Source organism: Periplaneta americana, chromosome 10, assembly GCF_040183065.1.
Source record: "Periplaneta americana isolate PAMFEO1 chromosome 10, P.americana_PAMFEO1_priV1, whole genome shotgun sequence".
Classification (NCBI taxonomy): Eukaryota; Metazoa; Arthropoda; class Insecta; order Blattodea; family Blattidae; genus Periplaneta; species Periplaneta americana.
Window position 1 is genome coordinate 145,277,747 of NC_091126.1, and position 60,948 is coordinate 145,338,694.

General features: G+C 35.2%; 1 protein-coding gene across 1 annotated transcript; it reads left to right on the plus strand.

Annotated features, from left to right (window-relative positions):
• The first annotated feature begins 7,916 nt into the window (after positions 1 to 7,916).
• ScpX (Sterol carrier protein X-related thiolase) lies at positions 7,917 to 58,208 on the plus strand. The gene is made up of 9 exons (XM_069838213.1): positions 7,917 to 8,395; positions 25,922 to 26,051; positions 32,972 to 33,165; positions 34,253 to 34,443; positions 38,902 to 39,139; positions 42,345 to 42,600; positions 49,911 to 50,067; positions 52,090 to 52,316; positions 57,872 to 58,208. The coding sequence occupies exons 1-9, from the start codon at positions 8,330 to 8,332 to the stop codon at positions 58,060 to 58,062; spliced, it is 1,650 nt and encodes a 549-aa protein (XP_069694314.1). The 5' UTR covers positions 7,917 to 8,329; the 3' UTR covers positions 58,063 to 58,208.
• Positions 58,209 to 60,948: the final 2,740 nt, after the last annotated feature.

Below are 60,948 nucleotides of genomic sequence, written 5' to 3' on the forward strand. Positions count from 1 at the left end.
AGTCATGTTGATGTAGGCCTACAACATTACATTTTTTTGTCACTACTCCTGATCCCATTCTAACAGTTTCAGGTTTTGTAATTTGTAACAATACTAACAATACTGATGGGTCATTCCATAGTGACACACATAACATTTTCGAAGTAACTATGATCTTCACAGGATATTTAATTAAATACTTAAGAGTTTATGAAAGAGACATCACTGTCTTTTAACGTAAGCATTCCAAAATATATACAGAAAATCTTAATGAAAAGGAATAATTAATTATGTAAAAAATATGAAATATTATATGGTGTGACGAACATTTTCTTGCCACTTAATTTATTACCAAAATGGGAAATGTTCATATTATTGTGCCAAATAACATAGGCCTAAATAGATGTTTTCCAAAAAATTAAGACACGTGTAGTACAGGTAACTGCTGACATACTTTAATAAAAATAACAGTGCCATTAACAAATAAAATATTACGAATTATATTGTGACACACGAACATTTCTGCCAAGTTGATTACTATTTTTTTCAGATGCATATCGAGATTTATACACAGTGCCTACAGTTCTTATTATACAAAGCAACACTTGATTACACTAAAATACACATTCAGATTTAAAATGTTCTTGGTTATTTACAACCATATGTGGTGATATCTCCTGTGTAATATCATGTGATGAATACACCAATATAGGCTATCTACTTTGCCTACCATTTGTAGTACTTTCCTTCCTTGAACATCACGGAAACTTTAAATTCGCCACCACAAGCTTTTGTAACTTCCTCTGCTTATCTGACGTCTTTTTTTAAAATTGATTATTTAACGATGTTGTATCAACTACTAGGTTATTTAGCCTCGATGGGATTGGTGATAGTGAAATGATATTTGGCGAGATGAGGTTGAGGATTCGCCATAGATTACATGACATTCGCCTTACAATTGGGGAAAACCTCGGAAAAAACCTCAACCAGGTAACTTGCCCCAATCAGGATTTGAACCCGGGCCCACTCATTTCACGGTCAGATGTGCCTACCATTACTCCACAGCAGTGGACCGAACATGGGTTATGTACATTAACTCTTTTGACTTTCGGTTAGCTTTCTTAAGAATACGCATAAAGAAATGTAGTGTTTTCCAGGCTATCCTTGTAATATTAGTGACTTATTTCAACCAGTTTGTTACTAAAATATATACAGTACCTAAGTGTTTACTTGTGGCACTGGTGATCCATTTAATTGGTATATGAGACGAATTTAATTTTGTGTTTTACAGAAGGATACATATTGATTTACTTTTGCTCACATTGATTTTAATTTTATTTGTTGTAGTCCAGTTTTAAATAACGTCAAGCTAGTTTTGCAAGGCGGTGATATAAGATTTATCACTAATTTTTTCTATATATTATACAGTCATCCACGAATAACCTTGCCTGAGAAGTGGCATTTCTATTCAAATCCTACAATAATTTTCAGTAAATATTTTGCACCGAGAAGCTATTATACATTTAATTTTACTTCTGAGACCAGTGAAATATATGCCAATTTTATTAGAAAGGTGCATGTATAATTATCCAATAGCATGATGTTATCTGCAACAAAAACTAAAGGGCATGAAAGAAAAGAAGAAAACATTAATGCTGTGGTTCTTAGAGTTCCATTAGAGTTACACGTTCATTGTCCACTGAAAGTTGTATTTCTCTATTGAAGTGTAAAAGAGAAACTCTCATAAATTGTGTCAGAAACAAAGAAAGGCACCACCCAAATATGTGGGATAATTAATTTAATAATGTTATTACCGGGACTTGAAAAAAGCAATCATATGTAATGGGTGGGGAAAAAAAATACTTTTTAATCGCGCTTCTATAGTTCGACAATGCTGACTATTCAGAGTTTTGCCTGACAGGTGAGATACCATAAATTCCTTGAAGTCCTAGTTATTATTGAAGCCGAATGTGTGTCTATTGTCAAGAGTCCATTTTATTTATACTTGTTAAGACATCATTCATAGACTAGTTACTGCTTTCAGTTTTGATACTACATACATTGAAATTAATCTATTATTATTCGTCCTATTTATACATTTATATTGAATGATTCCGTCTACCTTCATAACACATCTCATCAACAATAACTTACTCGATAAAGTTGAATTAGCTTCCATGCTGCGTTGTATTTATTTTGTCATGTTCCTATAGCAGGAATATTAAATAGGAATTCCTTAAAACAGATTTATATTCACTCCTTTGCCTTTATATAGAATACCAGTACATATACTGTATTTCTTAAGATTTGGTTACTTTATAAACAGTATGTTAGTGCAAGAACTCTTTTTTTCATATTTAATAATTCTGGCATGTGTCAATAAATATGCTTGAGACCTCTGTCTCTCTGAATTACTCTTTACTAACTGGAAACATATTCCAAATTTATATTTTAAAAAAGTATTAAAATATCCTCACAATTTAGAGCATAACAATTCCCGAAATAATCATCCTACATTAAATTATTAAGATAAAAATGATTCAATCTATCGCTTGTAACAATACCTTTATGGTCCTAATAAATTAAGAAATAATTTACATCCAACAGATTTATTTTAAAATGGCCTGCAGTTATTATTTTGAATTTTATTGTACCTTAATAAATTGAGTTAAGGTACAATAAAATTTCATCAAGTTTCAAACAAAGTAATTCCATTTTTCCAACAGGGGGACAATAAATACTTAAAGTAATGCTAAACTCGAAAAACTTATTGATGCAACTTAATTTCATATTCTATACCACTAGCACCAAAAAAAAGTATCCTATTGTTCATACAAATTCAAGATGAATAGTTTCTTAGTGTTTGTCCATTCCACTTTTTTTATTGTCCTTCCCATTTCTATTTCTCTCATTTTTAGTAGGTACTTCACATGTAGTATATGTTTTATTTTAATACATATAATGACCATGAAGATATTTGGATATGTCTTACAAAATTCTTGCTGAAAACCATTGTGGTAATATTCTGCCGCATCTGTAGTTTGTACATTTCGAAATTGTCGTGCTTCAGCCCAGAATTCAGGCGAGGGGAGGGGAGGTTGATGTGCCAATGTAGTTTTCCAGAATATAATAATATTCAAAACATTCTCTAATATGAGGGGCCTCTGATATTAGCTCTGCAAAAAATCTGATACCGGTACTTCTGTTGCTGGTACATAAGAAAGAACGAAATATAAAAATTTTTAACCACTTTCGAATTTCAGGTGTTTTGTGTCTCAGCTGCTGGTTTGATATACTGTTTGTTTCCTTTAATTTTCCAGAGCAAAAACTGTCCTAAGCGAAATTTACACTCTGTAATTTTAACACTGGGAACATTTATTTTGGCAGCATTGTGTGATGCTATTTCATAATATAACAAGAGCTTTGAAATGATTAACTGCTAACTACTTACCTGCGTGAAGCGGTTCCTGTGATTTCTGAAGTGAAAACCGTTCAATTTATAAGGAAATTTTTTGTGGAGATGCTGATTGTATATGCAAGGTGTAAAAGTGCCTAAACTAACTGACCGCAGTGCTGTCATGGAGGCCACACGAGGCCATATATCGTATGGAACCTACAATTTTTTTTAATTAATCGTATGGGGAAATGAAAATTTTGTCTGTAAGGAGCCGTACGGCATATGGTGCCTAAGTTTTGTACGTGGATATCTATACAGATCTTAGATCATCTCTTCCTGTTCCTACTGCACCTATTTTGTTTGATGTTCATAAACAAAAATTATCCACCTCTTCAGCACTGGAATCCAGAATTATATAAAATAATGGTTGAAAAACAAGAAATGCTGCAAATATACACTCCAAGATTCATCGAGACAAGTGTGCATCTATGGTGGTGCTACATGGTGTATTCTTTAAATCAAACTTGTACAATTAAATTGTAAAGCAAAACAATTTATTTACTTCTTCTTTAATATTAAAAAAAATAATTAAATGGCAATTGGAGAGATAGAGAGAGGAGAGTAAAATATATTTCAAGGGAGAAAACAAGGGGTGGGGTGTATGGCCAAGAAAAAAATTACCATGACAGCACTGACCAAACCTAACCTGTCACAGACTCATGTATGCAAGGTGAATAAGCGGAGTATGAAGGAAACTACATCAGCCCTAGTTTAACTCTTATAGATGAACTATATAAAGAATTTCAAGTGTCAATATTGTCTCAAAGGTTTCTGTGTAACAAACTTCATTTAGAAATGTCCATCTCCGATTATGTTAACTGCAGAAGAAGGAAGAAATATTGTCGTCATATGAAGTTACTCAAATTTCCAATTAAGGACAAGGAAAGGCTACAAAAATTATTTTTGATTTCACCCTTATAAATTGAACGATTTTCACTTCAGAAATCACCGTAACTACCTCAGCACTAGTTTAAGTAATTTAAGGACCAGTATAAAGTAAATTTGATTAAAGTGAGAAAGAAATTCGTAAGGGAGGCGGTCAGGAGGGATTGAGGTTGTCTACTAATTCGTTACAAACAACTATTATATGCTATTTTATTTGATTAACGATGATTTGTAGAGAGCAAAATACCTACAGTAGGGTAAAGAATCTAAATCAGTATGTTTATGAGAACGGATATAAAAGTGTCAGGAAAATAACAGAATTACCGTATATTGCAAATAACTCTGCATTGGCAGAGAAACCGCACAGGGTATCGTAAATCTGCTGAAAATTAGAAAATTGTGTAAAAAAATGCATTCAGAGCGAATTTTCCAGCCTGATAATATCTCGCCCACGTTATGGACATAATTCAATACCGTAAGACTGATATGAAACGAATACTAGAACAATTTGTTAACCAAAGACGATGTTCAGTAGTTATTTAACAACATACAGAGCAAATAAAAACACAAACGCATATTCTAGCAATAGTTCAGATGAAAAGAAAATGATTAGTACGACCGCTTATTCGTAAAAAGAACACTGCCAGCTGTGTAGCCTACATGAAGCAATATATCAGGCCTACGTTATGAACACGTTGAATTTAATGTGGACGAGAAACGTACAGTTATTATTTATCTGCTTCCATATCGCAACATATAATACACCTGTAAAATGAAAACATGTAGGCCTAGCAAAGAGGAAACATGTTTGGGGGGAGGGAGTTGTAATTCTTCTCCTTTCGGATAAATTTCAGAACGAGGGATACCTGCTTTTCCTTCATATAAAAAAATTGTAATCTTGTGCACACAAAATAAATTAGTGCCTTTTCGTGAGCATTCAACAAACGCAGACAAATCTGCTCTTTTTAGTATTTTGTGATAATTGTTGCTAGTGAGGTATTGTATACTGAAAATTAAAAACAATTAGATATCGTACATCTAATGATGACAGATTATATATTGAACGCAAACAACATTATATCAGCCATGTACCAAAATGTCATCTATGTGTGTTGATGAATTTGGGTAAAACAAGCTTCTGTATGCTACAATTTAGCGACACATCAAAGTAACATAACCTCACATTACAATGAGAAAGAAATTTGGAGGTGGCATGACTTAAAAAAGTCTTCCCAGGGTCGTATTACTCTATGTACTTTTCAGGTACTCTGCCATCTAGTGTTTGTTATCGCAAGCTCATTTCTCGACACTAGTGACGCATAGCGTCCGTTATTTTCCAGTTGCGTCCAAATTTAACATAAGCTTGGCTGATCTGTTTTATATATGATCTAGGATACAATATAATATAAGTATATGATTTTACTTTTCATAGGAGTTTTATTTTTCCATTTTCAGCGCTATCAAATCATTACATATTTTAATTGGTGTTGGGGTCCACGTCTCAACTCTCATTATAAAGGAACTCTAGAGTCTAGACATTGCGGTTAATGACGGATTTATTATTTCATTGGTCCAATTTATTTTATTTGAGTACCTAATGTACCTAGATATATTAATTGTATGTGTTATATTTCCGCTGTGTCGACTGCTAGCTAGTGTGATGTCAGTGCCAACTCCAGGGAGAAAGCAGAGTCTCACGCTCAAACTGGTTTGAAGAGCATTGAAATCAGTCCTGCTATATCAACGGTACCGACGCAAAGTGTCCATACTGTATATTTATCTATACGCTAGAGAGAGACTTTTAAAAAGTGACTAAAGATGTTAGGGAATGTTACTAATAGTATGTAAATTTGCTGTATTTTGAAGTCTTTGAATTTTTGTATTGTGAAAATGTAAATATTACATTAGCATTTTCTGATGGCATTAGAGAAAATACATATTTTTTTATGATAAAATTGGTGAAATGCTGCGAGTCCTTACCGGAGATTAAATCGAACCTTAATCGAGAGTAAAGCATTGGTGAAACCAGCCCTATGTTCAGTTCCACTCTAATGAGCACTCTCGTAGAATTGGAACGAATAAATATTAGCTAAGGGCTGGGTGTCTTCTTTTGAAGACCATTGTTTTTTTTTTGTTACTGTAGAGCTTAAAATCGTATTTGGCAGTAATTAATTGTAATCATACATATTTTGTCATGTGTCTGCTGAATCTGCTATTGTTCCTTGATGATTGTCCTAAAATATTTTGTCTGGGTATCTTTATTTCTGGAGATTTTGATTGCCTTTGTATGGTTTTGCTTCAATTCTAAGATTAATACATTAATATACACAGTATGCTAAATGCTGTAGGGGATAATGGAGAACCCATTCTAACACCTTTATTAATAGATGAATTTAGTATTTATCTAATATGTTTGTCTATGGTGTTAGTTATGGGTCTATTGAATCTGCTCACACGTTGTACTTTGCATACTGTTACTCTATCCTAACGTATGGTATAATCTTTTGGGTTAATTCACCTAATGCAATCCAAATATTTAAACTACAAAAGAGAGCTATTAGAGCCATAGTTATAGTATGTCAAACTACCAGCTGCAGGCCGTTCTTAAAAAAATTGCGTTTCTTGCCATTACCCTGTACTTATATTTATGAATCTTAAAATTTTATCAAATATAATTCGTATAGCTTTCCTACAAATTCAGACACACACCAGCACAATACAAGAAATAAAGATAATATTTTTATTGAAAGTTTTAACACAACTCTGTACAAAAACAGTTTCATTTATGCTGGTCTTCTTGTCTGTATATAATAGCCTACCAAATTATCTTAAAGAAATATCTGTACATAAAAAATTTAAGAAAGCTCTTTACAAAATTTTAATCGAAAACTGCTTTTACAGTATGGACGAATTTATTGAAAATTGTTATAACTCAATAGAAAAAGAACGCCTTACTTCAAAAAATTTTACTTCCTCTTTTCCAGATCCTGACTCGGATAAAGATGTCTTCTCATGATGGACGCGTTGGTTGAAATTGACTCCAGACTGTTACGTGAACTGTCCTGACTTCAAGACACTGCAAACGGGACTTATAGCCGAAATCGACCGACCTATACTTTTCTACAATTAATTAAGTCTCAAGTTTTGTATATTTGTATTTGTGTTGCTTTTAATTATAGTTATTACTTTTATGTATGTTATGTAATTAATTATTAGTTTGTAAATATGACATGTCCCATATCATATGTATGATCAGTGGATGCAATAAATAATTATGATTATTTTCATATATTTTTATTGATGCTAATAATGAATTGGGTATAATTTTATTTACTCAGGTGACTTCTCTGAATAGTTTTAATTGATTTCTTGGAGGAGAATTTATTCTAAGTAAAATACGAAAATCTACTTTTAAACAACGAAGTAGCGTTTATCTTGTCCGCCAAGTGACGTAACACTATGCTGACCAATGACAGCTCGAGTTGTTGGTACGGGTGTACCTGTAGCCTGTTAGTATCGAGTAATATGACCAAAGTCTGTATATTTCCTATTCAAGGTGAAAATGTGCACAAAAATTGGAAAAAAAAAAAAAAAAAAAGAAAAGAAGAAGAAGAATAACAACATAGTTGAACGCGATATTTATATAAATTAGTACTCTTTCATTTATGTTTTGAATAAATTGAATAGGCCTAAACAAACATAGATTTATTTCGAGCAGTGTAGTAATGAATAAAATTATTGGAAATTTGTAGACTTATGTAGTCATGGCCGTAAAACTGCCACGTATTCTTGATAGTTATCGTTGAGGTTTAAGTACAGAAACCTTGAAACGTGTTTTTTTATATGTTTGTTAAAATAGAAATCAGAGTTGGTCATGTTCGAAGTAGCTGTGTCATGCCAGTTCTGCATAATTGCGTGAGGTCGAAGTAACTGTAATCTGTGACAGAAGTGTGGTTAAATTTCCAGTTCTTGTAGGTAAAAGAAACATAACGTTTTGGTGCGCGCCTGATGAACCATCTCTTCAAAATGTCTCCAAAAGTCAGAGTTTTTGTAGTTGGCGTTGGTATGACAAAGGTAAATAACACGTATCAATTGTTAACATGTAGTATTCGAATTAGTACATGGTCTTATATGAAACTTTCAGGTCAGTTACTTTATGAAATAGCATGTTATTTAATTATTGGTAGTATTACACAATAAGAGAGGTTATTGACAGATTATATTGCTGAATTTTTCATTTGACATTCTAGTATTTTTCTGTTATTCAGATATAATTACTGCATGTATTGACTAGGAGGTAGTTGTTCAGTAGGCCAAAATGTAATTACAATTTTCAATTTATTGTTTGTTTGTAAAAAATCATTCGTGATTAAGAGGGAATTTTGTGGGTGCATTTCTTCGTTGAGAAGTTTTTTTTTATATTAAGAATCCATGTATGGTGGGTCCCTATCACCACGGCATGGCGCGTCCTCAGGTTGCGGATAGAGGAGACGGCCTCCAGATATGGAGGGTAGCTGCGAATATATTGAATAAGCAGTCGTGGACAGCCGATAAGGGGTGGTCCTCCAGCTTGGGGGTTGGGCGAAGGGCTAACAACCCATCACCGTAAAAAACAGCTTGTTACGAATTCCTACAGTAAGCCTCGGAATAGGACTGATTCTCTGGCACGACCACAGCAAAGGAATAAGGTTTTGAGATTTGGCACTTGGAACGTAACTAGTCTTTATAGAACAGGAGGGGTAACATTAGTAGCAAAAGAACTAGCTAGATATAGAATAGACTTCGTAGGAGTACAAGAGGTTAGGTTAGATGGGAATGGCATATCACAAATAGGAGATTACTTGTTGTATTATGGGGAAGGAAACAATAATCACCAATTAGGAACAGGATTCTTTGTACATAAAAGAATAAAATCAGCAGTAAAAAAGGTCGAATTTATCAGTGACAGGTTATCATATTTAGTACTTAAGGGTAGATGGTGCGACATCATAGTTATAAATGCTCACGCCCCTACAGAAGAGAAAGACGACTATGTAAAGGATAGCTTCTATGAGGAATTGGAACATACTTTTGATCAGTTCCCTAGATATCATATGAAAATTTTGTTGGGGGATTTCAACGCTAAAGTAGGACGGGAGGATATTTTTAGACCAACTATTGGAAAAGAGAGCCTACACGCAATTAGTAGTGACAATGGAGTTAGATTAGTCAACTTTGCCACATCGAAAAATTTAATTGTCAAAAGTACAACATTCCCCCATAAGGATATACATAAATATACTTGGACTTCTCCAGATGGATTGACACACAACCAAATAGATCACATCTTGATAGATAAACGGAGACATACTAGTATAGTAGATATTCGAACTTTCAGGGGTGCAGACTGTAATTCTGACCATTATTTGGTGATTGGAGAATTAAGAGAAAGATTATCAGTAGCCAAGCGAGTAGAGCAACAAGTTAATATTACTAAATTCAATATTTTGAAATTAAAGGACGAGGAAGCTAAGCAAAATTATCAGGTCGAAATTTCGAATAGGTTTGCCACTTTAGAAAGTTCCGACGAAGTTGAGAAAGAATTAGATGTTAATAGCGTGTGGGAAAATATCAGAGATAGTATCAAAATTGCAGCTGAGCAGAGCATAGGTTATTATGAAACTAAGAAAAAGAAACCGTGGTTTGATGAAGATTGTTGCATGGTAGTAGAAAGAAGGAAACAGGCAAAATTGAAATTCTTACAGGATCCAGTTGAGGAGAAGAGAGATAATTATTTCAATGAAAGACGGGAAGCAAGTCGTACACTTAGGAATAAAAAGAGAGGTTACTTGAAGGAAAAACTGAATGAGGTAGAAACAAATAGTAAGAATAAAAACATTCGAGATTTATATAAGGGTATAAAGGAATTTAAGAACGGATATCAGCCAAGGGTAAACGTGATCAAGGATGAGAATGGTGACTTGCTTGCAGACTCTCCATCAATCCTAAACAGATGGAAAAACTATTTTGCGCAACTACTAAATGTACATAGGCCAAATAGAAATGATCGGGACGAAATTAAAATACAAACTGCTGAGCCATTTATACCCGAACCCACGCTTTCAGAAGTCGAAATTGCGATAGAAAATCTGAAAAAGTACAAGTCTCCAGGTATCGATCAAATTCCAGCAGAATTAATACAAGAGGGTGGAAGTGCATTATATAGCGAAATTTATAAACTTGTACTTGCTATTTGGGAAAAGGAAATTGTACCAGAACAATGGAAGGAGTCCATAATTGTACCTATTTTTAAAAAGGGGGACAAAACCAACTGTGGTAACTTTCGAGGAATATCACTTTTGTTGACGTCGTACAAAATTTTGTCCAATATTCTTTTGAGGAGATTAACTCCGTACGTAGATGAAATTATTGGGGATCATCAGTGCGGTTTTCGGCGTAATAGATCGACTATTGATCAGATTTTTTGTATTCGGCAGATAATGGAGAAAAAATGGGAGTATAAGGGTACAGTACATCAGTTATTCATAGATTTCAAAAAGGCTTATGACTCGGTTAAGAGGGAAGTATTATATGATATTCTTATTGAATTTGGTATTCCCAAGAAACTAGTTCGATTAATTAAAATGTGTCTCAGTGAAACATACAGCAGAGTCCGTATAGGTCAGTTTCTATCTGATGCTTTTCCAATTCACTGCGGGCTAAAGCAGGGAGATGCACTATCACCTTTACTTTTTAACTTCGCTTTAGAATATGCCATTAGGAAAGTTCAGGATAACAGGCAGGGTTTGGAATTGAACGGGCTACATCAGCTTCTTGTCTATGCAGATGACGTGAATATGTTAGGAGAAAATACACAAACGGTTAGGGAAAACACGGAAATTTTACTTGAAGCAAGTAAAGCGATCGGTTTGGAAGTAAATCCCGAAAAGACAAAGTATATGATTATGTCTCGTGACGGGAATATTGTACGAAATGGAAATATAAATATTGGAGATTTATCCTTCGAAGAGGTGGAAAAATTCAAATATCTTGGAGCAACAGTAACAAATATAAATGACACTCGGGAGGAAATTAAACGCAGAATAAATATGGGAAATGCGTGTTATTATTCGGTTGAGAAGCTCTTATCATCCAGTCTGCTGTCCAAAAATCTGAAAGTTAGAATTTATAAAACAGTTATATTACCGGTTCTTCTATATGGCTGTGAAACTTGGACTCTCACTCTGAGAGAGGAACATAGGTTAAGGGTGTTTGAGAATAAGGTGCTTAGGAAAATATTTGGGGCTAAGCGGGATGAAGTTACAGGAGAATGGAGAAAGTTACACAACACAGAACTGCACGCATTGTATTCTTCACCTGACATAATTAGGAACTTGAAATCCAGACGTTTGAGATGGGCAGGGCATGTAGCACGTATGGGCGAATCCAGAAATGCATATAGAGTGTTAGTTGGGAGACCGGAGGGAAAAAGACCTTTAGGGAGGCCGAGACGTAGATGGGAGGATAATATTAAAATGGATTTGAGGGAGGTGGGGTATGATGATAGAGACTGGCTTAATCTTGCACAGGATAGGGACCGATGGCGGGCTTATGTGAGGGCGGCAATGAACCTTCGGGTTCCTTAAAAGCCATTTGTAAGTAAGTAAGTAAGTAAGTATTAAGAATCCTACCTTGCCTATTCGTCTTTATGTAGCCTACCTCTGCGTTAATTTTAAATGTCAAACTTTGCACGTTGTAGGATTAAAAATTTGCCAGTGCAGTAGTCGTAGAAATTAATTTATGAGGCCTAAAAACCGAAACAGAATATTACTTTGTGCTGTAATCTTTGAATTGGTATTTTTTTTATTACCGATAGGCCTATCGTCATTTTTGCGTTTTATATAGCCTACTTATATGAGGAAAATATAAAATTAACTACTACTACTAATACTACTACTACTACTACTACTACTACTACTACTACTACCGATGGAAGTATTCGTTACTAGGCTATCCTAGATTATAGCCTAGGGGCCGCAAAAACGTGATAGCCGCACAACAGTGTGTCGTTAAAGGGGTGGGACAAGGTAGAGTATCCACCGGCCACTGAGCGAATATTTCACACTTTTATCACTGGTAATGTGGCGCGAACAGCCCATGAAGGGCCAGTGGAGAGAGATGCGGGCAGGCAAGATCGCTCAATCCAGGTGAAGGAGGTATGCAACAAGGAGTGGGCAGCACATGTCACATCATTTCCATGCTTTTCCTTACTGATCACAGAGAAAAGCCAGTTTTAGTAAGGTCGAAAATCAGTGACAGGTTAGGTTAGATTATGTTAGTTTAGGCATTTGGTATGCCTTTGAAGAAAGGGCACATTCTTAGAAAATTGAGAATATCTACATGACATACCAAAAGTCTAAACTAAACTAATCTAACCTAGCCTGTCACTGATCCGACCTTATGAATACAAGTTTTTTTCTCTGTGATCAGTAAAACACGCGGAAATGAAATGTATGTGCCATCTACTCTTCTACCTCAATGGAGCGATCCTGTCTGCCCCTACTTTCACAGCAACTTTCAATCCTTATTTTGGTGCTAAATTGGTGTTGGCACTCAATTTTTCTTTTCTTTACGGTACATATGATTTCACTAGAAGCCAAGTACATTTATACAGTTGTACTCTAACGTGGTAACGCAATTGTAAAGAAATAGATATCTATCCGGTTTTCTAAACTGGGTTTAGCTACTTAATGCAGCTTCCCAAATTCATCGCAATTCGTTCCCATTGAGGACTAGATTCCCACGAAATAATGTTGTCGTTGGTTTACAAAGGAAAAATATATAAGGGGATGGAAAGTGAGTCTCTTACCTCTTCATGAAGAAATTATTTGTCAGTGTTTCATCCCTCTCACTAGTCGTGATGCCCAGAGCTCTGATACAGTAAGTTACTTGTTATCTACAGCATCGTTATCACAAATCAAGAATTTCTGTTGATTTGTGGGTTTTTCTTTAGAATTGCATTACCACATTAAGGCACAAATGCATTTACTTGCTTCCTAGTTGAGTCATATGTACCATAAACAAAAGAAAAAAAATTGAGTGCCAACACCAATTTCATATTGAAATATGGGTTGAAAGTTGCTGTGAATATGGGGGTCTGGTGGAGAGGTGCATGCAGGTGGGATCAGTCCGTTGTGGTGGAAGGGGTAGATTGCAGAGAGAAGCAACACATCTCTTTTCTGTGCGTTTCCATACTGGTCACAGAGAAAAGACGAGTTTACCTAAGGTTGAATCAGTGAACAGGTTAGGTTAGTTTAGATTTTTGGTATATCTTACATATACTCTCAGTTATCTAAGAATGTCACTATTCCACCCAAACCCCTCTCTCCCGCGCTATCCCTTAGTGTCTTTGATGGGGGTCCTTGGTATCTGCCTTCCTTTGGTAATGCTATTGTAAATATTTATCAATTTGTGTTTCTGCTGTCTAACAGTACTAGGAACAACTGAACAATATCTTTACAAGTGTCAACAAGAATGAACAGCCTCAATCCTTTAGACATTGGTAGCACTAGGCCTTTATTTCTTTCATCTGTTTCATCTTCATAGATGGTAGGATATCCTGCATCCTTTTTGTTTGATATGCTACAAATAATAATTCCTCATTTGCCATATATGTGAGCTTCTCATTTAATTGTAGCCTGTTGATCTTTGTGTTCTTTAGTTTGAAGCTAATATACTTAATAATGTTTCGTACACTTGTGCTGTCACCTTTTAAACTACCAGTAATGTTCTTTTCAAGCATACTAGATGCTTGAGGAATTGCTACTTTCTTGACTTTTATGAATGGTACATTGAATAATGACTTTGTCAAAATTATCCAATACAGCACTTTGATCTTGCTACACACCACAGACAGGACTCGCATCTTTTTTGTGTTGTTTCATTTAATGATGGAGTGTTAGTTGGGAGACCGGAGGGAAAAAGACCTTTAGGGAGGCCAAGACGTAGATGGGAGGATAATATTAAAATGGATTTGAGGGTTATGATGATAGAGACTGGATTAATCTTGCACAGGATAGGGACCGCTGGCGGACTTATGTGAGGGCGGCAATGAACCTTCGGGTTCCTTAAAAGCCATTTGTAAGTAAGTAAGTAAGTTATTTAATGATGAATTGAAACTGAGAGATGATGTAATTTTATTGATATACATATATCTGGAAAAAATAAATAGAGTTTCGTTAAGTTCTTGGATCAGCGACAGGTTAGGGTTGATTTGTTCAGGGTTTTAGCACAGTCTACTATATACAGTCACGAAGCTTGAGTTTTGAGGGTGCTAGAAACAATAGACTGTGACGGTACTATCTTGCATTGCCTGTAATGAGGCCATATTAGCGATCCTAGTGGTGAGCAACTATCTAATGTTTGCATATTTACTACGTATTGAGCTTCGCGACTGTATATACTAGACTGTGGTTTTAGTGTGCCTTGCATATTACATATCTTAGTAGATAGATATGCAAATAAATTTTCCCTGGATCGATGAAAGCAGTACTTTCCCCACTTAGTGCAACATAATGGTTGTACCATGGGGCTATGTGATCAGGTGTGAAAACATCTGAGAATGTCATATATATGAAAAGGAAGGTATTTGGGCATGTTGAATGGGCTTATAGTTTCGCAGTGGCCACGTTGTGTCCTTAGAATAGTGTGCTACAATTTTGAGGTAGTGGTGGTTCAGTCAACTGTTCGAAAACAGATTGGAACATCATAAGGCATCACTCACGAGGCAACTAAGCCAGAATATAATGGGGTAGGGTGGCCAGTTCTTTTGCGCCTCCATTGCATACATCGCTTACTAGTAACATATTTCACTATGTATACGAACTGCTGTTCATCCTCTGACACGTATCAAGTGAGATGTAGGCCTACTTATAATGGATGTAGACCTATATAGGCCTACATCAATGGGTGAATCTCTCAAATGTAGCATATTTCCAACCTCAAAAATAAAAGTGAAATATTCTCCAAAAAATTTGAAAAAAATTCGAATGAACTTATTTTAAGATATTCTTTCATTCAAAAATAGTGGTCACATACTTTATCGAGTTCAAATGCTAGATTTTGGGCTCTAGTCGACCTGGTTGGCGAGTTGGTATAGCGCTGGCCTTCTATGCTCAAGGTTGCGGGTTCGATCCTGGGCCAGGTCGATGGCATTTAAGTGTGCTTAAATGTGACAGGCTCATGTCAGTAGATTTACTGGCATGTAAAAGAACTCCTGCGGGAAAAAATTCTGGCACATCTGGCGATGCTGATATAACCTCTGCAGTTGCGAGCGTTGTTAAATAAAACATAACATTTAACATTTTGGGCTCTAAAATTTTAAGGTCGAGGAGGCTGACATTGGACAAAATAGCCTACTCTATTTTAGTCTCTAATGATTTGGCAACAGGGTCATAACTAAGGTCGTCAGACAGAGTACAAAATTAATACAATTCCTTATCTTTTCCTTGGGGATTATTGTATGTCACTCTTATGTGAAGAGTTATTTGCCCCATTTGACCCACCGAAGTGGAATGACTGGACCCCCTGTGCTTACTTACAGAGGAAATGTTTACTGAAGTCTGTGTTTTTTTTTTGTCTGAGTTTTTTTGGCTTCTCTTTTCTTCTTCAGCCTCTCCAGTGTTTGATTTTCTGTATCTTTCCTTTTTGGAGCCATTTTCTAGAAAAAGAATAAAAGTAAAAAAATTCAAAACTGACTGGTATGTCATTGGTATTACATAGGCCAGCTGACAGATTGCTAAATCGTACTTCAGTAAATAAAATGCCTAATTACATAGTAAGATGATTGTCAGTGTCCTGGTAAAGATGTCAGCCTCCTGGTAAAGAAAGCCAGAAGGCTGACTTCCAGAAGATTGACATTTTTCACTATTTTATTTTATTGCTAGGCCATGAATGTAATTTTTAAGTTATGTAAGTGGTTTAGAAATATCCGTCTACTATATGATAATTTCAGGGTATATTTCAGAATTTTATATATTATATCTTAGAAGTGGTAGCTACCAATATATTGACAAAATGTAAGTGAGACATTACTGTTTCTTTCTTTCTGTATTTGTAAGCTCCAAAACTAATGTTAGAAGATGAATCACACTTCCGTGTTTGATGTTTCTCTCCAGTTGCACATCTGCTTCGGTATTAAGAACCTAAGAAGAAAAAAGTACCTATGAAGCAAAAATATCCCTATATTTTCTTTTCAAGGAGGTTGACATTTAAAACTCTGAACAAACTTTACAAATATACAAGAAATGTGTAAATGGTGTAAAATATTTTATAGACGTCCTACATTACTCTTTTAAGTATACATTTTAAAATAGTGGACCAGATAATTAAGAAAAAAATTATAGTGGTGTCAGGAGTCTGAAATTCTTATAAAGAAGTGGGAAAAATAAGCCTACAGCCATAAAAGATGTGCGAATTTTTTCAGCTTTCCTTTAAAATTAGTTTTTACAGGAGTGGTGTTGGATTTCAAATTAGCAACATTTTAGAGATTCATCCATATCAGCCAGAAGCTTAATCAGATTAGGCCTATTTAAGTACGTGTTTTTTTCTCCCGTAATTTATGTGTAGTGGGTTGGGTCATTGTTTTCTTTCCAGACTTATGTAACGGTGTTCATTCAGCATCATGTTTATTCCATTCACTTAGAATCCTTGATATAATACTGCTCTGAGATGGTGGCATCCACTCAGAAATCTATTTTTGTCTACCTTAAGAACAATCCTGCTTTTTGGGTAGAATGGAGGTGTATGGGTTAATATGAAGTAGTTTATCGTGCTGTGAATATACCCTCGAGCTGTGTTATTACCCACTGCAATGTATCAGTTGCTTACATTTCTAGTGTTATGTCATACAACATGATTTTGTAATTCTCAATTAATGCTCTTTTAAAACATTATTTATTTCATTTCATTATTGCTACACCCATGAAACAAAATAAATCTTACAATTTGAAATTATACTTCAGATTTTCTTCAGATTTAGAAAACTATGTTTCCTGTCATAATTTTACAAAACTTTCACTCCATCCCATTATCTTCTGACCGTGTTCTGCTAGGAAAAGAGGACTACCTGCACCCCTTCCTTTCTCCTGGTTTACTTATTTTGCACAAGCAAGTGCTGTAGCTGTTCTTTATTTTTCTTTTGCGGATACCAGTAGCATCTGCCATTCTCGATTGTATTTTATTAAATTCTTTTATGTATTCTGAAACCAAAATTTCATTTCGCATTTCACAATGATTTCTAAAATAAGTGTACACATTACAAACAATTCCCCCAGCCTGAATGTGCATAGTTTTGCTGCGCAGCTTTGATTTTAAGGATATAGCAAATATTAAAACTAAGAGTATTATAAGCCTATTGCTACCGGTATTTAATGAGCGACATAGCAATGATATAATTCCTAATAAGAAAGCATACACAAGCAAACCTACGACTACAGCTAGCATGAACAGAATAACAATTCTTAATTTTCTTATTCCATGATTATACATGCGACACTTGTTTTGTAAGCAAATGCATGTGATGTGCTGAATGGTTTAAACCAGGGGTTCTGAACCGGTATGTGTTGCGCAGTCCCATGGAGTGTGTCGCGAAATTTTGGAATTGAAAAATAAATTTTATTCCATCCAGAAAATCTCTTTACAACGCATTTTTTATTTACAACGAAGTCTTTGATATGGTACATTTTATTTTTTAAAGACTTCAGAAATACATAGGCCTATAAATGGAATGTTCGAATACAAAGTGCTTCAGAATTTGTTTTGTTGATATTCATGATGAAAATGGAGAATTTGGCTAAGTAGTACAAAGTTCTAATCTTAAACCTTGAAGCTAATGACTGTGTCTCGGTGTTTGCACTTTGCCTTGCTATTGTGAAGTGATAATGTATCTACGTACATAAGACTTATGTGGCAGGACAAATTATGAGCATGACATGGCGAGTCATTGCAAAACAAAATGTTACAAGTAATCAAAGTACTTTTTTTTTTCCCAGTAAGCTTTTATTTATTATTGTTCAAAGGACAATGAAAGTATTGTTATCTTGCAAAATTTTCGATTTCGTGACTTCATGGAATATACATTAGGTTTCTCAGAATCGATGATACAGAGTGCATCTGATGCTTAAGCTTTAGGTTCGATGCCTGGCTAGGTCGTGATAGAATTTGTGGTGGACAAAGCAGACATTGCAGAGAGCTTTTCTCGGTGTGCTCCCATTTCCTTCTATCATTCCACTAACACACTCCACCTTCTCATTTCATTTATCATCTGCAGTAGTTAAAAATAGGCTGTGGTGAAGTTTCGTGATGGTATAGGTTTCTAATGCTGATATAGGAAGGCCTTGGGACTCGGGTCTGGGGTTCATCAGGTATTCGTCCGAGGATGGGACCTGGCTGTCAGAACTAAGGTAGGATGGTCCATCTGTCGGCATCGGATTCACAAAAAACCACCCAGACCATCTCTCTGACTTGGACAAGCATCACACATATAGAGTACACAATAGGCCAAAGCAAGCATATGTGCAAAGATCTGTCTCAAGTTTGGCCCTCAAAGAGCCAAGTCGAGCAATCCACAATGCAGGTACAGTACTTTATAAGTTCCAGAAAGGAGGCAGTGCATATGATCAGAGGACAAACTACCTGGTTCACAGGAGAAAGACTAGTTGAGATAATAACATTAGTTATAACACACACAAGATTGCAACCTCATTCAAGAAATTAAATTACAACATCGCATACAGAACAAATAACACTCTACAAAAACATCTCAACACACAAACAATACAAGCAAACAAATACAACCATACAGGTGTATACAAACTCAAATGTAACACTTGCAACAACTTCTAAATAGGACAGACAGGCAGAGCATTTCAAACACGTTACAAAGAGCACATCACAAATGCTAACAACACCTACAGAGACATCAACACAGACATGGAAATATTACACATTCAACCAAAAAGCCAGAAGCTAAACACACTGGAACAGTATGAAATATACAGACACACAAAAACACACCCCAATGAAATTCTCAACACAAAACTCAATTTCAGAACACACACACTCTTTGACTCCACTTTACACCACACAAACATACCCTCACAGGAAACAAAACAAGAGGCGCCAAGACCAGCAACGACCAGTTCTGAAGATGACCCATAAAAGGTCGAAACATGTAAACAAGGTACGTTAGAATTTAACACAAGAAAGTCTTATCATACATATTCCAAAGTTGTGTAATCAAGATGTATAACATTAGTTTGTTTCATTGTATGTCTGATCATGCACACTACCTTTTTTTCTGGGACTGATAAAGTATCTGTGCGACAAAACTTTTTTCTAAGATTGTACAATCTATCCATATACCCCTATATCATTTGGTTTTTCCTTTAAACTATTGCATAGGCTGGTTAAGTTCACATGTGGAGTTAAAAGGCGTGAATAATTAAAAGTCTTTATTGTACAAAAATTATAATGCACAAGAATATGAATTGTGTACTATTTAAAGTAATTGAAACAATTTTTATTTTACCTTACTTAGTCAAGTTCAGTGTGCGCATCATATGTTGGCATGGCACACTTTGAAATTATACAAGATTTCTAGCCATACAGAAAACAGCAGCTGATGAACAAGTAGTTCATGTGCCCCACGTGTGCAGTTCAATTCATCGTAGTTTTGGTGGCTAAGATGGCATGTAAATTGTCCTTTACATAGAAGCAGAGAAAATGAACGAACATGAGATCAAGGCACCATAGAGGCTATACTAGGGGGCCCATTCAGCTTAGCCATCTGCCAGGATATTAGATGTTTAAGAGGGAGATCGTGGATGTGAGATGGTGCTCCATCTTGCTGCAAAACAGCATTGGGTTTGTTTTCCATAAACTGGCAATAGCTATAGCTATAGCTCTAACATAATGCAGTACAGAATATTATCATTATTAGAGATACTATTAAGAATGTTAATACGCATGTAATACTATTAATATTTATAATAAGGAATAATAATCCATTTAATAATATTATTAATAATTATATTATGTGACATTTATTCTTAAATAACGTAAATAGAACACAATGATTTTTGCCTGTCTTCTAGGCTTCGTCATTGCATGCTTTTTCCAAGGACAGCGATTCTGTCTTAAACCTAAGTTACGAGCTTTTGTACAATATTGCAACCTCATGTCACCGCTTTTCAAGTGGTGAATTTATCAAGTCATGCATTATGAAGACTGCAAGAAAGATGTCACCAATCGAAGCTAAACAGTATGAAATCATAAACTTGTCCAGAAAGACAGTTGCGAGCCACATCTAGGATCTGGGTGAAATGTAGAAAATCAACTAAAAAGATTATGTAATCGGCTCTTTAGTTTTTCCCCAACTATTGATGAAAGCAACGACATAACAGATGTAGCATGACTTGTAGTTTTCAATTGTGGTATCGATCATGAACTCAAAGTTACTCAAGAATTTTTCGAGCTTGTTCCACTGAAAGACAATAACAAATGGTCAAGTTATATTTAAGGATATTGAAGACTGTATTGAGCGGATAGCATTGCCTTGGAACAAACTTGTATCAATTACTGCTGCATCCATGATTGGTGCGCATATGGGTTTCATCAGACATTTAAAAAAGAAATTGACATCTGTTAATCCTAATCATATGTTTGTTAATTTCCACTGTATTGTACATCAAAAGGCACTCTGCACAAAATCATGCAAATGAACCATGTAATGGAGGTGGTGCTGAAAATTGTAAATTTTATTAGGAGAAAAGGTTTGAATCACAGTCAATTCAGGGAACTTCTTCACTCCATTCATTTTGGATACTATGGTATCTCCTATTATTCTGAAGTAAGGTGGTTAAGCTGGGCCAAAACACTCCAAAGTTTTTTTTGAGCTTCGAGAATATATTGCTGAATTTGTATTGAGTAAAGGCAAGGAATTTCCTGAACTGCATAACATAAAGTGGCTCAGCAATCTAGCATCCTTGGTAGATGTTACTCAGCATCTCAATATTCTTAATTTAAGGCTTCAGGGTGCAATCTTTTGATCACTGAAATGTGTGATGCTATCAGTGCATTCAAAGGAGAACTTTCATTGTTGCAATCCCAAATTGCAAGAGGTGACTTGCGTCATTTTCCGTCATTGAAGTCACTTAATACAGAAATAGATGACAAAATGTGTAGTGATATTTAGGAGGAGCTGATAAGAGAATTTGAGAGTAGATACATAGATTTTAGTAAGTTACAAACTCAATTTGCCCTGTTCACTACACCTTTTTCTGTGAACCCTGAAGATGTCACGTAATTTACAATTTGAACTTCTAGATGATACAATATTAAAATATGTCTACCAAGAACTGAATATCGCTGCTTTCTACAGATGACTTAACCCATCTCGGTTTTCCGACATAAATTTGCAGCGTATGTACTATTAATGTTTGCTTGCGAACAGTTCTTCTCTGCAATGAAGCGTATGAAGCCAAGACTGAGGGCAAACATAAAGGATACAAGATTAAAAGCTGTTTTGCAGCTTGCAGCTTCAAAATCTCTTAATTCAAATATTGCAAAAAATACTTGAAACGAAAAAGTCCCCTTCTTCCAGAGAATAAGTTCTCAAGATAAGCTACACTGGTCTCGTTATATCATTTGAAGAGATTAAAAAATTGTTTCATTAATAGAATACTTATGTTTGAAGTGTCCATGAAAGTAAAAGTTTGTATGATACTCTATTAAAATCAAGACAAAGAGAAAAAATTGTCATGAATCGTTTTAGTTAAACAAATATGTTATATAATATCACATTATTTCAATAAATTTTATTTAAGCAGTGTGCAAACCATAGGCTAATAAATATATATTTACTGTGATCCAATAAGAATTATTGATATTATTATATTTTGTTGATAAAAACATTAGATTTTTGTACCTCCTTAATTTCGTTTCCCAAAAAGATTCAATTAATTTTTTTAAGTAATAATATTGTGTTAAAACTACATGCTGTAGGTACTGTATATTTTTCGAAATACAATATATATATACCAGTATATATATATATATATATATATATATATTTATTTCGAAAAATAAATTAATTATTGTACACACACGGACTAGTTTAAACTGGTTTATTTCTGCTACTATGATACTGCAAATAAATCAAATGGGACACAATTTGTTTACTTACTGAGATTCTTTCAATAATGAAATTATTCGTAAACTCTGACATGTATGGTGCACCACCATATTTGTTCAGTCCTTTCTCACTAAACTCATCCCTCCAACATACTCGACATGACACGAGATATGTAAACAGTCCTTATGGATAGCACACTTCATGAGGTAGCTCATGTCCTTGCCACTACTGCATTAGACGATTTAATTTTTGGCATTACACAGTACAAGTTTGTCTGTGACTTAGATGCTGAAGGACAAACTGGTTTGTAGTCAAGTAGATGTTATGCTGCTATTTCGGTGAAAGTTGGAATTTTAGGATAGAATAAAAATGGGTGGCTTGCAGGTATTTCCATATTGTCATTCATTGCTGGACTTTCCGAATGTGGGGAAAAAGAAATGATTGTTATCCATCTTGCTAGAAATGTAAGCAGTATAGACTGTCAAGTAAAAGAGTGGAATTACGAAAAAGATTGAAGAAGTAGTGAATAAAAAGTTAAAAATAATTACAAAAATAATGCAAAAATAAATTAAGAAAGTACATGAAATTAGGCACAAATGTCGAAATAGGCATTTTAGGCACTATAAAATTTCTTTATTTAGACATACTGTTTATCCATGAAAACCTAAATATTAAATCTCAAGCCTATATGTATCACGGGGTTGGGGGGGGGGGGATTTTTGCCTAAATTCCACTGTCTAAATATGAGCGTGGTTTGTGAGATAAGTTCGTGGCTAAATACATGGGATCATTTGAAAATTAGTTGCAACACTTTACATAAGAACAAAAATTATTCACAATTATACATCTTGATTACACAATTTTTAACACTGTATCATTTCGGAATATGTATTATATGTCTTTCTCGTGTTAAATTGTATCGTACCTGGTTAACATGTTTCGATCTGTTATGGGAAATTCTACACATCCAATCAAAAAGCCAGAAACTAAACACACTAGAACAATACGAAATATACAGACACACAAAAACACATCCAAATGAAATTCTCAATACACAACTCAATTTCAGAACACACACACTCTTTGATCCACATTACACTACACAAACACACCCCCACAGGAAACAAAACAAAAGGCACCAAGACTAGCAACAACCCGTTCTGAAGAAGGCCCATAACAGTCCGAAACATGTAAACCAGGTACGATAGAATTTAACACGAGAAAGACTTATAATACATATTCCGAAGTTTCACAGTTGTTGTAATCACAGATCTTAAAAGTAGGGTAACCTCCTCTAGTACCATGTACTTATCGTCATACCTTTGGCAGGTGATGAATGTCATCCGCTTAAAATTCAGAAACTCTTATAATGGCCTATTTTTAAACCTTATCCCTCTCAGTTGTTCTTTCGTCTTAGGAAAAAGGTCATAATTGCAGAAACTCGTATCCGGATAATAAGGAGGATGCTTTAGAATTTCCCAGTTCAATCTGTTAAGTAAGTTAACCAATTGGGCAGCCATGTGACTATGAGCATCGTTGTGAAGCACAGTGGAATGAGTATTCAAGAGATTTTGGCGCTTCTGGCTCATTGCTCGTTGTAAATTGTATTCCAAAAAGTGACTGTAATATGCAGCATCCACACGCATTTAAATTGGAACAGAATGAGTGATTAATAAACCTTCATAATCATAAAAAAAGAAATAATAATTTTGAGAGGGTCCAACTCTTGTGTATCTTTTTTTGGCATTAGGTTTTTGCAGGTGACAGTCTTATTATTATGACTGCATATAGAATATAAATTAAATTATTGCTTTATAACTTACAGATAACACACATCACATACCTCTTCATCTCATACTACCAGCATACATTGGTCACCACTAGGGGAGCTTCATTACTAGCAATGTTGCCACTAATTTTCAAATAACCTGTGTATTTCCCCATTAATATTTGCCAAAAATTTTTACTTTGTTTTGATGAAGTCACTCTCTGCCCTGACATATTTGCGGTCGATTTTTAGGAGCAGTTTCTCAGGATTTTCAGAACTGACAGATAGTAGCCTACACTGTTGTAACTGTAGTGTGTGTTGTGACCGCATATGGTATACATTTTTCTTTGGCGAAGGTCACTGCCTTTACATTTTTCCTGATACAACCTTCTCCTTTTTCTTGCTGAAGAAACTGGTGGTGATTTACAAACTTTATAGTAATGATGCTGACATGAATCAAGAACGTTGGTTATTGGTTACTTACTTACTTACTTACTTACTTAAGTCTTTTAAGGAACTTGGAGGTTCATTGCCACCCTCACATAAGCCCACCATCAGTCCTTATCCTGTGCAAGATTAATCCAGTCTCTATCATATCCCACCTTCCTCAAATCCACTTTTAATATTATCCTCCCATCTACGTCTCAGCCTCCCCAAAGGTCTTTTTTCCTTCTGCGTCTCAACTAACACACTATATGCATTTCTGGATTTGCCCATACTTGCTACATGCCCTGCCCATGTCAAACGTCAGGATTTAATATTCCTAATTATGTCAGGTGAAGAATACAATGCGTGCAGTTCTGCATTGTGTGAAGAATACAATGTGTGCAGTTCTGCGTTGTGTAACTTTCTCTGTTCTCCTGTAATTTCATCTCTCTTAGCCCCAAAATTTTTCCTCAGAATCTTATTCTCAAACACCTTTAATCTCTGTTCCTCTCTCGAAGTGAGAGTCCAAGTTTCACAACCATACAGAACAACCGGTAATATATTTGTTTTATAAAAAACAAGTGATAAAAACAAAGAAATGCTAGGGGAGCGATAAAAATAAACAAATGCTAGGGAAGTGATAAAATTGTGCGATAAGCAGCCATGATTGATTGCAAGACGTTCTTTCATACTGTTTTATTAGTCAAAAGTAGTTTGACGTAGTAAAAATGTTAATAGTCACAGAAAACAGTCAAGACTTTGCTGAGAGAGTCTATGATTATTTGGCAGTCTTTATACATCGTCATAAATAACAATTCAGATATGTCTGGGACGTGTTGTTTAACAGTGGAATGTATATTTTATTTGTATTGAAGAGTATGGTATGAGATAGTGTACCTTTTTTTTTTTGTATTCCTCAGTAGAAAGAAGAATTTTATTGCTTTGTACTGCTCCTCTCTTGTTGCTTTCATTTTGTTATATGTAAAGTCTACATTAAACAGTAGTGCTATTATGCAAAGGCAGCAACCTACAAGTGTTATATATGAAAGCCCTGTTGTTCAAGTATACAAGTTACGAAAACAGCCTGTATCTTTAAAGGAATTTTATTAACATATCAGTCTCAGTACTTATTGATCAGCTCAGATAGACCTATTTCACTTTTGCATCTCACTGGAGTGTCACAATGAGACCAGTTCAGTTCAAATGATTGAAACATGATGTTTGTCATTTTCAGTTTGAAAAGCCTGGGCGAAGAGATGATTTTGATTACCCTCAGATGGCAAAAGAATCTGTAACGAAAGCTTTGAATGATGCTGGACTGCAGATGTCCGACATAAAACAGGCCTGTGTTGGTTATGTGTATGGTAAGTACTTTAGAGATTTTAACTGGTTCTTGAAGTGAGTCATCTAAGAAAGAATGCTTTCCCAGGTTGCATTGTGTTTTATGCAATGTATTTGTTTCTGCTTTCATTGAGCTTTGAGTACAATGTAGACTGGAAAATAACACTACCGTAAATTCAGTGTTAGTTTTTGAAGCCTTAACAGTTGCGAAGTCAAAGTAATAAATTTGTACCTACTAATGAAGATTAGAGTGATTAATTATCTTGACATTTTCAAATGTGAGACTGAATAATAAGACATACCGATGTCGGATCGAATCGTCTCAGTTTAAGTTCCACCTCTTGGGTTCCCTCTAGTGGCCTCAATGGAACTTAAACTGAGATGATTCGATCCGACATTGGAATGGGAATCCGGTGTGGCTTAGTGGATAAAGCATCAGCATGTAGAGCTGAAAACCCGGGTTCAAATCCCGGTGCCGGAGAGGATTTTTCTCTGTTCCACTACTCTTTCATCGTAGGATGATGCAGAATATCTGCATGGAAACAACATATGTACTTCGATACATTAAATAATATATATTATTATTTTGTAAGTCAATGCTCAACTCAACCTTCATTTGTAAACTTACATTGAAATACTGCCTCTCTTCCTATCATTTAAATTTCTCTGATTGTCCATTAAACTTAGCAGTCACTTCCCATATTAGTAACATTTCACTACCAATTCCTATTTACAAATACTTCCAATTTCCTCTTGTCACCACCTCCTTTATCATCGATTGTTTCACTGGACACCAATTCACTTATTTGTTCATACATTTTACCCTTCGATTATTTTGATAGTTACTATTACTGGTTGAACACTTAATTGTTTCTATGTATTTTGCTACTCTTTTATCACTTCCCCTCTTAAGCACCAACTTCGTAGGCTGTAGTTCTGCAGTTTCTCCTTTCCTCCTTTCTTCCCTCTCCAGTATATGGACTACCCAAATCTTCTTTACGTCCTTGTCGACTCAGGACGTCTTCTTTGTTTCTCCTTACCCTCCTTCCTGACTTTTATTCTATGACCTACTCTTCCTGCCATCAACTGACTCGTCATCTTATCTCTTCTGCTGTTGTCACCAGTCTTCAAGATTATCACACAGAGAGCAATGTAAATTCAGTTATGAATCAGCAACCATGTTGTGCATCCATAGTACGAGTATGTGGTCACATCACTACAGGGGTTTAGTGTGACAGCAGTGTTACGAGTCGACCTCCATACAGAATAGATGTGACTTGATGGGATTTTAGGTTGTGTATGTGTGCTGTAATGCTAAATTCCAAATGTTGTGTAAACACTGCCCTTTCAAGTAGGACATGAGGCATTCCATGTCAATTCAAACACTGATTTAATCACAACCTTTCAGATTCTGTGGAAATATTTTTTGTATATTCTGTGAGGAAATTCATTAGACTCGTATTTTTTATTTACGAAATTGCTTTTATATTTGAGAAGTTATGTACTCTTGCAGTTCTGCATGAAAAACCTAGAATAGAGCATACCATAAAATTGAAATGACTGTAACTCTGGTTCTATCCATTGCAGAAAAACAAATGACAGCTCATTTTGAATGAAATTAAACAGTCTTTCTTCCTGTTACTACCAAATTTTCACAGCGATATTTATTTTTGTATTATTACCGTTTTTTCAGACAAAAGTTTAAGCATAATTTTCGTTATGATTACACCACGATATGTATTTTTAAAAAGATACCAAACGACCCTTTATGTAACTTCGTTTATGGGAAAAATTTGAAGTTGGAGAAGCAATGGAATATTTATGAATTAACTATTATTACATTTAGTACTCACCGAAATATGGTTGGGACTGCAGAACTTGTGCATCCTTAATATGGGTTTAATATGACAAGTTATTAAGTAACAAAGGTCACTAATAATTGTTTATAATGCACTAAGATTACGTCATAGTTCATAGGTACAAATACTTTTACACACGAGTAATCTTAAACAATTTTTGAGTATCTGAATGAAAATACATTTTCGCTGATATAATCTGTTTTAAGACCAGTAAGAATGTGTGGTACGATTGTGTGCCTGATATTGAATTTGCACTAGATATTTTTTAAATTCATACGCGATAAGACTCTCATATTTTCAGATGTGGTCTCAGTTGAATAGGCCTGTCTGGTCTGCTAAACTTTTCAAATATAACTGAAAACACTCGTTTTAAATTTTTCGCACGTTTCTTTCCATGTTTTTCTAAATTAATTGGCTTTCTAATTTAAATGGCTTTCGTTTGAGTCAAGATTCAATTTCCATTGATAAACACTTGTCGAGTTATTTGAAAATAACTGAAAACATATGCAGCGGATATCTTCATTTTGGTCAATATTTAAAAAATCGTGATGACTTTAAAAATGATTCAGTTAACAAAAGAAAAATTGTTTGCCTCATATTTTCTCTTGTAGCATGCACTAAAAAAATTACAACGAGAATAAAAATGGTGCATTCAATTTTCCCCAAAAAGTATTCGATTTGACATAGAATGCCTCACATCCACATAGCCTACCCTTTGAGGTACCATGATGCTGTGTCATTCATGGATATTTGATCTCTACCCTATCCTACCTTACCCAAATAGTACACATACACTGCTGTTTCATTTGCATATTTCAAAATTTTGAATCGCGTCTGCATTTTTCACAAAAAAAAAGTAGTTACGATTCTGTGGCCGAGAGGAAAAAGGTCTTGACTAAAAATTGTATACTTTTCACGAGAGCAGTAGAAAGATTGAAATTGGCGTCAATTATACAGTTTTTTTTAATTAAGAGGTTTCACCTGGATATTATTTGTTTATATTTCTTTTAAACTAGGTAATGTTGCTCATTTAACAATTTTCTCCATTATTATCTAAAACAGCCGCACTTAAGCCCTTTTAAGACTAGAACCCAAACTGAGTAGAAGGGACTATGTAAACATAAGACCTTTTTCATGTCAAAATAAATGAGAAATTTAAATTATTAGGAATGCAAAATGGGTCTTAAACAATTATAGGACTGTTTACCCTGGTGCTTAAAGTTTTAAAAGGAAAGGGCATCAGTATGTGATAAAATGGCTGAAGTACAAGTTAGACCTTTTTAATAGGGAAGCATGGAAAGTAAACATGTGATAGTTTGTAAGGAATAAAGTATTATATATTCTTAAGTCTTTTATTCTGTGTGTGCTTGATTTAAAAAGTATTTAGGACATTTGGTAAAGCTCCATAAATCCAGTCAGGAGTCTTATTTAACTTTAACCGTTTTACCAGATTGTAGAGAATTGTTTCCACTTTCAGAATATATTAAAATCTCATTTTCACAAAAAATTGACTTAAGACCTTTTTCCTCCTGGCCACAGACTTATTACCCCAACCCTCGTAGTTATGGTCTGACATGAATACAGAAATATGATGGTCCACTGTGATGAAGATATATGTTGACTGACAATAAATATCTATTATGTCATATCAAATTTGTATAGTTCTCATATACTTGAATATAAAAGTATTTTAACACCTTTTAATACAAATGCATACTTCCTAGAGCGATATTATGTGCCAATAATTGTTATCACGAGAGAGATTATTTCGAATTCCATTCTCGTTGATTATAGAGATAATTTTGTTATGTATCATCTGCTTGTCTCTTTATAATGTAATTGATTACTTTTCGAATAGATAACAGAAATACAAAGTTCCACACATAAGACTAGATTAAAAGATACTCCATACATTTGACTGATATTAAACCTTGTTTATTTCATTCAATTTTGTTGAACATTTTGAATATTGCAGTTCCAAATCATATACAAATATAAAATACAGTATCTTATTATCTGTATAATGGCATAAGTGTGACTCATCATGTGTTACTCAGAACTGCGGCGTGTTTATTTTATTTTAGTGAAAATAAAAGTGAACATGCATATTGTGGAACAGGGAATTTTTATTTTTGATATTGTCCCGAAGTTTGTATCATGGAAAGATGCCGAAAGAAATTTCACAAAAAAAATTCCAGATTGCATAATACGAACCAAATCTATGATTTGTAAATTAATTACTAGCGATTTCCTTACATTGCGTGAAAATCGATGTTTGGTGTTATCAGGTGTTTCACAATAATATATTAACTCCATTTTTCTGTGAATTGGTACAAGAAAAGAAATAGGTCTTTCATGTGGGATAGGGAGTATAATTATGTATATTTCGGATTTCTCAAGGAAGTTACGATTTTGAAAGTATGAAATAAATGTTGAAGGTACATCCTTTCTATGTTTATTACAAGTAATGCAAGTGTATGATAATTAAATGTTTATTAAATATTTCCGTTTTTATGCGCAAAATAAAGTTGATTTTATTTCACCAGCAAACTTAGTGAGATCAAAGTGTCTGAATGCAGTATCAATATTTTTCAAAGACTCCAAAGTGAGAGCTGAGATAAGAGTGGAAAACATTTCAACTGAAAAGAGGGGTGAAACAAATGCATCCGATTAAGCCAAAGTTATTTACATGCCTATTGCAAAGATATTCCGAAATTTGGAATGGGAAGAAAATAAAATTTGACTTAATATAAATGGAAGAAAACTGTCCAGTCTGCATTTCGCGGATGATATAATACTTAGATTAGCTCTGAAATCAGGACTCATGCTGAATGAATTGGACCAATACAGCAAAGAAATAGCGTTAAAATGAATCCATCAAAAACCAAAGTGATGAGAAATGCAGACAAAGGGATCTCGTATGAAGATGATCAGTTCCTAAAAATGTAGCATGAAGCTAAGACCCCCTATAATGAAATGTTACACGGATTTTTATTTAATTTATTAGTAAAAAAAAAAAATTACTTCGAACATTTGATTTATTTTATCTTATTTATTTATTTATTTATTTTTTTGCTTTTCAACTTCACTGGGCGGCATAAAAGATCACAGCTTTGTTAATAATAATCATACGTGTAAATGAATGCAGCATTTCAAGCATAGACCTATTGTGAATATGTGCGCAAAGTTTCGTTACTCTAGGTCAGTGATGTCAAAGCAACCTTGTTTTTCTGACCTTGACGTCGTGCGCTGGCATTAAGTGCTAGGTATGCTAGGAGGAATAAGCAGCCTGTTGGATTAAGAAAACAGTGGTGCACAAACTTCAAACAGAACGTGAAATTTTGTGTCGTTATTTTTATATGGCTTCTTTTTGTTTGTTATTTTCTATATTGTCTGTAAAACAAAAGTACTAACACCTATTTCTTAGCCTAATATTACAGTTGTGTTTTTAACGTTAATAACATAATAAAGAGTAAAGAAGGAATATTCACACAAATTCCATAATAACTACAACTATACCGTACTAAGTGAATTAAACACATCATTCATAAAGAAAGTGTTATTCCAAAGAAAGACACTGAATATGACATGATAAGTTGAAATTGATATTGATGGTATATTTAGCCTTATAAAAGTAATCAAAACAATATTATAGTACAAAGCAAAGTTGTCTAGGTATTTGTTTTAACTGTAACTAATATTACATAATAAAACTCTTATCGCATTATGCTTTTAGGTGATATTAGTGCGCAACTTTCTGTTATCAGAATATTAAATTATCTCGAAATTTGCTGAAGCTATAGAGCTGACGTTTTACCATCATATAGGCATATAACTTTTGTTTGTGATGTAACAGTATTTGCTTTGTTAATTCATTTCCTTACAAACATTTTCCATGCGAATATTTTCAAACATTTTAATACACTATCTTCAGTAATACGTATTTACGATATATTAGATTTACGAAAACATTGTTTTAGTACCTGTAAGGCTACTAAACAAACATACCTGAAAATTTCACTTTTCTGTAAAAAAGTTGAGAAAATATTCCTTTTGAATAAAAAGCAAACTTGTGAAAAATGAATATTAAAATTAAAACTTACATTCTTATAATGCACTTATACTTCTCAGACAAATCTAAAAATTAACATGGAATAGTTTTAATAAGTTCTCTTTCCTTTATCCATTCAATCAGTGCTGGCCATCCCTGTATATAGCTCGACCAAGTGCCATATACTACCTCTTTCGTCTGTCTCTTTCCTTTCCGCTGTAAAGCGCTCAGGCTCTCCTGGACTCTAAAGCACGCGCTTGCTCCTATGGGCATCAGTTGACATCACTGCTCTAGGTGTAACCATTCAAGAGATGTCTAATTACTACTAAGTTAAAATATAAAAGCTCTTATTGGTAGTAAAATCACTTTAAAGACTATATTAAGGATTCTGAATGTAGTAACTACTTGTAAGGTTTAAACTGAATTTCTAACTTACAGTAAAGATACTGTGATAAAATCTTCACTACAGTATTCCTAAAAAAAAAAGGTAGAATTTTTGGCACTGTATTAAAAAAAATTATGGAAATAACCAAAATTAACTCTGTAGCACATCCCGTTAATCTTTAATTCACTCCTAATGAATGCAGCTGTGTTACAGTGTTTTCTGATGTTTATACATATCTCTGATCTAGTTTTCATTATAGAAAAGCCACATCCCACATTAGACGTGGCAGGGTGGTATACTGAAGATGTGCCTTAATAGTTCATCTGCTGTAACACTAAAAATGCTTTATTTTGATAGCAAGGGACAGACTCTTTAGTGACAGTGTTCTGGACAGAAAGGTATGAATTCTAGAAACTAAAGAAATATGTACATGAACTAATGCATCAAAGTACTTTTTCCTTTCTTTGCTTTTTTCTTTTCTTTTCTTTTTTTTCTTTTTTTTCTTTTCTTTCTTTCTTTCTTTCTTTCTTTCTTTCTTTCTTTCTTTCCTTCCTTCCTTCCTTCCTTCCTTCCTTCCTTCCTTCCTTCCTTCTTGTATTTGTAATATAAAATAATGTCTTAAATTTAATATTCTGGTACTTCTATTAGGGGATTCAACATCTGGACAACGGGCACTGTATGAAATTGGAATGACTGGAATCCCAGTTTACAATGTTAACAATAATTGCTCGACTGGCTCAACAGCACTTATCATGGCTAAACAACTTCTGGAAACTGGGAATGCTGACTGTGCCCTTGCATTGGGTTTCGAGAAAATGGAAAGGGGATCTCTGACTTCAAAGGTTAGTATTATTGAAACTGAATTGGGTATGTTCCACATTTTTTAGATTGCATTATTTATTGTTGTCGAGTTGGTTATTCATCCTATTGTCCTAGTGGTTACAATGCTAGCTAGCCATTGTATTTGAGGTTCTCGGGTTCAAACATGATTGAGACAGTGGATTTTGAAGGTTGATAAAGTCCTCTTTCCAAATCCTGGAAAGGATAAGACAAATCCAATAATTATAGATCCATTATTCTTCTCAGTTGCCTGAGCAAGCTGGCAAAGGAGGTCATGCACAGATGTCTCACTAAAGTAGTTCCAGATAAGGAAAAACAGTTTGGATTTCGCTCTGGCCATTCCTTGATACTCCAAGCTCTTTGCATAATGGAGGATATTACCTGAGGATTGAGCACAATGCGTGTTACAGCTGCAGCTTACCTGGATATTGAGCAAGTTTTTGTCAAGTTTGATATTAGAGACTCCTGGTTAAGTTACTGAACATGGGAGTTCCAGATGAAATTGTGCTCCTCATCTCGGCAAATCTCCGAGAATGCACAGACGAACTAATTTCTACATCCCTCGTGAAATTCGAGCAGGGGTCCCCCAGGGGTCTGGCATTAAGCCCCTACTATTTAATGTATATATCAATGCAATTCAACTACATCCATGGCAGAAAGTGTCATTTGTATATTGATTTTTGTATATGGCTTTTTGGTTGGATGTGTAGAATTTCCATGTCTGTGTTGATGTCTCTGTATGTGTGGTTAGCATTTGTGATGCGTTCTGCATATGTGGAAGTGGACAGGCAGATAATTTCAAACACGTTACAAAGAACACATCACAGCCATAACAAAATTACAAAACACTTCCACATATGCAGAACACATCACACATGCTAACCACACATGCAGAGACATCAACACAGACATGGAAATTCTACACATCCAACCAAAAAGCCAGAAACTAAACACACTAGAACAATACGAAATATACAAACGCACAAAAACACATGCAAATGAAATTCTCAACACACAACTCAATTTCAGAACACACAAAGTTGACTCTTGTAGTCACGTCTGTTTATTGGTTGCATCTTTTAATTGCAGTTTCTTGATCGGACAAATCCAATGGATAAACATGTTCAAGTAATGGCGGAAATTGCAGGAATAAATAATACACCTATTGCTGCACAAATGTTTGGAAATGCTGGAAAAGAGCATATGGAGAAGTATGGCACAAAGCTGGAACATCTGGCCAAAATTGCATACAAAAATCATAAACATTCAGTGAACAATCCGTGAGTATTTAATTAGTTTACATTAGGTTTTCAGGAACGAAATTTGAAAATTTTGATTCACATTGGAAATGAATGTTTTGTGTCCAGTTTTCTTCTTCTTCTTCTTCTTCTTCTTCTTCTTCTTCTTCCTTTCTTTCTTTTGCGAGGAGTGGGCACTTTATATGTACAGTGTGTGTATTATTTAGAATGGTATCTATATTTCCAGGAAAACTCATGAATGCAAATCTGATACATATTCATATCCTGGTCTACTTTAATTCTGTAGCGTTGACTTCATATTTTGTCATGTGGATAACATACAAAGTGAAAAATTCATACATCTTCAGATTTTTTAGAACAATATTTTAAACTTAACATTGCAAAGTAAATTACCTATACTGGTATTTCTCTTCATATATGAGCGACATATAGCCTACTGTATGTGTGCATTGCGATAGAAATTTTATGTTTGAGGTGTCTTTCAGCATGCAAAATTAGTGCTTTGGCCATATATTGGTGTTGGTAATTATTCTTTTGGCAGTGATGGTGGTATATTTCTTGCGAAGCTTACATTCTCATCATTGTTATTATAAAGACAGAAGGATATTATTAATTATAATTAACAAAAATGTGTGCTGTGTGACACTACGAAACTAGATACAATCACCAGAGGTAAAAATCTATATAAGATCTGTATACAGTAGAAGAATATTCTTTCAAAATATCACCCACCATCTCAGATCATTTTCAAATTTGGTGAGCATGTTTGCTTACCTGAGCTATGAACATAACCAAAATATTCATTTTACCTTTTGCATTTTTCTTTGTTATAACCCAATAAAAATATATAAGTGACGTATGTCATATACACTATCTGAGAGACTACTTAAACAAAAATTGCTGTAAAATTTGAACAAATGTACATAGAAACGTGATTATTCTGCTGAAATTTTTGTTGGTTATTGAAGATTTTGAAATTGCTATTTATGTGAAGTTACAGTTTATTATTATTATTTTTATATATTATAGAGAGAGAAAAATGCAAATTTTTAATCACATAATTTTGTCAAAATTTCAGTAATTGCTGTATCTTGAAAATATTTCATATTTTTACATTAGATACCTGTACTTGAAGTTATCAGCATTTAACACAAGAGATATACCTAATTTTGGAGAAATGAAGGACAGTTATGTAAAAAAATAAATCTTACGATCAGTTCCACAGTGCCTGCTGGTATTTTTTTCATAATATATAATGGAGTTTAACACTTCTATGTGAATTTTAACTGTATAAACTTACAGAATCTATATGATAATCATAGTAAAGTTAAAATATTTAGCAATGGGTGGTGGTGGTGGTGGTGGTGAAGAAGAAGAAGAAGAAGAAGAAGAAGAAGAAGAAGAAGAAGAAGAAGAAGGGAGAAGAGGAAACTGGTACCTGCATGTAGCCTACGCCTGTCGAAAAGCACAAAAGGGCCCACCAGGCTTAACATCTCCATCTGGTGGATGAATCACTATCAACAGTGACATATGCCTCCAGAGCTTTGGGTTTTAACCCAGGCATTTTGGTGTACAATCTAGTGATTAGAAGTTGTGCACCACCATTTCTCCTAGTCCAGAGGTGTAGTGAGGATCATGTAAGAATGGTTCCTAAACAGCAAATATTGCTGTCTTGTCAGTGTTGCTAACTGTTACCAGATATCACCATATGAAGTAAAATCACGATCCTACGTACTGAATGACTTATTTACTTATCGTACTTTACCTTTATGTTGGAAGGTTATTTTAAATAATTTAATAATTTGTAACATATTTCGTAGGCAAACTATATGAGAAAGGGATCAACATGTTAGGTATTTTGTCTAGCTATATGAAATTCATCGGTTTGACTAAACAATTGATTCACGAGACCTAACCTAAAAATGTATTTTATTTGACTACCTGAAATTATCAGTACTAACTTCGAAAACCGAATATCACCACGAACTGTATGCTTAAGAATACTTACTCCTAATAAGTTTGCTATTCTAGTTATAATTCTGTCTCTGTGAGCATAATTCCTTCATCATTACCTTCTTTCGGTTAAATCTGAAAGAACAGAATGTCAGTAGGGGAAGTTATCCCTACTCTCGCAGCACGCTTTACGCTTTCTTGGTGGAGTCGCTGCCATGCTTTTTCCTCTTTTTGACATTATTGTAATAAAAATCTAAACACGAAAGTGAAATGTGAAATGGTATTTCAATCGATTACCCACCTGCATTATCACACCCAAGTATGGTATGTTATAATTGTTTACACTTACCTGACTATAGTCTTGAATTGTAACCACAATGCAACACATAAAATAACTATTATGTATTAATATCAATACCTACTGATATTAATTATTAATATATTCAAATTTCACTAACTTCCAGTAACCGGCTCAAAAATCTAGTAGAATTTTAATTCCATGAAACTCCAGTACCGACAATGTCTGTCTCAGCTGCCAACATAACAGTTACAAAATCACTACCGTTTGTAGTATTTGTCAGTATCGAAATTCGAAACGTAGTTGGCAAAAGAAAATTCAACCTGCAAACTAGAAAATCAACACAAACCACTAGCATATGTAGTAATGGGGGAAAAATGGTTAGGTTTCACCCATAGGTATGAAGTAAGCTGACCCAGGCTATAAAAAATATCTGATATTGCCGGAAATTTAACCTGGACCAGCTAGTGCTACCACAGAGCTAACTCGGTGAGCTATATTCGAAAATGTTTGCGAACATTTATTTCATCGTAATTTTCATTAAATCTTCCTCTCATTTGGAATTGATGAGTTCAGTAGTCGAGGCAGATATTTATGGTCGGTGGGAGGTGGGCAGTGGACAAAACAGGTACTTGTGATTGGTGGTAGGTGAGCAGTAATCCACTGACATATTTCCTAGACCCGTACTGCCATGAAAAAGAACACGGTGTAGTTTAAAAAAATAAATAACTTATAATATAACTTTATAATATTATATTTTAAAATTGTTTAATATATAGTCCGGGTCAGCTTACTTCATACCCTAAGGGTGAAACCTAACCATTTTTCCCCTATTACTACATATGCTAGTGGATTGTGGTGATTTTCTAGTTTCCAGGTTGAATTTTCTTTTGCCAACTTCGTTTCGAATTTCGATACTGATAAATACAACTAATGGTAGTGATTTTGTAACTGGTATGTTGACAGCTGAGACAAATATCGATAATATTTGTCGCTACTGGAATTCCATGAAATTAAAATTGTACTAGATTTCTGAGGCAGTTACTGGAAGCTAGAGAAATTTGAACATACTAGTAATTAATTAATATCAGTATTAATATTAATACATAATAGTTATTTTATGTGTTTCGTTGTGGTTATAATTCAAGACTATAATCAGGTAAGTTTTCGGAGTTAGTACTAATAATTTCATGTGTTCAAACAAAATACATTTTTAGGTTATGTCTCGTGAGTCAATTGTTTAGTCAAACCAATGAATTTCGTATTGCTAGACAAAATACTTGGTATGTTGATCCCTTTCTCGTATAGTTTGCCTACGAAAATATGTTACAAATTATTGAATTATTTAGAATAACCTTCCAACATAAAGTATGGTAAGTAATAAGTCATTTAGTATGTAGGATCGTGTGATATCTGGTAACAGTTGGCAACACTGACTAGACAGCAATATTTACTGTTTAGGAACTGTTCTTATGTGACCCTCACTATAGTATGTATTTCTACTAACAGCAAAAGCTGTCACAACTCCTTTTTAATGCTAAGTCCATATATTATATTCTTCCCAGACTAATTTCCTCCAACCAACCGTCAAACATCGTTATTAAGATGTCATTCTTGTTTCTTAGCAAGATTCATAGCACTGAGCTGTGCATTTATGCATTTCAGGATAAGCTGTCTTCCAAGTCTAAGTTAGCAGCTGAATCATAATTACTAATTACCAACATAAGACTTGGTCAGAGAATGGGATTGAATTAATTCATTTCCGTAGTATTCCCTTTCATAGCTACTGTTTGAAATGATGTCCTGTATAATTTTATTGTTGTCAAAGTATGGTCTATCTTTTCTCTTTCTCTTTCTCTTTCTCTTTCTCTTTCTCTTTCTCTTTCTCTTTCTCTCTCTATCCTTTTTTTTTTCTTTTTTCTTTTTTCTTTTTTACAAATATCTTTGTAATTTCGTCAGTGCTTTGTTGTCATAATATTTTTCCATTACGTTCATCACTTATTCAGTGTTCGGAGTTGTAAAATATTCTTGGCATTAATAATGTTTCATCTATGGCACTTAATTTAACATATGTGCAACTGTGGCATATCATGTGGTTGTAGGTCTTTATTGTGAGAAAATTGAATTAGTACTGTGACTTTTTGTTAATCGGATATTAGGAATAACAGCATAAATATATTCTTACAAAGCAATAGAATGCAGTGGGTAATTATGCGATTGTTTTCCAGGTACTCTCAGTTTCAAGAAGAATATACTTTGGAACAAATCATGAACTCACCACGCATCTTCGGTCCATTAACGAAACTTCAGTGCTGTCCAACATCAGATGGTTCTGCTGCAGCCATTTTGGCTACAGAGGACTTTGTGCATGCTCATGGTTTGGAGAAACAGGCTGTGGAAATTGTGGGAATGGAGATGGTTACAGATTTCCCGTCTACATTTAATGATCGAAGCTGTATGAAAATAGTAAGTCCAAATGTACACATACTTGAATTCATTTTTTGTAAGATTTCTGATATATTATTTGCTTTTGAGATATTCACAAGAGAAATTGTTAACATACGACGTCTGGTTGTGCAATGTACATAGCATCAGAGAACATGACTCATATAACTGTACACATTCGTAAGCACTCTCCACTCTTCACACACGTCACACGCTTCGATTGGCACAGGTAAAAAGGAGCATGTGTGACGAATATGATGCACACAACTGTACATATTTGTAAAGTCTCTTCATTCTTACACACACAATATAAAGTTTTGATTTGTACTGGTTGAAAAGTATATGTGAACTGCACTCCTATGTACATGTTGTTCTCAGTGGCCTAGGGTTTACCATGATAGCTGTTAAGCCGAGGTTCCAAGGTTCAAACCCAGGTGATGCAGTGGATTTAAAAAAGCGACAAAATTTTTAGTGTGGACTGGTCTCGATGGGAAGTAAATTTGGGAGACTTATATCATAACAGACAGGGTTTGGAATTGAACGGGTTATATCAGCTTCTTGTATATGCGGATGACGTGAACATGTTAGGAGAAAATCCACAAATGATTAAGGAAAACACGGAAATTTTACTTGAAGCAAGTACAGCGATAGGTTTGGAAGTAAATCCCGAAAAGACAAAGTATATGATTATGTCTCGTGACCAGAATATTGTATGAAATGGAAATATAAAAATTGGAGATTTATCCTTTGAAGAGGTGGAAAAATTCAAATATCTTGAAGCAACAGTAACAAATAAAAATGACACTCTGGAGGAAATTAAACGCAGAATAAATATGGGAAATGCATGTTATTATTCGGTTGAGAAGCTTTTGTCATCTAGTCTGCTGTCAAAAAATCTGAAAGTTAGAATTTATAAAACAGTTATATTACCGGTTGTTCTGTATGGTTTGAGAAAGGAACAGAGATTAAAGGTGTTTGAGAATAAGGTTCTTAGGAAAATATTTGGGGCTAAGAGGGATGAAGTTACACAACGCAGAACTTCACGCATTATATTCTTCACCTGACATAATTAGGAACATTAAATCCAGACATTTGAGATGGGCAGGGCATGTAGCACATATGGGCGATTCCAGAAATGCATATAAAGTGTTAGTTGGGAGGCCGGAGGGAAAAAGACCTTTAGGGAGGCCGAGACATAGATGGGAGAATAATATTAAAATGGATTTGAGGGAGATGGGATATGATGATAGTGACTGGATTAATCTTGCACAGGGTAGGGCCTATGCCGGGCTTATGTGAGGGCGGCAATGAACCTTTGGGTTCCTTAAAAGCCATTTGTAAGTAAGTAAGTGCCTCATAAACTACCACCAACACTACCGTTAGCATTACCACTGCTGCTACTTATATTACTACTACTACCACCACCATAATCACTGTTGCTGCTGCTAATGCTGCATCATGCATTTGGGTGATCTGCGGAGTTGTACTGGCCAATCACCTAGCAGTGTTACAGCTCATGCATTTTGTCCAGACACTTCCCTACTCTTCCTACAGAGCTGCACACGAGATCGGATGAATCTACTTACGAATTATGGGGGAATGGGTTAGTTTTTGCCTTGAACTCTGTAGACACATGCGCGACCTTCCCTTCTACTTTTACCCCCTCCACAGAAACGTTGTTCCATACTGCACATCACGAGTGTCTTGACAAAATGCATGAGCTGTACTAGGCTTACAATGTCAGGTTAGGTATTCCAATTAATTGCCTTTTTAATAGTAATACGTTTTATAAAATTTATGTCAGTGGATGAGCTGTGATTTTTTTATAAATACTGTATGTAACTGTTTGGAGTCACATCCTTGTTCATAATTATGTAATTTTTTGCTCAGAACAACCCCATTAAGTGCTATTGAGACATCGTGGATCACTATGTGATCAGCTATAAGATTGCAGGGTTGTTGTGCCAAAGTAATTGATTTACTTTAAGGACCTGATTAATCTGTTTGCCATTAGATAGATAGATAGATAGATAGATAGATAGATAGATAGATAGATAGATAGATAGATAGATAGATAGATAGATAGATAGATAGATAGATAGATAGATAGATAGATAGATAGATAGATAGATAGATAGATAGGTAGGTAGGTAGGTAGGTAGGTAGGTAGGTAGGTAGGTAGGTAGGTAGGTAGGTAGGTAGGTAGGTAGGCAGACATTCTTACATTTGCTTTATAGCATAGAATAAAGAACATGTCCAATTCTTATGTTTATCAATAAAATGCAATACATATAAAATGCAAATATGAAATATGTACAGAATTAATACCTTAATAACAATAATATTTTATACAATGGAATATTATTACGATTAAATACGAGAAAAATTCGTACTGGCACCGGGAATCGAACCCAGGACCTCTCAGCTCTGCGCGCTGAGTGCTCTTAACCAACTGAGCTATGCCGGGACGTGATTCACGGTGCCAGCCGAACCCCCCTTGTAATATTATGTTACGGCCTTACTACCTGCATTTGAGACGATACACGTCATATATATATATATATATATATATATATATATATATATATATATATATATATATATGCAGGAGCGCATATTAAAGGACTTTGTGGCCATATTCAATATCAGTTTAATGAAACCTGCTAACAGTATATATGTATCAAATATTCATATGAATGAGGTCTCGCACATGTAATATGTTTACCATTTAATAGTATTATAATATTTACACAGTACTGTGAAATGTCAAGAATTCATCTACAGAATAGAAAGTGTGAGATATCAAGTAATTTTTTAGTTTTACCTTAAATAATGCAGGGTTTTGGCTATGATTCTTAATGTCTTCAGGAAGACTATTGAACATTTTTATCGCCATGTAACGTACTCTCCTTTGAAAGCATGATAAATTTGATGATGGCGTATGAAAATCATTCCTTCTGCGGGTATTTATGCTATGTATGGTTGAGTTAGTTGGAAAATTTTCTTTATTACATAAGAGGAAATTTATTGTAGACTATATGTATTGATTTGTTGAGGTTAGAATCTCTAATTTTATAAAAAATAATCTACATGTTTCTCTAGCCTTTGCTCCAACTATTATTCTAATGGCTCTTTTTTGTAATATGAATATATTTTTACTATCTACAGAATTTCCCCAAAATATTATTCCATAGGACATATTTTTAATGGTATACTGACTCTGCAGGTGGGTTATGATATGACTAAAGCGGCTGCTGAAAGACTGTTCGGTAAGACGAACTACAAGCCACAGGATGTGGATGTCGTGGAGCTACACGACTGCTTCTCAGCCAATGAACTCATTACCTACGAGGCACTGGGGCTGTGTGAACCAGGCAAAGCTGGGGAGTTGATAGAGTCGGGAAATAACACATATGGAGGTCAATATGTAATCAATCCTAGTGGAGGACTCATTTCCAAAGGACATCCTCTTGGCGCAACTGGTGAGTCAACAGAGGGTTGGTGTTCTATTTTGATTTCCACTCATGACTTTAGAATGAGAGAAATATAAATATATCTTGGCATTTCTCTCGTGATATTTGACAGGTATGAGAGCTTAGATGCCCTTTTAATGGTACCTGTGCATCTGTAACTTCAAAATTAGTATTTATTCTTTGCTTATTTAAACTTCAATCTTAACCTCGTAATTACGAATATAAGTGCATTATTTTTCAGAGAAAATGGTTCTCATGGTCTGGAAAGTTTTGCATTGCACGGTTTTATACAGTTATATAAGGAGCACAAATAAACTTCGTATAATTTTGCTGATTCAATATGCTCTTCAGTTTTGTGCTTGATCATCCAGACATGTAAGTCTGGATGTTTTATTCATGAGTGCTTTATGTGAGTTGCAGCAGTTGTGAAAACAATATATCTTGATTATTCCCGGAATTAAATTTAATGTCAGATCATCTGGATGAAAATTGTGGTTGCTAAAGTTTCCTTGCAACATAAATTTTGTACTGAGCTCTTTCAGTGGCTTGCTGCTGTAACTCATTTTCCTGTGCATTATGAAGTTGTGGGAGTTATACAACAGTTAAAACTTGCTAGCATTATGCTCTGAATGACTTTTCAAGTGGCATGTAGGACATGCACTTTATCAAGCTAGATCATTTGTTAATCAAAAATTTTTTTAGCATATTACAGTTACCGATATCTGAACTGTATGTTGTGGGTGAAGCAATTATGTTAGAATTTCTTTTAACGACTCTCTGAGGGATTGCTTTTCTTTTTTTGGTTTTTTTAGTAGGTTATTTTATGACGCTTTATCAACAGCTTTGGTTATTTAGCGTCTGAATGAGATGAAGGTGATAATGCCGGTGAAATGAATCCAGGGTCCAGCACTGAAAGTTACCCAGCATTTGCTCATATTGGGTTGAGGGAAAACCCCGGAAAAAACCTCAACCAGGTAACTTGCCCCGACTGGGAATCGAACCCGGGCCACCTGGTTTTGCAGCCAGACGCGCTGACCGTTACTCCACAGGTGTGGACTTGTTTTTCTTTTCCTTAAAAGGGGGTTTACAGCCACCGGCGTGGCTCAGTCGGTTAAGGCGCTTGCCTGCCAGTCTGAAGTTGCGTTCGGGCGCGGGTTCGATCCCCGCTTGGGCTGATTACCTCGTTGGGTTTTTTCCGAGGTTTTCCCCAACTGTAAGGTGAATGCCAGGTAATCTGTGGCGAATTCTCGGTCTCATCTCGCCAAATATCATCTCGCTATCACCATCTCATCGACGCTAAATAACCTGGTACTGTACTCCAACCACGAGAAAGTCTCTGGGGAATGAGACGAAGCGGGTAATGCTGTGAATGAATGTTGATGTCATAAGGTCACACGCGTGGGTACTCGTATCTCTATTGACTAGCTCTCACAGCACAAATGATAACATTGATACACATTTATACTACCCTAGTTACAAAATTAGATCACTGTTAATCTCCTGATCTTTTAATCCCTCCATACAGGAAATAACATATGCAGGAGAACGCATGGTTTTTAAACTGACGTAATGATAATATATTGGTCCACACCTGTGGAGTAACGATCAGCACATCTGGCTGCGAAACCAGGTGGCCCAGGTTCGAATCCCGGTCGGGGCAAGTTACCTGGTTGAGGTTTTTTCCGGGGTTTTCCCTCAACCTAATACGAGCAAATGCTGGGTAACTTTCGGTGCTGGATCCCGGACTCATTTCACCGGCATTATCACCTTCATATCATTCAAACGCTAAATAACCTAGATGTTGATACAGCGTCATAAAAAACCCAATAAAATTAAAAAAACGATAATGTTATCTAGCTGCTTCGCTCCAGTAGATGATGCAGTAGTAAGCACATTCCTTTCACGGTTGATCTCCTGGTTGGAGAACAGTAGTTGATACAGCGTCGTTAAATAACCACCTAAAAAGGGGGGTTTACATAAAATGGGAAGGAAAGGTTAAAATAACTAGTACTAGGCCCTAATATGTGTGTTTTATACCAAATATTATAATCATTTATATAATTGTGCCTACAATTATTATTTACAGTACATTTTATTATAATATTTTCTAATTCTTCAAATGGTGAGGCACGAATGTTTTTCCATTTCGTTGAACCTGAACCACACTGAAACTGGCAATGAAAATTTCTTCTTTCTCTGCCGTAATGAAGTAATTGGCAAATCATGCTTTTTTGCCATATGCGATAGTGTTATTTGAGGATTAGCCTCGACATTCTTTATTATTTTCACTTTCTGTCTGATAGTTAATTTCTTTCATTTAGTCGCCATTTTTTAATGCATAAACTAACCAAAAACACACAACTCGCAAGAACAAAAGTTAGCAAAGCAACCACTTTGTGAAAGCAATGTAAAGCAAGACCATAAAGAATGCCACCACATGGTGCCGCATTACTATCAATTGAAATATGCTATTGAATATGCTAGTACTATTGATTATTGAAAGTTAAGTCGATATTTTGGGCTTCATTATCACAAAATCCACTTGAAAAGTATTTCTTAAAAGCAGGATTTTCCTTAAATCTGGTTTCTTTAAAAGCGAGAGTTAGTTACGCACATTATTCTTATGGTAATTTGGCTGGAACATAACAGATTATTCTTTAAAAATGAGAATTCCTTAAAAACGGGAATGATAAAATGGGGTTTTACTGTAATTTCAAAACCAGTATTTACTCTCTAGCAGGTGTATTTCTACCTGCTCATGAACAAAAAACCACGTGGCGAACAATGACAAGATATTTTGTTGTGCCCAAGGATTATGACAAGTATCATAACTTTGATTATGACCATAAGCAGTATTTTTTCATTGTATTTAGAAGTAATGAAGTAATTTCTTTGTTGTTGGTGTGCTATGTTATACACTGGTTGCTCTTGCAAAATAGTGCACTTTTAACAAATCTTTATTTTAACGCCTTTCTGCCACCAAGAAACACAACTTTGAGAAAGTATCATAAGACACTTTAGTTTAACAAAGTAATCTGTCATCTTTATTTTTTTGTTTGTTAGAGAGTTTTTCATTTTCTCTATTTTAGATCGCAAATTTCTTAAAAAAAAAAAAAAAAAAAAAAATCTGTAAACGAAACGTCATCACAATTTTCCATATACGACAAAAGTGTTTCTGAAGCGATAGTAGCTTGGCATGTGCAACTTTTGTAACTTCCTTGCTTCATCCTACCACTCTTTGTCATCTGCTCCATCCTTTCCACTACCAGCTGTCAAATCTCGTATGATGTAGTTATCGCTTTCATGTCTGTATTCTTAATCTTCCACATCAACTTGTAACCATTTGAGTGGAAGGAGAGAGCGTAAGTCGAGTAAAAACGGAAATAACGTTACTTTGCACGCGAATTACCTGAAAAACGAATTAACTGTGTGTGAATTATCGGAAGTTGGCTGAATGAATGAAGTTTCGATGTTTCCATTTGTATAAACAGTTTCAATTTTGTTATGTTTTGCATATTATTTATTCTTATTTATATATCTGAGTGGGATAGTGTTAATAGTGGTTACTATTTGGATTTGACATCAGAGATTTCCAGGTTTTTTTTCTTCATTTATTTTAATGTGAATGGCACGTCTTTGAAGCTTAAGTTCCACGTTATCAATTTTTGTATGGACTGTGGAACTCATTTTATCTTATTTTACCTCTAAAAACAAGTGTGTGTTTGCACTTTATTTGCCTCTTGAGAATTCAAGATTGTTTTTTTTTTTTCTGCCACAGTGAGATGTGAATTTATATTACAGTTAAGACTTAGATTACAAAAATACAAAAATATAAGCTGTTGATAACTGTGAATGAAAGCTTTTTTGTTTGTTTTCATTAGGTTCCTCCCCTCCCCCCCCCCATCGTCTTTCTTTTCATTTTTCCTAGTCATATTTTCTATGCACATAATCCACGAACTGATACCAGTAATGTTTAGAATGTCGTGAAAACTGAAATTGCTTTCTGTTACATTTTTCGTCCATTGTGTACATACTCTGTTGGTCTTATTGCAGAATTCTGGTATCTTTGCCTCCTGGTTAGTTCTAGTAAAATTAGATCGAAATAAAGACAGTAATAATAATAATAATAATAATAATAATAATTCGTGGCGTGAACAACCATGAAGAGCCAAGGTTGACCAGCTGGCTGCTGACATCATGTCCACATGCCTGAGTAGAGGTAAACGATCATCCAACCAGAACGTAGGTATCATGTGATCAGCATGACAATCCTTCCAGCCGTTATAGCTAATTTTCGCATTCGGATTTTGCTACCTAGTATAGCTCCCCAAATTTGTTTCATTGCTGGATAGACACCAGTTCCATACACGGCCAAAATTTCGTGAGAGAAATACCTTCCCCTGAGGACTCGAATCAGAGCATATTTCGAAACAAGAGTCCTAGACAGGATGACTTGGATTGACTTTACTGAGACTGCACCCGGGATGGATTCATACATTTAGACATTCTTTTGCTCATTGTAGACTATGCGATGATTGCCTTAGTCTGACAGGTGACACCGATATCATTCGTGAATCCAACACTGACATGTGGACCATTCTTCCTTGTTCCCTGATAGACCCAGGTCCCGCTTCATGGATGAGTTGCCTGATAAATCTCTGGAGCTCAGAGTCCCAACCCCTTCCTGTCATTATGGCTGACATGTGGACCATCCTGCCTCAGCTCCTGATAGAGCCAGGTCCCATCTGCACACAGCTAGTCTGATAAGCGCAAGGGACCCTGAACCTCAAGCCCTTCGTATATCAGCATCAGAAACTCTCTGGAACATCTTTGTCCACCACAAATTCCATCACGACCTGGCTGGAATTCGAAACCGTGTTGCGTAGGTTGAAGATTGACAAGCTAACATTTGAACGACAGATGTGGCTAGGTATCATGTGTTTCTTAACTTAGACCACGACGCTACAGTGAGGGATGAAATAAAGACAAACTTTACTGCATTATATAGTACTGGTCTTCCCAAGAAGACTCTCACTAAAGGTAAACGATGTAGTTATTACGATGGGACATCTGAAATTACAACATGTGTTGTCTGTTTAACAGCTGAAAGCACATTATTGGAGAGTTCAACACACAAGAAGACGGTACACGGAAAATTGGGAATCTCCATTGAAACAATCACCAACAATAGACGAAAATAAAATTCAGAGTCGTAAATTTTACGAGCATTACCTGTCTTAGGGTTAATGATGATTTTGTACATTCTTTGACTCTTTTATATGTATCTTGATTTCATAATTTTTTTCATGTGCTAGTTCCTCCTTGATTTCAGTTAATACAGTGTGTCCCGTAGAATCACTACCACAAAGAAATCTGAATATCTCCTAAACTAATAGTGACAGAATAACCGGACTTAGATTTTATGTTAGAAAAACTCACCAAGTTTCAATATACCTCCACATGTGCGCCTCTGGTGGCCCGAACAATATCGAGATGATATTCTGTCTCCCTCCATGTGTTCTGCAGAATTACAAGTGTGACAGAAACACAAGCCTCTACTATCCGCCTTTGGAGGTCAGCCAGGTCATGTACTGGAGTTCGATAAACAATGCTTTTTACATGTCCCCAAAGAAAGAAATCTAAGGGGGTCAAATCTGGTGACCTTGGAGACCATTCAATGGGACCTGATCTTCCGATCCACTTGTTTGGAAATTGTGTGTTGAGGTAGTCTCGAACTTGATTGGCGTAATTTGGAGGGGCTCTATCTTGCTGGAAGAAGAACTCATCCGGTATTTGCGAGACTGCATAGTTCTCCAGCATATCTAGGTATGTTGTTCCTGTCACTGTGCTTTCAGCAAAGAAGAAAAGTCCGATCACAGTATCACAAGTCAAAGCATACCACATGTTAACTTTGGGGCTGTCACGTTTATATTCCATTATGACACGTGGGTTTTCTTCTCTCCATATTCTACAGTTATGGTGGTGCACTTTACCTCACGTGTGACAGGTTGCTTCGTCTGAGAATGCGAGGAATGAGGAATCCATTATCATCAGTGTGGGATAACACTGCATTAGTTAACTCGGTCCATCTGGGTTTATCATTTCATCTTTTGCACAAGTTGGATTTTGTATGCTCTAAGTCGCAATCTTTTATGGACAATGTTGTGAACACTCGGCTTCGGAATACCCAGCTCTGAACTGACCCGTCGAATTAATTTCCTTGGGCTGCGCTGAGATGCCTGCCTAACAGCTTCAACTTTAGCTGTGGACACTGCTTTTTTGCTGCTTCCCTTCTTAACACAGAGCCTGTTTCCAACAGCTGATTATACCATTTCACAATGGTATGACTTTGGAGCATTTGCACCATATTCATGTATAAATTGTCTTTGCATTGCAATTGAGAACTTCAATTCGGCTAACCAATAACAACATTTCACTTTCTACTGTACCGTGAATTCCGTCATTTTAACTCTATGTGTTGTCATACCCGGTGTATGCACATTAGACTCATAATTTTCATTGTTACCAAACTTGGAGAGTTTCTACATACGACAAGATGAGAAACATATTTCTAAATTCACTGAGTGACGAGATATTTATATTTCTTTGTGGTAGTGATTCTACAGGACACAGTGCATATCATTATTACCAGTTACCACACATCCTAAATATTGAAAATTTTGTATTTCTTCATAATTCGATTTATTTAAAACTAAAACGATGCTATTTTGTGTCAATGCACTGTAATATGATGCAATATAAGGTCGAAATTTATTCTTCTAACCTTCAATTTTCGCACGCATTTCAAAATGAAATAACCTTTGGAAGCTACGAATATGTGTATTAAAATAAAAAATATAAAAGAAAATGACGAAAAGAGATTCGAACTCGAACTTCATGCATTGTGTACACTTGAGTCCAACGTGCTACCGCCTGAACCACACTACCACACTATTTCTTGTTGCAGCAATAAACAGTTATGCTACAGTCGTTTGACTCATAATTTTTCAGTTTTTTTCTCTTGAACTCAGGCCATTATGGAAAAAGCCGAGACACTTGTCTTATGGATTTTGCCATACTTTCACCCATAATTTTTCCTACCTGAATCTTGACATCAGAGTGGAGTGGTCTCCATGTCAGTTGTTAATTTTTTTTTATCTTAAAGTCAGAGGGAGTAGGCAATTGGCGATTACTCTACTCTGCCCCTCCCCCAAATGACACCTCTTGAGTGAATCGTAAATAAGAAATGTGATATATGAAACGTTAAAACATGTAGACTGATATTATACAGTATGTATAACAATGATCTTGTTGCATAGGTTTGGCACAGTGTGCAGAGCTCTGTTGGCAGCTGCGTGGCATGGCAGACAGGAGACAGGTGCCTGGAGCAAAGCTTGCCCTACAGCACAACATCGGACTAGGAGGTGCTGTTGTTGTGGGGCTCTATAGGCTTGGATTTCCAGAGGGTGAAAGTGGGTATGTCATACAATTTCAACATATTTACTAGATACCATTCTAGGGTCATAAATAACATCTATGTCTTGAAGGCAGAATAGAATAAAACAGAATATTTATTTCATCAAACACTGTTTCTGTAAGACAGAAATGTTACATTCTGTTTCTACATGTCTGCCTTAATTATGAATTACAATTTCAACTACCCATATTCCAGACATAATACCATAAGCATTGCCCCAGTGTACTATGAAAGGCGAACTACATGACACTACATGATGGTTATTAACGGAGCAATGTGGAATGCTGGTTGTGGAAACGGGAGTACCCCACGAAAACCTCCCAGCAAACAAGTACCAATCTTGTCTTCCACAAATTCCACTTGAACCCACTGGCATTCGAACCCAGTTATCAGTGTGCAAAGATGACGATCTAGACTTTTGGCTAACGGTGCGCACAAGTATATATATATATATATATATATATATATACTGCTTTTAAGAAACCTGGAGGTTCATTGCCACCCTCACATAAGCCCACTATCGGTCCCTATCCTGAGCTATATTAATCCAGTCTCTATACAATCATATTCCATCTCCCTCAAATCCATTTTAATATTATCTTCCCATCTACGTCTCAACCTCCCCAAAGACTTTTACCTTCCGGCCTCCCAACTAACACTCTATATGCATTTCGGGATTCGCCCATACGTGTTACATGCCCTGCCCATCTCAAATGTCTGGATTTAATGTTCCTTAAGGTACGGTCACACGTCGCTACTTTTGCAGCGCTGCAGTACAAAAAACTGCGCAACTCTTGTACTGCGATGTGTGAACAACGGTGCAACCCGAAAAGTAATGGCTGCCGAACCTGCTGCCCGCTACTTTTCCATGCTGCGTGCAGCTTAAAAGTAGCGACGTGTGAACAGGGTTGCAGCCACAGCATTTTTGATATTGGTTTTGTTGAAACTTTTGCTGCGGTTGCAACCAGTGTTATCACCCAAATGTGTCAATGATACTTTTATTGTGTGGATATATTTTAATGTTAAATGTGATGAAAATAAATTATTTGTAACAGTTATTAAATACATAACACAGTCTGAGCATAATTGCTGACGACATAATTCATTTTTTAAATTTTCCGTAACGTAGTTTCAAACAGGAGGGTTGTCAACATTGATTACGTGAATATGCTGTTGGTTATCATTTAAGTATATAGGCGTTTTAAAAGCTTTATAGTAAAAATAATGTCAATTTCTGAATACTAGATACGACAGAAAAGCAAATAATAAATAAGGAAGCTTTCGCATGAGTTTCTTAATAATGCAAACATAACCACAAAATGTATATTGAGAAGTCAACACGGAGATGGAAACCTGCAGCATGACTGCAGCTGCAAAAGTAGCGCCTTGCATGTGAACAGACTCGCAACCTCCAGTTGCAACTTTTGCAGCACTCGGGTTGCGCAGCACGAAAAGTAGCATGCAGCGCGCTACTTTTGGCTTACATGTGAACACGACACACAACTTTTGCAGCTGCAGTACAAAAGTTGCGCAGCAAAAGTAGCGACGTGTGACCGTACCTTTATTATGTCAGGTGAAGAATACAATGCATGCAGTTCTGCAGTATATATATGAAGCAGAATTAAACATAGATAGTAAGGAAGGATTCATTTATTATATAAACGAAGGTTTTCTTGTTATTGAATGAACAAAGAATACAGTGAAAATTAGAGAAGTTAAAAAATGTGATTTGGACATGTGTATCCAGAATTTTGCTCTCATTATACATTATGAAGTAAGTAATATGAAATAATAATGGACACAACAGCAGTGACATTTATAATATCGGGATTTCTTTTTGCATTAATCATCACAGTGGGACTACATATGACAACAGTGTAAACTCCTTCTTAGATGATGCTCCGAGACTCATCAAGGTCAAACCACTATCCATTTGAAAGATTCTATAGTCAGATATGCTGGCTATTTCATAAGCCTTTGTGGAATTGATTTGAGTAAGTAGGTTGTTTTATTTTGTTTAGGTCTGTTGGATTTCATTACACAAGTGCAGATGTCGATCCTGATGACTTCAAAGCATCCATTTTATTTAAAGCATTGGAGGCTGCAATGCAGACAGATGATGACAACCTGATCGAAAGAGTGAGAGGCGTATATGCTTTTAAAGTACGAAATGGTCCACAAGGAAAAGAGGGATATTGGATTATAAATGCGAAGACTGGTAAAGGAAGTATTGAATTCAATGGCAAAGGTAAGCATGAAGTTGTGCTGGTTGTTAAGTGGAATAATAAAAAAAAAATGAAGCCTGTTAGTAACTACATCGAAACCACACTAAAATAATGCGTAAACACTTGCATATCCTATAAAATCATTGAAATAATGAAGGGAATCTCTTCTGTGGACATGATAGCATATTTAAATGCCACTAACCATGGGCTCATTTGAATTTTTTTAACAGTTAATCACATATCATTATCGATTGCGATTATTGCTCTGGACTGAACATTCTAGGAACATGTGGTCTGTACTGTTTTCGTCATCACTATACTTATGCAAAGAAAAATTGATGAAATTCTAAAAACTGTATTTCAACAATGACCATTTTGTGATATTATCATCTAAGGCAGGCATGCAGAACTGGGCGACAGTTGTGGCAGACGTCACAAGCCTTGCATATTCTATCAAATTATTGAAATAATGAAGGGAATCTCTTCTGAGGTCATGATAGCATATTTAAATGTCACTAACCATGGGCTCATTTGAATTTTTTAACAGTTAATCACATATTATTATCGATTGGGGTTATTGCTCTGGACTGAACTTTTAGGAACATGTGGTCTGAATTGTTTTCGTCGTCATTATACTTATGCAAAGAAAAATTGATGAAATTCTAAAAATTTAATTCCAAAAATGACCATTTTGTGATATCATATAAGCTAGGCATGCATAACTGAGCGACAGTTGTAGCAAAGGTCACAAGCCGGAATATGTCACTCATCCCTTTCTTTAACCCCATGCGTCATTGACATGGTAGGGTAGAGAGGATTTGTACAGGGTTGCAGATGGGTCATGGAGACGTCATTCAACACTGGAGGATTGTGGAAGGAGAACCAGTGCTTTCTCCATGCTTCCTCCCCTCTCTCTCCCAGTTATGCATCCCTGGTCTAAGGACTTGAGATAAACTAGTGTTGTTTTATGAGTAAAATTCATAATTGGATGAATTTGCAGGTATTCATTAAGGACAAAAATTTTTCTAACAGCATTAGATACATACAAAAACCCAGACATTTGAAAAATAGTGTTTCAGTCATCATCATCAGTACTAATTAGACTTAATGCAACAGCTGTAACTGTAAAGGAATTCATTTTGAGTTTTTGATTAAGGCATAGCATTATACTGAATGTTACTGAAATTTGTGTGCGAGCTCTTGATTATATACAGTCTTAGAAAAAAGTTTTGTCACATAGATACTTTACAAGTCCCAGAAAGGAGGCAGTGTGCATGATCAGAGGACGAGCGATCTGGTTCACAAGAGACTGACTAGTTGGGTAATAAAATTAGTTTTGTTTCGTTGTATGATAATGTGCAATGCCTCCTTTCCTGGACTTCTGTGCAATAAAACTTTTTTTTAAGACTGTACATTTAATATTCTGTTGTACAGTGCACAGCATATACAACTTACCAGCATTTTAAATGGTCATAACTTGCATGTTTAATGGGGATATCTGGCCGTTCTCTCACACAGGAGTAAAATGAGAGAGCGGTCAGATCTCCCCACTAAATATGCGCAATACGACCAATTATAATACCAGTAAGTTGTATATGCAGCATACTGTATTAACACAACTGCTGATCTCAGCATTCTATTTCACAATTTATGTCTTTGTTTTTCATAGACGAAAACTAATTACAGAAAAATAGTTTAATTTGTATCAAAGTTTACTTATCATGCTTCGCTTTGTTGTTGTTGTTGTTGTTGTTATTATTATTATTATTATTATTATTATTATTATTATTATTATTATTATTATTATTATTATATTAGCTACAATGGTCATATGATCTTGTTGCAATCACTTTTGTTTCAATGCCAGGATTGAAGAAATATTTTCTCAAATTCTAATTTGGTTGAAGCCTTTTAAAAAGGAAACTAGCCACCAGTATAGTTCGGTCACCTGAGGCACTTGCCTACTGATCTGCAGTTCGCTCGTGCGTGGGTTCGATTCCCACTTGAGCTGATTACCTGTTTGGATTTTTTTTCGACGATTTCCCCAACCATAAGGCGAATGTCTGGTAATCTGTGGGAAATTCTCGGCCTCATTTCGCCAAACACCATCTTGCTATCACTAATTCCATCGATACTAAATAACCTAGTAGTTGATACAGCATCGCTAATAACCAGCTTAAAAAGAAAAGAAACTACGAAATATTATGTAATTACTTGCATCATTCTTTGATATCTCCCCACATCACACATGGGACTGATGTCTGATTTGCGTTTCATTATTTAATGACCAAACTAACGTGAGAGATGAAATAATATTTCGGACATCACACACGGAATTGATATCTGATTTTTCATTAGTGGTGACATTATCGTAAACTCTACCACACAGTTTTTATCTTTAATCACTATTATGATCATGAGATAACTGCAATATTATTTTACTTACATGGCGAGCGAAAATATGCAGAAATCATGTTAATTTATCCTTAATTATTATGGTTCTTTGGTATGTTAAAAATTAAAACATTGAAGTGCTTCTTGCACTAACATATATTGAAAATGAAATGTATTTTCATTTGTTTCTATTCACATAAACAGTGATGCATAATGGGGCCAACACAAAAAAATCTTCATGCAAATTCAATACTTTATTCTTATTGTTTTGGAGTGATTTCTTAAGGAATGCATTCAAGACTAATTTAGAAACATGTTAACAGAATTATTCTTGCAGAAAAAACGAATGTTCCCTAGACTAATTGATAGTATATTAATTATTTGAATAAAATAACAATAAATTAGGAAACATGTTAAAGAAATAAAATTGTGCTTGCACCAACATTTATGCTGACTGGGTCAAAATTATAGTATTGTAGTTATTTAAATGCTGAATGAATTATCCTTGCACCAAAAACAAGTGCTCCCTAGATCAAAGGATCGTATTTCAATTGTTTAATTACTTCATTGTTTCATCTGGTATATTTTGTGAGGTGGTTGTGACTGAGATGCCTTTTTTATTTATAACATTAGGTCTTGACTCATTCAGTATATAAGGACTCATACTCTGAGGGGTGGAGATCGGGGTTTTGGATGGACACAGGTTTTGCTAAAGATATTGTTGCTTTGTATTGTATTGTATTGTATTGTATTTATTAACATTCCGTGGTATTCATACATTGCTTTACAGCTATAATATGGAACAAGGCAAAAAACTTAATACTATTATAAAGTCTTAATTTATAGTCACAGTCAAGATGAAATATATACAGACGAGATTTACAATATAGTTACTAGTTCAACACACAGTTTTAGTATCAATTTCATGAAGTGTTATTGAGTGTCATGAATTCACCTACAGAATAGAAGGTGTGAGAAATTAGGTACTTCATTAATTTGGCCCTAAATAATCTTATGTTTTGAGTTTCATTTTTAATATCGATAGGGAGGCTATTAAAAATTTTTACTGCCATATAACACACTCCTTTTTGATAGCACAAAAGACTTGGCGATGGAGTATGAAAGTCATTTTTTGACGTGTATTTATGCTATGAACTGTTGAATTAGTTACAAAGTTTTTATGATTACATACGAGGAAGATTATTAATGAAAAGATATACTGACAAGCCATGGACATTATTTGTAGTTTTTTTAAAATAGTCCTACACGATTCCCTGGATTTGACACCTACTATTATTCTAATTACTCTTTTTTGTAATAGAAATATACTGTTACTATCTGTGGAATTTCCCCAGAATATTATTCCAAAACTCATTACCGAGTGGAAGTATGCAAAGTATATTGTTTTTAAGGCATTGATATTTACTATCTTTTGCATAAATCTAATAGAAAAACGCGCTGAATTTAGTTTGGGGGTAATTTCTTTAATTTGATTTTTCCAATTTAACACATTATCGATTTTTAAGTCAAGAAGTGGTTGTTGTTTCTAATAGGGATCTATTGTTAATTATTGCTCTAGAAATTTGCGAGGTTGAATTTGGATAGGATTTAAATTGAATTATGTTAGTTTTGTTACAATTTAATACTAATTTATTGACTGAGAACCAGTCACATATTTTGAAGAGAATTTCCTCTGTTGAAGATTGGAATGTGTTGGAGTTATTGGCTGTTATTACTATACTTGTGTCATCTGCAAATAATATGGGATGACCTACATCTTTTATTAGTGGGGCAAGATCATTTATAAACACTTGTTTTCCAGTATGAAGTGTTGTATACTATATGGAACTGTTAGCAAGGGATGTATTTTTTTGTGGGTTAGGTGAGGTAATAGATTTCACATTGGTGTGTTAAAATTTTGGTGTTATTTTCAATTATTTAAGTAGTACACTTTTCCTCTCGTATGTGGTGTGGTGAGAGATCAAAGTTTCACCTACCTTGTCCCAGTATTAGGCCCGTAACATACTTGAAGAGTTTTCGCTAGCGAGAAATGTGTTGCGAGAAAGAGGCGAAGAGCTCTCCTCCACACACTTTGCGAGTTCTCGTTATCGCAGATCACACCTTGCTATGATCATCTATGCACTGCCTTCATGCAGAAAGCATTTTTCTGATTATTGTAGTCACTCGGGAGAAATATTATAGGTTATGTATTTACGTATATTGTCGTACTTAAATATATAACCTGTAAGTATATTTTCGTACTTTACAAATTATGTACGAACGCTATGTTGAATCTGAGTATTCAGATGATGAGGAAATGGAGTTACATGAACATATTTTGTTAGTGGAAAGAAAAAGTAGGCCTAAAATTAAAACCAGAAATATCTGAAAATCACCTTGTATCTTATGAAAATAAGGGCGAGTTTTGGACACTGGTTTCGATTTGGCATTATTTCAGGTTGAATAGACCTCAGTTTTTTGCTATTCATGATATGATAGAGGATTCTTTGCTATGTTCTGAATAAAATTATGTAAACTGTTAAGACATACAGTATAGATACATTATTTCAAATGTTTAATTAATACCATTAAATCTCATCAAAATAAAATATAGCCCTATTTATTTTCAGATAATCTGATATTTGTCTCCAGATTTCTTCTTTAAGTTTCGTGTTTTTATAGTTTTCATCCCATGTATCATATAAATAGGCCTACGGGTGACATCGTACAAGTTCGATAAGTTTCTGACTCCAATTATCAGCTGTCTTTCCACATTTTCAAATAAAAACAATACAATTCATCGCCACCTGTGATATCTTTTTCTACATTCAGTCGTCATAAAGAGTATAAATGTCAAACATCTTTGATAAATGTGTCAAGAAAATTTGCTGAGCTACCGATTCGAGCGAGGTTTTTGCCTCTAGCGAGAATCTCTTCCAGTGTGTGGACGTCCATTGAATCCATATTATCAATTTTTTTAATTTTCTCGCTGGTGAAAACTCTGCAAGTGTGTTACGGGCCTTATGACCTCATAATGTTTGCTCGAATAACAGATCTCACAAGCTGCTGCCCTCTGTTAATGATGCACATTAACTTCTTAGGTGATCGCATGTTTTCCCACGTTTCAATTCTTCCTGATAATATACATACATTTTCTTATATGCATTTGTCTTTCTTTCTCCAGCAAAACCGGACGTGACGTTCATAATGGATGATGCAGATGTTGTTGATTTAATTTCTGGGAAATTGAATCCACAGAAAGCCTTCTTTCAAGGAAAGATAAAAATACAGGGAAACATGGGATTGGCGATGAAGCTGACCGACCTTCAGAGACGTGCCAAGGATAGAATTGAGGAATTCAGGTCCAAATTATAAAAAGTATTCTAAGTTTTAACGTCATTTTGGTGAAAGGCAGTTTTGTACTTTTACAACATACATATATAGATTTTCTTAAGTATTCAGAGTGTATGTAAAATTGAACTTGTTATATTTCTGACATAAAGGGAGTTGGGCAGTTACAAATTACAGAAAGTGTCTCATATAAAATTCGAGGTGAGATGGAATTAATGTGACCACTATGGTCTTAAAGTATACTTTACTTCATAAATAGTAGTCTTCTGTCAATTATGGAAGCTGTTACAAAGTGACCTTGTGCAATTTATATAAAAGGAACGCGTACAAAAACAATTTTTATATACTCCTGTTTCCCATCACATATCAGTGGTTGCTTAGGAAGTTTTATTATAAAACTAGTTCTGTATTTCCATTCAGTTGCACTTACTATGCATTAGTATCCAATGCTGATGACATATTTGTACTTTAATGAATGATGAAAATATCACAGGATATTGCAGAACTGTGCCTATTTGTACGATGACTTTTGCAGTAGATGAATTACTTGTGATGCAAGAAAATGATGGCATGGTCACAAGTATGTGATGTAATATTGAGAGCATGTGGATGAGAACGTGAACATTAAGTTTAAACATATTTTGATAATTCCTGTGATATAGTTTGTACACAATTAATTGGCAAGGGTAATTTGGAAGGTGACACTTCTTACCCACTGCATGAAAATTGTATTTTCCTGTACAGCAGAGAATGCTGAACGTAACAGTCCCAAGAACTTGTAGTTAAACATCTGTCAATTATTCATTTATAGTTTCCCCTAAGATCTTATCTTTTCAGTCATTCCAGCAGGACAGTCTTGTGTGTCTAATTTAGCTAAGTCTGAGTTCTGTGTTTGTTGAATTTATATTTTATTTTTCATAGACTAGGTGGAAGATAATAATATGCATTTATAGTTAATTGGTAAAAGATGGAAAAACTACAATGATTACATTAAATGGATTTGTTACAAATTGTTTTGTCTTTTATTACTGGTACCTTTTCTTTGACAACATAGTGACTGTGATGCACACTCATAAGACTTAACATGTTCTTGGTGATGCTTTCATGTTGGCAAGCAGAAGCTGCAGTGAGTTGCTCAATGGGTAACTTTTAAAATTAATATAATTGTTTTGTTTCTACCTTCCAAATCATACTTTTACTGATATGATTTCATCATATTATAGTTATAATACACGTTAGAACAGATACATTGCACAGATTTATTCATTAAATCCTCAACTGTTATGTATGTAGAATTTACGCATCTGCAGTTCATAAAGTAATATTAATATGTAATGTAAGACATCAGGAAGTCCTGTACCATGACGTCGTGGTCTAAGGCATCTTGCCTAGGACTCGCGATATGGAATGCGCACGGTTTCGAGTCCTCATGGGGGAAGAAATTTTCTCATGAAATCTCGGCCCATGCATGGGACCGGTGCCCACCCAGCATCGTGATGCACTTGGGGAGCTATGATAGGTAGCGAAATCCGGATGCGAATGCCAGCTATAACAACTGGGGGGGATCATCGTGCTAACCACACGATACCTCAATTCTGGTTGGATGATCGTTCACCTCTCCTTTGGCATGTGAGCGTGAGGCCAGCAGTTGGCTGGTCGATCTGGACCCTTCGCAGGCTGTAGCGCCACAGATTTAAGACATTAGGAAATGAGTGTCCAATATATTCTTTAATTTTATTTTAAAATTGACGACATTTGAACTGAATAATTTCGAGGAAAAAATTGTTCCTGGGCCGGGTATCGAACCCGGGACCTTTGGTTAAACATACCAAAGCTCCACCAACTGAGCTACCCGGGAACTCTACCAGACACCAATCCAATTATTCCCTCTATATCCACAGACCTCAAAATGGGCGGACAACTGTCAAGCAACCAACATTGAGTGCACACTAACTCTGTGTGACTTAAATTGTGGTTAATGAACAGTGACCAGTGACATGTATTATGCAAATCGAGCTTTCAGGTATAACTCCCTGTAAAGCTGATTTGAATAATTTCCAATTGGGTCGGTGTCTGGTAAAATTCCCGGGTAGTTCAGTTGGTGGAGCATTGGTACATTTAACCAAAGGTCCCGGGTTCGATACCCGGTCCTGGAACAATGTTCCCCTCGAAATTATTCAAATCAGCTTTATAGAGAGTTATACCTGGAAGCTCGATTTGGATGACATTCGAACTGTTAAAAATAGTTTTAAAAACGTTTCCCCATAATAAAAGGATCAAAATAGTTGCAACTGCAGTCAACTGAAAACATTTCAGCATCAATCCAGTCTATTACACTGATTGTTTTACATGGGCTCCCCATCTATTTCCACAACTCTGGGTCACTTGACAATGGTCCCCAACAAGTGCTGATGTGTTAAATATGTTATACAATAATATCTGAACTGATTTGAAGTTTTGAGGGTAAAAGTGGCACTGCTTGACATTGGCAAAGGAGTTGAATTGCTCTGTAGTAATTGACTTCTCCTTTAGAGTGCTTCATCATTTCATTTCCCCCCTCAACTTTCATTTCCTCATTAGTATATGAGTCATTATTTATGTCCTGATTATGCCTCAGATAATGAAAGACAAGTTTCAAACTTAGATTTAATTTGCAGTCATGGCAGAACATATTTATTGTGACAAGAATCTGTAGTTTTAAACAAATACTTGTTAAGAAGATAAATCACCCTTTTATAGTCCGACCATCTGATCTGTGCCCCCGTAAGATATGCAAACTGAACCTTAATTCCTTTTCAGCCTCGGCAATTCATTTCTCTCCCTGTATTCCTATTTCTCTCTTTTCTATCCCTCTCCCTTTCTCTCCCCCACTACTCACAATTTTGAGCCTTCTTGCGGGACAGTTTATTT

Bases quoted from the DNA above. Each gene is read 5' to 3' on its own strand.
- ScpX (XM_069838213.1), top strand. From the start codon at position 8,330: ATGAACCATCTCTTCAAAATGTCTCCAAAAGTCAGAGTTTTTGTAGTT. The intron at 39,140-42,344 runs GTAAGTCCAAAT...CTGACTCTGCAG, and splicing joins ATCGAAGCTGTATGAAAATA to GTGGGTTATGATATGACTAA. The intron at 50,068-52,089 runs GTATGTCATACA...TATTTTGTTTAG, and splicing joins TTTCCAGAGGGTGAAAGTGG to GTCTGTTGGATTTCATTACA.